At 37.6% G+C, this 72,089-nt stretch overlaps 3 protein-coding genes across 3 annotated transcripts; 2 read left to right on the top strand and 1 right to left on the bottom strand.

Moving 5' to 3' along the window:
• Window positions 1-256: 256 nt before the first annotated feature.
• On the top strand, window positions 257-21,708 carry LOC105052982 (lysine-specific demethylase JMJ705). Its single transcript, XM_010933971.4, has 7 exons — window positions 257-1,393; window positions 3,636-3,714; window positions 3,848-3,915; window positions 6,467-6,617; window positions 11,635-12,344; window positions 15,353-16,258; window positions 20,202-21,708. The coding sequence occupies exons 1-7, from the start codon at window positions 484-486 to the stop codon at window positions 21,443-21,445; spliced, it is 4,068 nt and encodes a 1,355-aa protein (XP_010932273.1). The 5' UTR covers window positions 257-483; the 3' UTR covers window positions 21,446-21,708.
• Window positions 21,709-22,659: 951 nt separating this feature from the next.
• On the bottom strand, window positions 22,660-39,372 carry LOC105052981 (actin-related protein 3). The gene is made up of 10 exons (XM_010933970.4): window positions 38,994-39,372; window positions 34,986-35,220; window positions 34,691-34,915; window positions 31,060-31,206; window positions 27,995-28,087; window positions 26,868-26,987; window positions 25,423-25,533; window positions 25,155-25,280; window positions 24,983-25,081; window positions 22,660-23,055 (listed from the first exon to the last, which is right to left on the bottom strand). The coding sequence occupies exons 1-10, from the start codon at window positions 39,038-39,040 to the stop codon at window positions 22,975-22,977; spliced, it is 1,284 nt and encodes a 427-aa protein (XP_010932272.1). The 5' UTR covers window positions 39,041-39,372; the 3' UTR covers window positions 22,660-22,974.
• Window positions 39,373-47,843: 8,471 nt separating this feature from the next.
• LOC105052980 (BTB/POZ and TAZ domain-containing protein 1) lies at window positions 47,844-50,916 on the top strand. The gene is made up of 5 exons (XM_010933968.4): window positions 47,844-48,063; window positions 48,289-48,422; window positions 49,079-49,394; window positions 50,235-50,548; window positions 50,652-50,916. Exons 1-5 carry the CDS (start codon window positions 47,935-47,937, stop codon window positions 50,806-50,808), a joined length of 1,050 nt encoding a protein of 349 aa, XP_010932270.1. The 5' UTR covers window positions 47,844-47,934; the 3' UTR covers window positions 50,809-50,916.
• The last annotated feature ends 21,173 nt before the right edge of the window (window positions 50,917-72,089 follow it).

A 72,089-nucleotide genomic window follows, 5' to 3' on the forward strand; every position in this document is an offset into this window, starting at 1 on the left:
ACCCAACCCAACCCAACCCAATCCCAGCCCCCTGGATCGACCCGTAGTAGGCCGCTGGCCGCACCCATCCAGAAGAGAGCGAGTCCAGAAACCAGAATGGAAATGGAATAAAATAAAGAAGGGAACAGACAAAACGCGCAGCATAACCTTTTTGGGTAAATAAGGAGCAATAAGCTCTCGAGATTTCAAAATGACGATGGCATCAATGCTATTTATTACCGTAACAGCTCCAATTATTAAACCCCATTTCCCCACTCCCCCAGGCACAAAAACCTCGCCTCTCCCCCACCCTTGCCCGGTTCCTAATTTTCTCTCTCCTCCCCTTCCCAAAGGTGAAGGGCAGAGCAGGATAAGAAAAAGCCGTAAGAAGAATCCCTTCCTTCCCCCCTTTCCACCCACACTCGCTCATTGCGAAAAATGAGATGAAATCCCGCTCCATCTTCCTCGCTCCTGGCGGCAGCAGCAGCAGCAGCAGGAGTGGCGATGGCAGCAGCAGCGGCAGCAGGATCTTTGGGAGACCCGACGCTTCCTCCACCTCCTCCTCCTCCCCCCACGGAGGTGCCCCAATGGCTGAAATCCCTTCCGTTGGCTCCCGAGTACCACCCCACCCTGGCCGAGTTCCAGGATCCCATCGCCTACATCCTCAAGATCGAGAAGGAGGCGTCGCGGTTCGGCATCTGCAAGATCGTTCCCCCGCTGCCGGCGCCGCCCAGGAAGACGACCGTCGCCAACCTCAACCGCTCCTTCGCCGCCCGCGAGCCCAACCCCAAGAAGCCCCCCACCTTCACTACCCGCCAGCAGCAGATCGGCTTCTGTCCCCGCCGCCCCCGCCCTGTCCAGAAGCCCGTCTGGCAGAGCGGCGAGCACTACACCCTCCAGCAATTCGAGACCAAGGCCAAGCAATTCGAGCGCGCCTATCTCAGGAAGGCGAAGAAGGCCACCTCTAGTTTCCTCTCCCCGCTCGAGATCGAGACCCTCTTCTGGAAGGCCTGTGCCGACAAGCCCTTCTCCGTTGAGTACGCCAACGACATGCCGGGCTCTGGATTTGCCCCCCTCGGGGCCGCGCGACGCTGGCGGGGGTTGGAGGAGGAGGAGGAGGAGGAGGCCGCCCACGTCGGGGAGACGGCGTGGAACATGCGGGGGGTGTCCAGGGCCAAGGGTTCCCTGCTGCGCTTCATGAAGGAGGAGATCCCTGGGGTGACTTCCCCCATGGTGTATGTGGCCATGATGTTCAGCTGGTTCGCTTGGCATGTCGAGGACCACGAGCTCCACAGCTTGAATTACTTGCATATGGGCGCCGGCAAGACGTGGTATGGCGTGCCCAGGGATGCCGCGCTTGCGTTCGAGGAGGTCGTTCGGCTGCACGGGTACGGGGGGGAGGTGAATCGTCTCGGTAAGTACGGGGCTTTTCTTCTCTTTCTTTCAGCTTTACATTCTGCTTCTATCGAATACATTTCACACTTCCACATTTTCATTTCCCTTTCTGGACAACAAGCTTAATTTACTCCAAAAGTCCTTCTTTTGACGATGTGATTCAATTCGTAGACTTGAAGTCATGAACATTCCGTGTGTTGACTTCAGTTTGTTACTGTAGGCAACCAAGCAGGTTTTGAGGTCAAGCTAGTCCTTTTTGTGCGTGGACTCTTGCACCTTAAGGATCATGATTTGTGAGGTCATATTGATGGATCAAGTGTGGTTACACCTGTTTCTTCCATTATGTTTGTCCATTTGCCAACAAAAACTGAGGTGTCTGATGTAAATTGATGGGTGCAAATCTTGATCTAAAGGTAAGTAGTTGGTGGTAACAAATAAGGTGCACTATAAATCCTGAAAATTGTAGCAATTGAAAGAAAGCTTTACCAGTATTAGATCTAAATATGAGCCTGTTGCTGATCTAGTAGTTAGAAAAATCAGCATTGAGAAAACAAAAAAGAAACAAAGTCATCATCTAATTGTTTATAATCATGATTTACTAGTTATTAGGTAAACTCAGGATATTCAATGTTTCTTATCACAAAATTTTACATAAAATCGCTAGCACACGAGTAGCATTCTATAATGTTTAGGATTTTGTTTATAATGATGAATTTTGCTACAAGGGAGTACGCCAAGATGTGCTAAGAATAGTGAAAAGTAACCATCCTTTGGCCCTACATGCACTCATCCTCACCTTTTGTCATGTCATGTCATATATACCCTTTCCCCTTGTACTTAATGTCTTTTTCTCCTTTTATCCTTACATCCTTTTGGATGTATTCTTTTGCCATCAAAGACCCACCTAAATATGTTCTTTTTGTTTTCCTCATAATTTGTGATCATTGCCATCATCATCATCATCATCATCCTTTTTAATCGTAAAGTCATATTCTTTGTCTTCTATGGTTTCAAAACTAGATCAATAATTACGATCCCTATCAATTACAATGTAGCTTTGACAGTCAAATCAGTATATTTGATAGATTATTTTTCACATGATTGTTTTATATACAGTGGCCTATTTTTAAGTTCATGTTGTATTTTCTTTTCAAACTGCTCAATTGTTGTTCAGGTGTCTAGAAGATTAGATAATGAAGAGTTTTTAGCAATTACTTAACCAATTATGAATACTATTGACATTAGCTGTGTAGTGTGAAAAGAATCTTATAAATGAGAATCCAGGTGAAGAAGCTATAGTCATTTCTCTAAGTGTTTGTTTTGCTGAAATTTGCAAGTTGCAACAACAATTGCTTGCAATCACTTTTGTTTTCCCATTCATTCGTTAATCCAACTTAAGTCTGATGTTTGACTCGTTTATGTATAACATTCTGAGGCATCTAAAAGAGAAGGGCTGGTAGTAGTCTTTACAGTCCGTTATTGAGAATTTTAAGTCTTCCTAAATGCCTAAATCAACAAACTGATTGACTTTCAGATATCATTTACAGGTTTGCATATTTTCTCTGAAAATAAATCATGTAATGAGTTTTTTTTGTACGTTTCTTCTTTCTATTCTTCAACCTATATTTCTTTATATTATTGTAATGAAACCCGAATGCCTGCTTTATATTTTTCATGGTATTGGAGTTTGAAGGAACCTAAAATGTTTGGTTGCAGACAATAGAATGCATTGAATTGGTAGCTTATATTGTGTTGGTGTTGGTCGGGTCCGTGGCATTGTGACATGGTATTTGCGTGCATTGACATGCAATGATACATGGCATTGCCAAAATATACAAAACAAGTGACTAAAATAGCTTGCAAGTTTTTTTCCCCTAGTCAGGAGTTTATTTAATTGGCTCAACATCATGAAACCATCTGGAAGTACCCTTCAAGGTCATGCTGGTTTAAGGTAAGAGTTATGAGCAGTTTCTTAGTAGCTGCCGTTTAGGGAATCCTAATGCCCTGTCCTCAAACCCCAGAAACTACTAAAATAACAAACTATGCCCTTTTAATTTGCTTTTGTCAACGTATATATGATAAAGCCCATCTATTCAATTAGGATGCAATATTAATTTTGTTTGTTGCATGAGGTGATGTGTTAGACTGGTCTTTCTTGCTATGAATATTGGCTTTTACAAGTTTATGCTTTTGGTAGACTGGTAGTTGATCAGGAGAACATGTTGTCTAACCATTTGCATATTTGATTGCGTTCATTGCAGTGACTTTCGCATTACTAGGTGAGAAGACCACTGTCATGACTCCTGAAGTACTTATGGGTGCAGGAATCCCTTGCTGCAGGTGATGTTTGTCATATTTACCATTTTTTGTTTAAAATTTTTGATTATCTCTAGTTTTGGCATATATTTTCAAGTTTTTTAAGTATACAAATCCATAACTAATGAGCATACAATCCTTCGTTTCTGCATAGCAGATTGGTGCAAAATGCTGGAGAGTTTGTTGTCACTTTCCCGGGATCTTATCATACAGGATTCAGTCTTGGTAGGCATCTATGACTTGGGATTTTCTTTAGCTATTATTTTTCTTAGAGCAGAACCCTAGTACAGTTGCCCTTTTTGTGCAAATACTCAATATGGATGAATTAATATAGACTCAGAGGATGCATTAGTATCTGGACTCTTTAGTTGTTCAAGGAGTAGAAATTTATGCCAATGATATCCCCAAAATACAAAGAACTGCAGTTTTTATAGCATCCTCTGATTAGCTCCAAACCGACTTCCCGACAATTCCCGTCTTTTGCTGCATTTTACAATTTAACTGATCTCATATCTTATATTTTTTCCATACAAGTGCCTCAGTCGTGCTAAAGGGCGTTTCCCTAGGGATAAAAAAGGTGAAATTTGATGCTAATTTATGATGGAGGGTCAAGTAAGAGTCAAGTGAGAGTTCTTGGCAAGGTTTTTGGTCTTGGTACTAGACACCTACACATGGTACACTGTTGGAGTCTTGAAGATGTGACAGCAGTTGTACCATATTTCAGTACAGTGAGGTACTATATGAGGTTAGTACAGTATGCCTGGTATCGGATGGCATGGTGTTGATGCAGAAAACCTGGACCCTTAGCAACATTTTTACGAGTCTAAGTGTCGAACATCTAGATTTGACCAAGTACCAACATGTTGGGCCTTTTTAACAAAAGGAGTTTATATGTACATCAAGACATGATAGAAACACGCATATATGCACACTTGGTATGATGATATTTATGCACAGAAAGACATAGGAAATAAACATGATAACCATGCATCATGTCTTAAAGAAAGTTAGAGATGTCATGTTTGTATGGTTTTGAGGGTGTGCAAGAGAAGGAAAGGGTGTAAACCATAATATGATAATTAAGACTATGGTAATGACCGTATGAGGATATGATAAGATTATGGGGTGTACTTGAAGAAACAATCTTCATAAGCAGAAGTTTATACATGCAGAAACTTTCTTTTCTTTGCTGACATTATTTGTGCATGCAATTTTTGATGATAACTCTAGGAAAAATAGGAAAACTTTCTTATGAACAAAAATTTGGTGAAAGTTTGGACAAATTTACAACATTCATCATCTGAATTGATACTCCAACCATTCGTGTCATCAAGACTTTATACGAATTTATGATTTACATAAAGCTGCTTTGGTTTGTGCCTGTGATCATGCTGGAACCTTGAGACATTCCTAATTTTTTGTGGTTGGCTTTATGAATGCTTCTCCACCAACTATAATGCATGTCATCTTAGGATTTTGAAATCCACCTCAGATCTTCCATTCATTTTATTTTGTCTTCCTTTCTCTCTTCCTATAGATTGGCACTTGTCGTAAAAGAAGAAACTGGTGTACTTGCTTTCTATAGTAACTTGTGATCTGGAATAAAAAAGAAGTTTGTTGTGTGTGAGTGTAGATTGTATTATCCATATTTGATACTGAAAATATATATGAAATATGACTTGTAAATTGATGAAGATCATGTTTATTGCATGTTTTATATTTGCTTTGCTTTTGCTTTTGCTTTGCTAGTTTTGGAAGATGTTTTTGTTAAGATTTTACATATTTCCATATTTATTTAAATTTTCCTTTCTGTTCTTCATTTCTTTATTTTTTATTTACCATATATATTATCGTTTTGCTGAATATAATGGGGGGACGAAAGTATGAACCAACATAGTTGAATACGCCATTAGATGTTGGAAGTTTCATAGCCACCAGCCATTACGAAAAGGAGAAGATGAAAACTCTAGCTAAATGTCAATTTTACAAACTAAAAAACACTGCTCTATGATCATAGTAATGTTAATGTTATTTCCAATATCTGCAAAGGACATGTCATGCCAATACAATAGGTTTGGAAATATGAGAGCGAATGAGAATGAGGTTGGTGGAGACATGCCAAAGACTGACAATGGAACAAGGGCTTGGTATTTTGGCAAGAGTTGAAGCTTAGGACCTATTATATAGCATGGATTTATGCATAGGTAATTATGTGTCTGTCCTTGAGGTCATTAGGTATTCTTTTGTTGTACAGTTACTAAATGCCTACTCTACCATTGGTTTTCGTCAGTCTGGTTCTTTCATCCAATTGATCCACTATGTCCTGCAAGGTGGATAGCTCTGATTGTATTGTTTAGCTTTCTAGCTGTCTTGGACTTTCATGCAAAAGTGACAAATCAAAGATATTGTAAGTTCGCACAATGTGTTTATATTTAATGTTTGTTCCATCTTGAAGGAAGTTAAATTGAACAGTTTAAACTCAATAAACAGCTAAACTATATTTGTTCGTTAGATAGCAACACTTTATACATTATTCATCACCTTGCTGTCCCTAGTTAATTCAGTCTTACCATGCTTATGAATGTGCACATTTCTATGACTATATTTGATGTCTGACAATGATATTTTGGTCACTCATCTATTAACTTTATTGTAGTCATTTTTCTATTTAATTATAAGGCACTAATTTCATGTTCTGACATTTCAGTCTAATAACTAATATCAGATAATTATTTAGATTCATGAATCATGAAATCTTCTTTCTTCTCATTGGTAGGATTTAATTGTGGGGAGGCAGCAAATATTGCAACTCCTGGATGGTTGAGGGTAGCCAAAGAGGCTGCAATTCGAAGGGCTTCAATTAACTATCCTCCCATGGTGTCTCATTTTCAGCTCCTTTATGAACTTGCACTATCATTGTGTACAAGGTTAGATTTTAGTTGTAGAATTTACTTTGCAAGTTTTGTAGACAAATATGCATTTTAATTATCATTGCAGTTTTGATTGTATGGTCTCTACCTTCCAATTTTGGTTTGATTTTTTGTATCTGAGTCCCTATCTTTATTGGCCTGAGTATTTGATGGTACTGGCAGTACTAGGTTCTCTATCTCTTTATACTGTCCTTTGTTATTAATTGGTGATTATAATAAATATTAAAGGAACAGAGATGTAGAAAGGAGAAAATTACATATAGCTATAGGAAGCAATCACTGGGTATGACTTAGACGTGGCAACTGTGCGAGGACACCTCCACTTTTATGTGTAGTTATGAGTTTAGAAATGCACACATATGAGCCGAAGTATGGGGCTCCAATCACAAATAGGTGCATATCTCCCCTCCATTTTATTTCTGAGATTCTTCACTCCCCTTGTGATCCTGCGTATACTCTCTCTCTCTCTCTCTCTCTCTCTCTCTATATATATATATATATATATATATATGTATATATATATGTATATGTATGTATATATAATACAGTTTGGATGATCCTGCTTGTAGTAGATCCGCTGAACCAAATGCTATGAGTAACATTTCAAGTACTATCTTTGACGCAAAATCTAAATCCAGCTTGAACTTAAACTTTTGGTGTAAAGATGCAAGACCTTACGCAGTCATCATGGCCACTTAGTGAGCTTGTCTCGTTTCCTTTATCCAGTGCCCCTTTTCTTCTTTCCCTAACCAATTATATCTTCCCTTGTCTATGTGCATTGTGCGTGCCTGTTTCTCTTCACCAGATTGTTGATCAACCAAAAAGCACTATATAAGAATAGACAATAGCAGACATCATGAAGAAACAAAATATAAATTCTCTATTTCCATATTTATATAAAATAGAAAGGAAGTTAATTTTTTATTAGGAACAGTACATAGAACTTGAAAACATGCTAATTTTTTCAGAATTTAAACAGGTATTTTTTTTAGAACTTAAAATTTCAATGTATTTGAAGGATATAATGTAGTATTTTTGTTAAGTTTTGATAAGTATTAGAAAATAATCCTGATGAACCTCAAAGCTAAGAAGAAGTGCAAAAAAATGTATGTATACCACATTTTGAATAATAAATACGAGAAAGTACACTTACCACTGTCCAACTGCCTTCATGTTTCACCAAGATTAGGATGTGAGCGTCATATCATTCTCCATTTTGTTGGCAATGTATAACTATTTTGTTGGAGAGGAAAATATGTTTTGAGGTTTAGCTTCTAGAATTCCACACAAGATTCTCTACAAACAAAAAGTTCCGGTAATAATATTATACAAAACAATAGGCATATCCAATATAGCCACATTGTGGAGTGTTTAAAAGAGTCAAACCTTTAACGGTTAAAAACATGTCATTTTTCCCTAATAAAGCCATTCTCTGTAGTTTATAATTTTTAAAAACGGTTTTAGCTAGCATATCTTTAAATATTGTGTTCAAAGGGTTTTGCACTTTTCTTTGCCAACCTGTATCAATTATAGTTGTGGTATGGTTCGGTCAGCATACCTTGTCAAGCACTAACTGATACTCACACAATAGACAATAACTGAAATCTTAATTTGGCCAGCTACTTGTAGGGGTTTGAGTTAGCTTTAAATTGAAGGTTGTTTGTGTGCTATAATATTAATTTGTATGGTTGAGTCGGAGATTTTCTCTGCAGAAATGAGAGCTACACCCAGACATTGAGTAACCCAATCAAATGAGTTGTGAACTTTTACATAATAATGCATTTGAGATCACAAATTTTCAGAAATCCTGAAATTGTTTTGATGGATTTCTGATTTGAACTTCAGGAGTTGTATATGAAATAACAATATAAATCAATTGGCATAATATGGTCCAATTGATTGTTTTGTGATTTGAAATCTAGGTTCTGGTTTTGGTTTTCAGCCAAGGCCAACAAAATCTTTCAATAATTTTAGCTCTGGATTTAGTAGTTTGCTTTTGTAACTAACTAAAAACAAATAATACAAAGAAAAAAAAGCTAGAAAAGGTGTCACCCAGGGAAGCAAATCAGAAAAGAATACTAGCTAAATAAAAGTTTAGGTGAAGTTAGTTCAGAACCTTCTAAAAAAGTTTTATGAAATTGTTGAAAATTGATATGAGTCCGCAAGTAGAAAATTTACAAGAAAATACACATTAAAAATAAGAAGACATCATTTAAAGCAAAACATTTATTTATTAAAAAAATTTAAATCAAGTATATGCATTTATTGTTGGAGTAACATCTACTATCCTCAAAACATATTTTTCTATAAGAATCTTAATTTTCCCATGCAATTTGTTTTCAAAGTCAAGAAAACCCTAATTTTTCTTCTGATTAATAATTTTCTTTTATTAAAACAACAATACTTAAATTTGGTGATTTGAGTAATAACAAACTTGCTTATCAATATTTTCAAAATTGTATTCATGAAAAAATAAAAACTAAAATTACATTTGTTAATTTGATCATAAATGTTTCTTGATATGCAGACTTTGTAAAATATAAATAAACTTCTGAGGTTTTGCTTACTCAGCAAAAATTTTGTAATACTAATTATGAAATAATTAAACAAATCTACTTTCTCTCTTAATTTCACAAAGCATCTGATTCATATACTTAAGTTTGATCTTAGGAAATGCTTTGAAAAATCCAAAGACTTGATCAATCATGATCAATTCAACAAAAAAAAAAAGCAAAAATTGACCAAAATATGAAACTGAAAACCTGTATCTACATTTGATAGGACCATTTGATCTCTGTTTGTTACAGCTGAAGATGTCTGAAACCATGGTACTTTACAGAACTAAGACCCGAACTAACCAAAGTTGCATAGTTGGTAAAACCTGAAACTTTGGCTTCAGCCTAAAACCTTGATATTCATTCATTGTCTAGGCTTACCTTTTAATCACTAAACATATGTTTTCTGTTTATTGTCTTATATATATATATATATATATATATAGTATGGTGCTTCATTCATGACACTTGTTTATGATCAGATCATTAAACTGCTGCAGCTAATAACTAAATGTTCCATTTCATGTGTTTTCACATGCTTCTTATTGCTCAAGTTACAATATATGGGCCCATAAACATTACAAAGTTACATTACAAAGTTAAATCTACATATCGCTTAGGGCTCATTTTTTGATGGGTAAATATCATGAGAAAGTTGGTCAACTTTCCTATTGAGCAACTTACCCATGTTCTTGCGCTTTTCAAGATAGGTAAGTTACTTCCCATGGATAGCATTTATCCATAAAATGAAGGAAAAATCTTATCCGAGAGGTGGCTAAATCATTTTTTCGTTAGCCAGTAAAGTAGATATTTAATTTTATTCCTGAGATGCCTCATCCTCATTTCCGATGCCTCTATTATTCAATGCCCAATAACTTGGTCATCTACTTTCTTCAAAACTAACAAGCATGAAGGGTATTATGGAAAATATGGATAAATTTTAGCAACTTATCCAGAAAAGTAGTAATGCAAAAGAATATGGGTAATGGATTCTGAAGCTACTTTTCCATGCGTAAAAGAATATGGATAAATTATTTTTTTGTCTAAATATTGTCCAAAAAATATTTATCTTGGAAAATTAGATTCCCAGTAAATTTTACCCACAAAAGACCGGACCCTTAATTAATATTTTCACTGTTTTAAAATGAAATACTATTGGTTTACCCTCAACTAAAAAAATGTGGGGAGGGAGACCTACTTCACTGTCATAGTTCAAACTCATGGTGACCATGGAATAATCCTTTGAGTTCTCGCTCTGGTTTGAAAAGAGTCTGCACAAGAGGGAAAAAAGACGGTTGCATTCATCTCCAAGGCACAAAATGCCATAGGGTCAAATTATAATAAAAACCAGTTTGTTTATGTCATATTAATATCCATATGTGCATTTCATGTTCAATAAATGCACGTGGTATAAAATCTACCTTATGCCTCTTCTAGAATGTTTGTGGAGACTAATATGTTTATTGATCTTGCTGAACTTTTGTATAAATTTTAAAACTAACTTCTTATATTACTCTCTGAAGCAATTTCATTGGATCACATGACATACCATATGGTTATAATTTCATGATCTCTCCATATTATTGGCTCAATCCTCAAACAACTTTTACAAACCAATTTGATTCGAAGCAGTAGCCTAAGTTTTTGCTCTTGCAACTCTGGGATTTTCCTAGTCACCACAAACCTTTCTCTGACAAATCAGTAATATCTTTTTTTTTTTTTTGTTTCTTCACCTCACCAACTTTTCTTTGATCTTTTTCATCCATATAACCAAACTGCTCTCTTTTTTTTTTTTTTGCTTTCCGTACCGCTCCAACTAACAGTCACTTTAGCATTGATTTGGATTGTCATAAGAAGGACATGCACAATTAGCTGCTGTATGTTTTGTCCTGGATCATCTATTATTATTTTTTAAATATTTTGACTTGAGAGGCATACAATCTTCCTTTTTTTTTTTTTTTTGTTGGTGGGGGTGGGGGGCTGTTTGGCACCCCCGCACATGTGCTGGCACAGCCACCAGCACTGGCCCTTAAATCCTGGCATATAATAAGTACATCTTTTGGGAACTGAATGCATCTCTGTGAACATCATTTATGTGCATAGTTGTCACTCTCTTTGGCATGTTAATTATACATTATATTTTAACAGCACCCGAAGTTATTTGTTTTGTCAAAACATGTGGTTTTTCTGCTCTATATCTTTTGCCTATGACATTTTGTTGGCTCCACATGGTCCTGCTGTCATGGAATAGCTAGTGTCAGTTTGCTTTTCAGTTTGATTCACTTAAAAGCTGTTGAAAATATGGGATCTTTTTGCAATGCTGTGTTATTTTGAATATCAACGAAATTGTTGTCTTTTTTGCCCTACTAAGTCAGGCTTCCAAAAAAAGAATCTAGATGTTTTAATTATCTTCGGTTGTTAATGTAATAAGAACGGGCTTTCTTTCTTTTTTCTTTTAGGATGCCCAGGGGCAGCAGAAGTGAACCACGAAGTTCTAGACTGAAAGATAAAATGAAAGGAGAAGGAGAAGAGATTGTCAAGAACATATTTGTTCAGAATGTGATTCAAAATAATCACCTACTTAGTTTTCTTCTTGATAAAGGATCTTCCTGCATAGTTCTTCCACAAGATGCACCCGAGAGTCCTTTATGTTCAAATGCACTTGTCAGATCTCAAGTAAAGGCAAAACCAAGATTATCACTTGGTTTATGCAGTCACCAGGAAGCAGTGGAAGCATCAAGACTTTTGCCTTCTGATGATATCACACCAGGCTGGAGTGCAGGGAGGAGAGACATGAGTGGTTTATGTTCACTTAAACGAAATTCTATATCTGTTTCCCAAGGAAAGATGATTACATCAGCAACATGCGGCAGATTTGGTGCTGCTGATTTCTACTCTTCTTCAGACTCACAGAATGAGGAAGGTGAAAAAGAAGGTACATTCCAAGGTGATGGGCTACTAGATCAAGGACTATTGGCATGTGTTACATGTGGAATTTTGAGCTTTGCATGTGTGGCTGTCATTCAACCAAGAGAAGCAGCAGCGAAATACCTTATGTCTGCTGATTGTGGTTTCCTTAGTGGTCATATTAATGGTTCTGGAGAAGTAAGTGGTATCAATAAAGATGCAAGCAGGCAGGCAGATGATTATAATTTGGTTTCAGGTTCAGGTAAGATCCAGCATTGGAATACATTATGCCTGTTCTCTCTCTTTCTCTCTGATAACATTCATACTTGTGGATTTATTCAATGGACATCTATCTCTTAATAGCATTCATCAAGATTTATAATAATATCCATCGTTCTATTTAATAGTTTATATCTGTCAACATTTTTAAGAAGTTATTTCCATGCTTACCTAATTTTGATTTCACTAATAAAATGCAAAGAGTATCAAGATAATTGTAATGAAATCACATTAGATTAATTGTTCAAATTTGCCGAGACATGTATTACATAATCCTGGTGCGCTTCACATGTGGCCTCTTTCTGTCTTGTCAATCAGCATATATTAACGGAGGATGAGCATCTGGGACTTCTGAATTGTCATTATTGGTCAGATGAATGGTCTTTTTTTTTTTTTTTTTTTTTTCTTTTTTTTTTTCCGGGTATGTTCTATGGTTATTCTCTTTGTTGTTTCTTATAAAAGGCATAAATACCATAAGTTAAATTTTTGTGCTGCATTATTTCAAATGTTTTCTGTTTCTAAACATATTACAATGATTTTTATGCCCTTATGCTTGTTGATGGTTTTCTTTTAGAAATAGAGATTCTTGGTGTACAAGTCATTTTTATGTCTTAGTTTTGTATATTGAACAAGACTTAAAAAGGATATATCAAAGTTGACAGGTCAGGTAGTCAACTGGTGGTTTTGGAGTGACAGTGGGTTGGTGGTGGCTAGATGCAGACCCCTGCTCACTTTGGGAACCAGCTAGAAGATTGAGAGAAAAAGATAGAAAAATGCTGCTAGGAACACAAAGGCCCAGTTGGGAGAGGAAATTAAGATTTTGAGTATAAATAGGCTTTATTCTAGGTGGCGTTAAAAAAGTGTATGTTTAATTGGGATTGGTCCTTATTTTGTTTGGGATTAAAGCTTTTATTCCACGTAATGATTGTGGTTTTTTTCTTTTTGGGGGTTGGATGCATCTTGAGGATAAGAAAACAATATTTAAATAAAATTTGAGGATAAGTACCAAAGAGGTGAAGTTTTCTAAACTTGGCCCCTGCAATACCAATTATTCTCCATTTTGGTTGCAATATAGATTGTTTTGGGGAATAATTGAAATATTATTATGATAATGAATGATAAAAAAAATAAAGAAGGCAAGAAATTACAATAGCTTCGTTTGTATTGCATAAATATGTTGTAAGGCTAAACTTTTCTAATATTAGCATAAAATGTTGTGATTGAATAAATATCATAGAGTTATTGTATATACATAATAGCATATTGTTTTTAATATATTCAAAATAAATTACAGAAAATAAGTTCTTTATTTTACTGCTATTTGATATTATTATATGTTAAGATACATATATTAATTTTATAAAATATATAATATTATATAATTTATTAATTATTATAAAATATAAATGCTTTGTTATTTTATAATATATGTATACAGTGTAAAACAATTTATTATGTTACTCATCATAATGTGTGCTACGTCCATTAGAATGGTAGGGAAAATTTGGCTGTCTTATGATAGAAGAGGATGAAGCTAGTGAGATTCTGCGCATTATAATTAAGTAAATTATGAATTGTCATGGCATGTATTAGATAAAAAGCTTGTACTTATTCATAATGATTATTTAAATGAAAAATTGGCCAAGTTCCATAACATAAGTTTGATAGTTCATATAATTGCAGATTAATTGACATCAACTAAGTTCCGGAGACAAATTTTTCAAAGTGCACCAAGGTATATAATAGTCATATCTGTTATCTTCATCTTCTATCTTCTCCAATCATGTATTATGATATTCTTATATGTCAAAGAAAGCAAGTCATTCACATGTGACTTTTGTGGCTTGGCTGGTTGTCACTAATCATTATCATACATGTTTGAGTTACATAACTGAAAGAAAGTGCCTAAGTACTATGAACATTTTGAAGACCCATGCAAATATAATATCAAATTCAGTCATCCATAATTTCGTTATCCATTGTATGTTGGCATGTATTAGAAAGTAGTAACAACTAACAACGTACACTATGGTAGGATCACCTATCACTATTAGTAATATCTGAAGTATAAGAAAATATTTGCACCATATTAGATGTAAATTTTGCAAAGTGCTACATATAATGTCTGCAGATCCATCATCACCAATCCATCCCTCACCTTGATGAAGCATGGAGATGGAGCTGCTGTCCATGATGTTCAACAAATTGAAGCATTGTGGTCATATTTAAAGTTACCTCTCCTTGACATTTAATGTTGGATCTAGCTTGTGAAGTACTAGATCCTCCATTCTTGCATTTCATATATTAGCCAGTAATACGATCATGTAAACCACCAACACACCAACCTTGGGTTATATCAACAGAGATGACCAAGAGGCTTTGTGATGGGGAAATTATTAGATGAAGAAGTCTTGTCAGCAGTCAGTACCTCCCAATTGTACTGTTTTCTATATAACATACAACGTCAATTATGTAAGCAACTCATGCTGTTGGATTCACCTTTTATTCTGTTCACAGAACCACTTGCTTGTTTGTTCTGGGAGAAAACTTGCAAGGTGATTTGTCAAAAAAAAAAAAAAAGCTTCATGATTTATGATTTCAAGTTGTTGCTTTTATATGAATATTGCTGGGGGAAATATTGATGGAAGACTCATAGTTCTTTCAGCAGAAGAAAGAGTTTGAGATATGACATATTCTCAACATTTTAGATCTTTTGCTGAGTTTAGAGTTTGCAATATGACATAAGTTTCCACATCTTAGCTCTTTTGCTGAGTTCAAAGTTTGGACTTTCAGACAGTTTTTTCTTGCGTGTCTGCAATGGTCATGCAATATATATATATATATATTTTTTCTTTAATAGTGAATCGAGCATGTATTTCTAAGAATTGTCTGTCTCTGTCTTCTGTTTTTCAGTGGTTTAATGTGTTTCTTAGATGAAAAATTGCATATCATTTTTTTCCCCTTATTTCCTAAGTACTTAACCCTGTGCAGGACAAATAGGAAGGCATACTGAAAATACAGTGGATGATTACTGGGTTCATTGTAACACATATTCAGGACAGGTTTCAGAACAGAGTGTCGAAGTCTTTTCTGATAATACAGGCCAGAGAGGCATCTCTGCACTTGATCTTCTAGCTTCTGCCTATGGGGATACGTCAGACACTGAGGAAGAAGCTTTGCATGCGAAATCTGATTGTACTGATGAAAATGATGTTAAAGACTTCCCATCTTCAGCTAAACCAATCGAACATCCAAACTTTGCCATTGAATTGCCAAACTTATGTTCAAGTAAGGATTCACAGAAGGAGACAGATTTGTCCTTCATTGGAGCAGACTGCCAAAATGGAACATGTGCTCAAAATTCTTATAATAATGTTGGTCCAGATGATCCAGATGGACCGACAAATGTTAGTGCTGGTGAGAAATGCCAGCTTAAATGGGAGTTCTGTGGCAGTAATCAGCCAGAAAATGTAAAATCTGCTGGAACAGATAGTTTAGATGATAATAGGAAAGTCACTACCTCTAATAGTTCTATAAAATCAATGGAGGAACCAACAGATTTTAGTTACAGGGAAGTGGATGATGGTTGTCGTGCTACTGAAACTGCTGACAACCAGCAGGGCAACATGAAGATGGGAAACGCGTCTTTTGGTTCTGAAGATCTCTCCGTTCAACCTGATGTCTGCTGTGACTTATCTGAACCAACAAAAGGTACTGCTATAACAACGCAATCAATAAATGTTCATACTAAAATGATGAATTCAGGCATACCAGCCATGCGAAGATGTGACAAAGATTCTTCTAGAATGCATGTTTTTTGTCTTGAACATGCTGTGGAGGTTGACAAGCAACTTCAGCCGATAGGTGGTATGCATATTATGCTCTTCTGTCATCCAGGTGAGTTCTGGAATTGTTTATTCATACATTTCTGTGATTGGTGGTGCCAAGTTAACATTTTAAAATTTTCTGTTATTCTTGGTTCTGTTTTACTTTTATGCTTCTATATTCATATATTTGCATCACTGCTTCTATATCATTTTTTTTTTGTCATGTTCTCCCTTCAAAGTCGTTCCATTTTCTGGTTACATGTATGCGTTTAACTGCATAAATTGGCAAAAGAGTTGGTTTTCACAAGTGAATATGGATGTTATGATCTGCTGTATTGTGCAAAAACTTTTTGTGATCTTATGTTGAATAATTATGAGTTCTCTATATTTATTTGGCTATAAGTCATTCTTGTGTGAGAAATGGAAAGACACCTGTTGTTGACATGATTTATTTATTTTTTGTCAAGTAAACTGGCTCATTTGTGATGCATAATGAGGAGTTTGTAGGCAGTTATGATTGCCTTAAAGTGGTGGTCAGGAGGAACTTTGCCACAGCTCTAAAATTTAGTTCCTGCTAGATCTTAGATATGAGAGGATTTGAAGACTTTTAAATGCTTTTTCTGATAAATTTAGGCCATATTAGATTATTAACATAGGTCAACAGAACATAAATTTGGTGAAACCTGAAAAAGGGAACCTGTAAAAGTAGATGCCATAGTTTCTTTACTCCTGCACACCTTGGCATAGGAACTACTTCTGTGGTTACATCTATAACTGAAAGAGATTTGTTCCAATGATATGTTTTTGTAATGACCCGGGACCTCACCTAGAAAAACTAGCTAAAAGATATATTTTGGGTTTCTTTTGGCTGCTCAAGTATCTAAGATCTTTCCGGTGCACAATTGATATGGGACTAAACACACACACCCTCATGGGTGCTCACATGCTCTCCTTGTTTAAGCCTTGGCTTCCTTGCTAGAGGAAGGGTCCAATTAGAAACACCATGACTAGCTCATGACCAGCCTGGAAAGGGCTTGTGTTATAGTGTCTCCTAGTCCATGTGGACCTTGATCTAGTTGGCGATACCATTTGTAATGACTCGCAACCTTACAAAAGAAAAAAAGCAAGCTGGAACTTATACATTAGGCTCTTTGGATATTATTAAATGCCCAAGATCTTCCCAGCGCATAAGTTATTTAGGACTAGGTACACCCACATGGGTCTTCTCACTGCTTATATTATTTCTGTATCTGGCTATAGCATCTGTCATAACTCAGGAACTTACCTTTTTTTGTACAGTATATTTCCAAGTTATCTTGCATACCTTCGTGACTTTTTTTCATGTTTCGTGAAGTCCAAATAGGATTCATAACTGGAATGCATAGGAAATCTAATTTTCTCATATATCTGGTTGGTAGAACAGGCATCTGAAAATTAGTTCAGGTTTGGAAGATTTTCATCCCCACGAACAATAAGGGCCAACTTCTCGGCTGTCTTAAAGAAGAAAAAAAAAATGCCTGAAAGATGAAGATTGAAACAATCTTTTATTGTATGAGATGGGAGTTGCCTTAGTGGCTATACCCCCCAACCTGGCAATCAGAGGTTCTTGTATGGTATATATCCTAGAATTTAATTCGTATAATACCGGTGGGTTCATATAATTCGGTAAATGATATAGTATAAAGGCTTTATGTTTGCTTTTAATAACCCTTATGATCCTAATGGTTCGTTGAACCAGTATCAGAGGGAGTACCGGCTAATGGCCGGTCCGGCACGGTATGGATCCGTACAATGCCATTTTGGGGCATACCAAGATAAGGAAAGCCAGAGAGAGGGGGAGGGGGAAAGGTGAGAGGAAAGGCAACAAGGGAGGGAGAGGGAGGAGAGGAGGGAGGCTGGGAGAGGGAGAGAGAGAGGGGGGTTGATAGAGGTTGAGGGAGAGGGCTTGAAAGCCCTCGTTGTTGGTGGTGGGGGGCTCAAAAGAGAGAGAGCTCGGAACCCTAACCCTAACCTTATGCGAGAGAGAGAGGGAGAAAGGGAAGGGGATGCGGGTAGGAGGAGGATGAGTAGCATCAACAGTCTCGAGCACGTAAGGCGAGGGACATTTGAGAGAGCCATTGACATGAGTGAAGGGTGGCTCGTTTGAGTCTCGAACCATTGATGTGGGTGTTGGGGCGCAAGAGGGGGATTTATTGAGCAAATCACCCCATCTCGATTTAGTAGTGCAAAATCGAGTCGGAGTCGAGCTTGTTAGGAGGGTTTAATAACATGAGGCGAGGGTTTTTTTTTTTGGGTGGTGGGGGGGGGGTGGTGTTGAATTGATTTAATAGCTGGAATCGTGCTGGTCCTTGAGTAGTCCAGTTTGGTATGCCTCGAGCCGGTTGGTTCAGCATGATTTGGCCGACATTGTTCTTTTTTCAGTAGGTGTCTTATCCAAAGTTTATTTTTAAAGAACAAACTCAAAAATAGAATCATTTATGCTCCATGACCCAAATTAATGAGGGAAGAGGGGTGTGGTATTCAATTACTTACGGGACTTGAGGATGGTTGAACAACCTACAGGATATACTTGTGATCTTTTTTTATCTTTCCTTTCAAAATTTGACAAGCGAACCTCCATGTTATGCATCAAGCACTTGCTATATCAGTTTTTTCCTTCTAGAAATTTGAAGGTGCTTCATTAATATTGTTCACTGAATGACCTAAACTGAGAAGTAGACATGTACTTCCCTTTCGCTGCCTTTGCTTCCTATACTCTAATCTGCATGTTTCTTTTCCTGAATAAAGTTCCTTTTGCTGGTGCTTTAATTGAATGCTGACATATGTAGCTTCCTCTTGGTAGAGAAAGAAGTCATGCTAGGTTTGTTGCTGAATTCATTGACTTGCAGTCATCAACTTAATCCATAATCCTTATATGCATAAATACCTTATAGAAGATATACATTTTCTTGGAAGGCTTTAGCATGCTGTCCGTATCTCACCAAATATGCTAAAGTGTCGTTTGGCATCATTTCATTTTTTTTTAATTTTTGAAAAACAGAAAAATTAAAATTTTGTTTTTTATTTTTTAATTTATAAAATATAATATATTTGGTACAGTCAATTATTTTTTAAAAATAAATATATTGATGGTGATGGGCATGGTGTTAGTTTGTAGAGGTAGTGGAGATGATGATGATGGTAGTAATGTGTGGAGGAGATGAGGTAGTGATGGGGGTGGTGGCGGTGATAGTGGCGGCGGCAAGGGCACTAAAGATGTGGCAAAGGCAACAATTATGGTGTGTATGGTGCATGTGGTGTGGTGGAGGTGGTGATTGTAGCGGCAGTGGTGATGGAGGTCCTAGTGATGCGGCGAAGGTGGTTACGATGGTAGGGACAGCGGTGGCGGTGGTGAGAGTGGCAATGACAGCAATAATGGTAGCAGCGGCAGTGGTGGCAGCTAAGGTGGCGGTGGTGGTGGTAAAAGTCATGAGTTTTTGTTTTTGAAAATATTGAAAGTAAAGTTTTTTTTTAGAAACAATGAAATGGGTGACTTTTAAAAAGCAGAAAATAAAAACACTAATATTAAACCTGCCGTTTGTTTCTATTTCCGTAATTTTGTTTTTAAAATTAAAAAAATGAGAAATGAAAGCAATGCCAAACAGGCCCTCATCATGTAGATATCCATTTTTCATTGAGCATTCGTTTGCGTGTGAAAAGTCTTGGATTTGACAAAATTACAGGAAGAGTGGTTATGATGATGTTGCTTATGGCTTTTTCTTCCCCATTTTGTGGTCTATTTTGTTGAAAAACAATATTCAGTTCAAGATTTGACTGCATTCTGTATTATGATAAGACTATAATGGCATGCATGCAAGTCTCTAATTGAGTGATTTTGTCCCCTGCTTTTGAGCTGCTGAATATACACGCATCTTTTAGTCAGGTGATGGATATACTGTCTTCATTTTCTCTTGTAAATCTTGTTCTTCCATGTATTTGGATCTTATACCTGACCAGCCTAAAACTCTGTCCAGACTATCCTAAAATAGAAGCAGAAGCAAAACTCTTGGCAGAAGAGTTGGGATTTGATTATTCTTGGAAGGATGTGCATTTCAAAGAGGCCACAGAGGAAGAACAAGAGAGATTCGGAGCAGCCTTGGAAGATGAGGAAGCTATACCTGTAAACAGTGATTGGGCTGTGAAATTGGGCATTAACCTATATTACAGTGCCGGTCTTAGCAAGTCTCCCCTCTATAGCAAGCAGATGCCATACAATGCAGTCATATACAAGGCATTTGGATGCAATTCCCCAGGCAACTCCCCGGCAAAGCCAAAGACTTCTGGGAGGAGACCAGGCCGGCAGAAGAAAATAGTTGTTGCTGGTAGGTGGTGTGGGAAAGTTTGGATGACAAATCAGGTCCATCCATATCTAGCTCATAGAAATGAAGCTCAAGATCATGATCATGTGGAACAACTCTACTCCCAAGGCACTGGTCAAAAGCCAAAAGTTAAGACATATACTAAGGATGCACCTTCTGAAAGGAATCCATCAGCTAGCGATGGAACAGCTGCAAGAAAATCTGGAAAGAAGAGAAAGAAACCTCTGAGGAAGGCAAGCAAGAAGAAACCCAGACACACCCAAATAGATAAGTCAGAAGCTATGGAAGATGTGCCCGAGACTTCCTCATCACCATGTGGAAGGGTTCTGCGAAGCAGCCATTCTAAGCAAGCTGTGATCGCTAACCGGAAAAAGTTTAATCTGAAAGATGAAGCTGAAGGAGGACCGAGCGCACGACTCCGAAAACAGACATCAAAGGCCATGGAAGAGGTCAAGACTAAATCAGCAAGCAGGAAGCAGGCTAGACAGAGAAAAGCAAAGAAAGCACAGGCTACAAATCCTGTGACCAAGGATGAGGATGGGGAATATATATGTGATATTGAGGGGTGCTCAATGAGCTTTAGTACAAAACAAGATCTGTCTTTGCACAAGCGTGATATCTGCCCTGTCAAAGGGTGCGGGAAGAAGTTTTTCTCGCACAAGTATCTGGTGCAGCATAGGAAGGTGCACATGGATGATCGCCCACTTGAGTGCCCGTGGAAGGGTTGCAAGATGACATTCAAGTGGGCATGGGCAAGGACAGAGCATATAAGGGTCCACACTGGTGACCGGCCCTATGTGTGCCGAGAACCAGGGTGTGGTCAGACATTCCGGTTTGTGTCAGATTTCAGCCGTCATAAGCGCAAGACAGGTCATTCGGTAAAAAAGGGCAGGAGATGACTGGCAGGAACTTGATAGTCTTTCTGATCTTGGAAAGGTGGGAGGTTTGCAAATTGTCATTTGCAAATGCCTATTAGTAGGAGATTAGGATAGGTTAGCAACCTCACTGTATTCTTCTTGTCATGTTAACACTAATGTCATATTGCCTGGTCTCCATTGGGCCCAATCATTTGTACTTTAATTCTTAGTGATTTGCTTTTTGAAACAAACTGAAATTGTCCAAGATAGACGCTGAACTCAAGGTGACTTGCACATTTTTGTGACTTGGCATGCATAGCCTATACGGTGGGTGGAAAAGGTCTGCATTCTTATACTGGGTAGGCATAGGAGCTGCCTTAAATCTATGAACATGCAGATAGTGCTCAGGATATTAAAGAAATCATCACATTGTGATAATCACTGCCGTGGTTCATGAAGAGCAAGTTGGATCCTCAGCAAAACTGCTCCAAGGAAACTCCACTGAAGTTATTCCTGATTAAAAAGGGACTACAAAAGGTACTTGTGTGTGAACATGGTTGTTAACTTGCAATGTCAAAAAATTGATGAAAATATCTCACTTGTCACTTGCTCTTAGGAATCTCTTTCCTGGCCCTTTTTTTGGTCCTTTTCTTCTTTGGTTATGGATGAGAGGAAGAGACTCCTCGACATTACAATTGTTGATGTAAGGTACCTCTAGCGTCCACCTGAACCCTAAATATGAGAGCAGCAAGGGCGTCACCATTCCCTTCATGCCTCATGTTAGTAGTTGAACCCCTGTCAGAGGCATCATGCGAGCAAACTTGATGCCATTCACACTGAGGAGCCCAAACTAATATCAGCTGTCACATGAGAGATGCAGTATTTGTCTTTTGCTGGGTCTGTCATGCCATTCACACTGAGGAGCACAAACTAATACCAGCTGTCACATGAGAGATGCAGTATGTTGTCTTTTGCTGGGTCTGTCATGTTGCACGATAGAATTGCTGGAATTGTACAAGGTGTGAAGAATGTCAACTAGGTTATGGAACTTCAGATGCAAGAAGATCGCTTACAAATTTGCTTGAAGATAGTTGAGCAAAGCAGTATAAGCCATGAACGGTCAATCTATTTAAAGATAGTTGAGCAATTAGCAATATCAAAATCAGAAAGGTCCAATTTGATGGACTCTGCCCTTTGCCATGTGGAATATCGGTAGCCAATGATGCTTGATCAGAAAAGTAGCTTTCAAGAGTTACTACTCGGAATGGTGAATAAATTGTCATCCACCTGAAAATCTTTCTGCACTGGAAAAAGTGACCAAAATTTACAGTCTGTCGTACAAATGACAGCTCCCATTTTGGGGGCATTAACAGGCGTTTTTCAGACATGAATCAACAGCAGCATTAAAGCCAAGGTTTGTTACAGCATCTATTATACAACTAAAAGACCACCCAGTTCTGATCAGTAATCCAGCCACAAAAGCTGGAACTGCAATTGGGAACAAAATGCTATGTGCAACTCTGACCAATGAATGAACTGTAAGTTTGTCGAGTGAGAAGCAGTCCCTAACGTTAGTACATCCCTTTAAAGATAGGGCTGGTACGGCATATGCTTGCTCCATATTCCTCATATTCTTCTTTTGTGTGACAAGACTGTTAAAGAAAAAAGAAAAAGGAATTAACTTAAAGACATGTCTTAGCCTTAAATATAACACAGAAAACATCAAAACAGGGAAACATAGAAAGGATGGCAGAACAGTGGTTACTATATATAATTTTGTAAAATCCGCTATTTCTGGTATGCTGAAATTCATTGCATCTTATTTGCAAAGCAGTGAGACATACTATGTGCAAAACTGTTGAAATGAATAAAACTAGACTACATTGAGTATAGCCAGTCAGCAAGTGATCACTTGGACATGGAGAATCAAGAGAACTCTAGCTTGCCATTATTACCACTGCCACATGGGACCTACGGAAGGCCATGGCTGCTGGGGTTCTTGAGAGGAGACAGCCAAAGTTGCATGCATCATAGAGGAATTGACCTTCAAGTAAAGGCACACTTGACCATAATTTAGGGGTTCTACCACTGGATTGGATCAAAATCAATATTTGATTGTTCCATTGATGATTCCTAGACACTGATAGGAGCCAGCATCATCGTTAGGAACCAACAAAATACCAACGTTACCGCAAAATTCATGTATACCCTAACTTAATCTGCTCTTGGGACTGATCTGTTGCCTACCTAGAATGTCTAAATGAAAGGTTTAAAGATGGAGTGGCATGATCATCCTTGAAACTGATTGTGATGACATCGCCAGTCTTGTTTGCAGACCAAGTGTCTTGCTGCACTTGTATCCAAAACATTATGGATAACATTTGACCACTTGTGGGCTGTTTTGGGAAGGTTAATCATTGATGCCTCTTTGATTCAAAGAGATTGTAACTGTGGTGTGGTTTGGCATGCTAAAATGGCAAGCACAAAACATAGAGAAAGAATTGGGCTCGAGGAAGATTGCACTGAACTTGATCAGTTTTTGGTCATTGATGGCACAATTTGTGTAATTTGATATAATTACATGGTGTAATTTGTGTAATTTGGTCATTGCATGGTGTCAGTTTTTGGTCCTCATGGTATTGTTGGTTGTATGATTCTCTGTTTTATCCAAAGAAAAAGGCAAATGTCAACGACACCACCCAGGGTTGCTGGTTATACCATGAGGACCCGTGCCTAAAGTTTAGATCCAGGACTCATAGCTGACACCATGCAGAAACACACTTGTCCAATGATATATAAATTGACCCAATAGCCCATCACACCCAAAAAATCAGACTTAAGTAATTTCCAATTCCTCAGCACTTAAAGATTTCTTCAACGTTTCATAGTATTTTATCTTATAATTTAGAGGATCTTGAAATGATTGGTTAGGGAAGTACATTGAGTTGTATGGCTTAGATGCCCATTAACCTCAGATGTTGCCATTGTTCATTCAACATTCTCCTCTTCAATAGCAACGTCAAAGGTGCAACCCCTCTGACCAAAAGCCTAAGACCACCTTTTATTACAGTCAGAGTTTAAGAGAATGAAAATTATTACTTGCAAAATAATCACCTAGTCTCATTCACTCTCAGCTTTGTATGTCCAATTTTCATTTGTTTACTCTCTATGTAAGACACGGCTTAATTTATTGTTGATCAGGACACTAGTATATTTGGCATTTATTATTAACTAATCTAGAATGACATAGTTGTACTTACTAAAGAAGAAATCATTTGTAAATCCTCTTAAATTGCGTGTACTTCCATTCCATATATCTATATATATATCTATGTGTGTGTGTGTGTGTGTGCTGCAAAACTTCATGTATATTGCAATAATTCTCATTCTTAGTGCGTTGTGATAAAAATTCATGTATTACACTTTAATTGCAAGATTATTCATCAAGTTCATTGGGTTGTATCACCAAACCATTCCATTGGGTTGTATCACCAAATCAGTAAATAATAATCTTCAACAATAGGACTATAAATGACATAAAATAGAGGATGAAAGCAAACCAGCTGAGAGAAAGCATACCTCATAAAATTCCGGCATAGATGCAACTGCAGAACCTCCAAACCAGACTGCAATTTTCTGTATAGGATGGCTCACTACATTAACTTCCACGGGTTGAGACTGGGGAGCCAAAGAAAGCTCAATGGTCAGAAGTGCACAAAAAACCAAAGAAATTTAATAAAATTACACCTACTTTTATATCCACCCCATGTCGGGCATTGGATGCATCAATCCGATCATCCACTATCTTCTTCAAATCCTGCTGCAACCTTTTATGGAAGTCCTTGAACATGGTTGATCCTCCAGATAATACTATGTTCTGAGACCAATTCCAAACTGGTCAGTCAAAGAGCTAAACTAGAAGCTAACTTTAGCATTGCTAGTATTCTCCTACTCGTTTTTCTTCAGAGAAAACTATAAAAAAGTAGGTTTGTATTGTTGAAGTAAATTTTATATTTTACCTTATATAGAGCCCTCCTTGTATCAATTGGTGATGACTGAACACACTGGTCAATCATATCAGGCAAAGAAGTAGTAAAATCACTATTATAGATCTCAGGATGAAAGAATACCTGGATAAAATTGAACCATTGGTAAATTGGTGCACAAGAAGATGCCATCAGAGAACTCATTCCCAAATAACATATGAAAACAGAAAACAAGCATGTCACCCTTTTCAATAAATTATAAATGTTAATCCAAAAACCTGATAATATGATTCAACACAGATCAATGCATTATGTGTTTCCTTGGCCTTTTTCATAATATAGACCAAGGTCCACTATCTTGATGCTGGGTACTGTATCAGTACCTTACCAGTTCGGTATGGTATGATATGCATCCTGTGTCGAAATAGACGTCAAACTATTTTTCTCAATTTTTATCTTGGTACAATTCGATATGGGTCAGTATGCACCTCAATACAGGGCGGTATGCCTTGGTACAGGCAATAGGGCTTGTACTGACTCGAAGTGGGGTTTTGTATCGGTCTCCTCTCGATTGGTATGCCCCATACAGACGGTACGGGATAGTACCGCAGACCATGATATAGACTTAAAGGATCAGCAAAGTTGACCCAACAAACATCTCTATTCTTTCTTCCTCTATGCCATTTCCTTCCTTTCTTCTTATGCCTTTAATATTCTAATCTATAAATATCTCATTTCCATTGCTTATTTATCCTTCCTATGCCTAATTCTATTACCTAAGGGAATTTTTCCTTCATCTTTTTTTATCTGGAGAATGGGTATAAGTGAATTGTTCCTAGCCTTTAGGCATGAATTTGAACACATTGACTCTAATTATCTCTAGATAATGACAACCAATTACTTAGATCGACGTTTTCAATATTGATATCAGACCTCATAACAAGCTTACCATACAGGTCAGGTTGATATGATACACACTCGTACAGACACATGGTACATTGTTGGAGGCAAAACAACAACTGAACCATATGCTAGTACATTACAATATCAAGCACCTGTACCCTACTGGTACTTCTCCGGGTTAGTACAACACACCTAGTGTTGGCAAGTGTGGGTTGGTATAGACAACCACAACTTGATAATGCAATTGTTAGAAAACTTATATCTTGAGAAAAAACTCAGAAGAAAGTTGATTCAGCCAAGAAGGAAGAACATGATTCTAGCTAGCCATTGCAAGAGGGTACTTAAAGGCAACAATAAAAAAAAAAAAAAAAAGAATATGAGAAAGTTTTATCTCAACAATCTAGAACTGGTTATATATTTGGAATGGGAAGTCTCCACAAGAGAGTATAAAACAAATTTATTTTGAAAGATAATAAAATTTAGTCAATCAAATAAGAAACATGTTAAAAGGTCTTTTATTTTATGAATGTAATCAGTACTCTTGGGTTAACAAAGGCAAAGTATAGAAATCAAACCTCAGGTCCAAGGAACCGCTCATATCCAATGTCACATAAGTATGATGCCCCAGTCTTGGGTTTGATGCCCGCCCATTGCTTGATGTACTTATCAGGTTTCTTATCATGTTTATTATACTCCTGAAATCATCAAAAAAAAAAGATAATTAGTAGATCCTTCTATGCATGATCAATCCCTTTGACGGAGATGCACTAATTCTGGCTGGCTGTACACATGCTTGCAAGATGATGATGATGATGATCTGTTCAGAATGGCAGATCCTACACTTTAACTGATCTAGTAAAGGCATGGGGGCCCCTATATACTGCTGAGAGTTGAATACGCATTCTACAAAAAATTAGGCATGTTCTCATGCTAGCTAAGATGTTATTCTAACTTGATATGAAAAATATAATATGAAATTATGCTAACAAAGAAGAAAGATCTCCTTGATGCTAGAGCAAAAGCAAACAAATAAATAGAGGACATAAAGTGCCCTAACTGCCCTAATACCTAGGTAAGGTATGAGGGCCCATATCTTAACCCCTCAATATTTGGGAATCAATACCAGCTTCCCATCAAAAATCAGAAGTAGAGGGAAGAAATGATGCAAATTTTGAAATTATAAAATCTTGTGATAGATCGGGATGATGTTATGGTTTCAAGGATGCTACAAGAAATGATTTTTAATACTGTATGCTTATATGTAGTCCTTACCTCAACATTTGAAATTGCAAACCTATAAATCATTTAAAAATACAGATTCTTGTTTTAGTCAATACAAAATCATCTTAAATCCAAATACTTTTCCCTTTTTAGCATAACATATATTTTAATTTTTATGTAATAAATCTGCATTTAATCATGACAACCATTCCTCTTATCCTTTCCAATATTTATTTATTTCATAGAAACCTAATTTGTTGTTCTGAGTAGGAAGAGATGATGATAAAGTTGTCTGAAGATAATCATAAGCCCTTATGACTAGTCTAAAGCTTCTCATAGATAATCATAATCATCTTAATCTGTATGTGCTAGAGACATCAGCAATTTATGATAAGAAAAGATGATATAAAAGTTCCAAAAGCAACAACAAGGGGATGTTATGCAACCATGGCAATATTCCTAATTAGCATGTAAAAATTACCTTCACAATGTCTGAACAAGTGTAACAATACATTTCTTTCACCTTCCGGGCTATATCAAGAGAGTCCTCTGGTGGTATAAGTTCTCCTCTTTCCTGTATAAATCCCAAGATGTGGCCAATTGTAAATAGATCATAGCATTCTGTATGCTCTTTGGGAAAACAATGACAAGCGTATTCTAACTCTTGTTAAGAAAGTTTTCCAGAACAAATTTTGTAAAATTATAAAAAGATCAGCTTGGATCTGCTCATGCAAAATGAAACCAGATTACTAATTCTCCTAATAATAAGAGGGTTTATTATTGAAAATATGGTATACTGCCTACTCATTGTCGAGCTAATTCTTATATCTCTTCCTTCGTTTGTAATTTCTCTCTTACCAAGGACCAAAGCCAAAAGAAGGCCATGTACATGTGAATTCTTCAAATAATTTAAAATGGCAGGTGAATTTTAGCATTCACCAAAAGGAAAACTCCTATATAACAAATTTATCAAATAGTCAATTAATACATTCAGTAAATTTTGTATTGCTAAAAAAAGGTTTTATAGCCTTCTAAGATTTAAAAATTAAAACACTAAAAGAATTTCTTGTTAGCTATTGATAACAAGCATAAGTCACACATTGGTTTTCAGAATGAAACTAAAGTTATAGCTCCTGCTTCCAGCTTATGTGAGCAGGATAATACAATATGTTAGCTGCCAACAACTTCAAACGGTCATCCACATCTCATCCCATCCAAATTAAACGTAGTTGCATAAGGTACATCATTGATGTTGCATAAACTTAATACTAGATTGACAGTAATTTGAAGAACCACGGGGCATTTAGTCTCTCTCCTTTGAGCAAACTGTTCTAGCTGCATGGCCTGGAGACCGGGGGCCTCTAGAAACTAAACAGAAAGATATATAACTTAATAACCAACATATGGAGAAATAGTGGCATATTTGACATCTAACTACTCTTTCAGTCTCTAAATGCATGTGACCTAGAAAAACTATATGCTTATTCCTGAGATACATGCTATGATTTTCATGCTATGAAAATCTAAGTTCTTTTTTTCTTCTTCTGATGTAAGTTATTTGTTCCTATCTTCCATCTTTAATATGTAAATATTCTCTGGACATTGACTATGAGCATTCCAATCACGAAGTAAGAATACATCTTATGATTTTAAAACATGGTTTTCAGAATATCATAAAAACTAGGACTCTTAGCAGATATTTCTGATTTTTTGATGGAGAAAGTTTTCATAAACATCCCCTCCTCCAAATAATTTCTATCTTGCCATGGATCAATCAAAATTCAAACTCAATCGGAAAACCTATGCATCTATTTGTTTTACATGACATCAATAATTTACAGGAAATGAAACATTGAAATACTTGAATCAGAAAATAAAAAGAAAAGAAAAGAAAAGAGAAACACATAGCTCATTCTCATAGTCTGTTCAAATATTTGATGAATGATTTCCTCCAATATTTAGCAGATTTCAACCCCAGAAAATGTTATACATGCATTTGAAAGCAAAAAAGAGAGATTGTGGACACTGACTGAGTCCAATACATTGGTCCATAAAGATTTGTTTGCTCAGTCTCCTCTAGCACTGACACATAACACACTTGTGTCATATCATATAATGGCATTATGTGCTAACACAGAATACATGATGATAGCAAAAGACACACTCATATAACGGCCCTAAGTTATGTGCAGAGTATTCTGAATTAAAAGTCATTGGCTTTTACCTCCCTTTCTCTAAAAAGGGGGGGAAAAAGGACAAAAGCATCCATATCTGACATTGCATTCATATCCATAGCTGCATGCAATCTTCTGGTGAAATGCTAATTACAAAAGTCATGCGCTTGACCTGAAACTGCATGGCAGTTTTACTAAAATTTCCAAGGAAACTTGGTACAAAATGCCTGCTTGAACTGACATGATGCATCAGATGCTTTGCTAGCTGTGCACCTTGCATGTTATCATCACTGCTGAATTGCCTGTTTAAGTTACTCTTCAAGCAAAATCCATTTTGAGCCATTTATCAAATTCCTTGCGTGGATTCAGCTCTTCTCCATCGAGCCACCTCAGCATAGAACTTAGTAGCAAGAAGCTTGTATTTAGTGTCATGAACCTGCTTTGGACTTTCTTCAAAAAATCATCTCATCCCACTCTTAAGTGTTTCTTCATTCTTTTTTCTGGTTGAGTGGAGAGAGATTTGCACCTTGTATCTGTTCTCAGACCCCCTCCCACTTCAGGTAACCAGGGAGTACAATGAGGTGCAGCCAGATATCAACTTGAATGTGACTCTACTGTTGGTTTAAGATTGTCAAGGTCAACTCAAGCAAGTTAATTCAAGAGGAGGTTGTCTCAGCACTTATTGTGGCTACTATCTAGTCTTAAATATCTAAGTTCATCACAATATAATATATATCCATGTTCTTTCACGTGAATAGAAAATGATTTTAATTGTTTGTCCATATCATGGATTGATGTAATGAATATATAAAATAGCCTATAGCTAGCGGTTGTATGATAAACTGTCATGATACATGTCATGATAGGTCATTATATCAGCTAACAGCAGCCACTGTTTAGAAATATCATAAGTCATATATAAATGTTCTTAAATATGAACCCAGATAATAGTTTGTTATCACATACAACCGTTTCATTCAACTCATGAACAGCAAATGAGAGACTCAGAGTCAGCAAACTACAACTTATACATGAGAAAGCAAGACTCTCATTGCTTATGGTCGGCAAACATAGTTAATTACAGATAGTATATCAAGTTGGAAATATGATTAAATCTGAGAAATAAATTACTGTACAAGTTTGGTCACCAAGATAAAAATACTGAATGAAGATATTACTTCACAATATTTCATCAGTTAAGGGGGAAAAAGGATCCTGCTTGAAAAGCAATGCAGCAAATAAAGCTTAGCCGCATCAACTGCTTACAGTTTACTTTTAGAACATCAGAAGCATATTGGAGTAACGTGCATCCAGACAAAACATAATCCTAGACAATGTAGACCTCAAAAAGGTGACAAGAAGAATCATGTACCCGTAAAAGTTGCAAAACAAACTGAGTTACATCATTTCCTGCAATTGGGAAAGATTTGATGCTGCTCCCAATCACATAACCATCCACAACTGGAACAATATGTGTGGCCCCATCTCCAATATCAACTACAACCCCTGTCATTTCAGACTGAGAAAAGATACAGATCAACCTTAAAGAGAACGATGTTTCACTTTATAAATTTCAAAATCATGAATACATGGAATTCTTTTTCCAGATATGTCATTCAGCATAATCTTAAGACAGAAGATGATTCATTTAAACAAATATCAATATACTAGTCCCAAGAGCTGCAAAATTGAAGTGCACCAGCCCAAGCGTAATTGAGGTTTGAACTAGCTTTAGACTTAGCTATTTTAATGTTCTTAGTTGTACTTTCTGTTAAATTTCTTTCTAATGGAGTCCAAGTAGTCTTATATTTAACTGTTATAGGAGGAAGTTAGGTATTTTCTATTTTCTAAAGGGTTTTGTACTTATTTTTGTGCCTCTCTGTAGTAAGTCTATCAGTCTTTGAGTCCTATTTTGAGTAGGAATAACATCTAAATTTCCTACTTAGAGTCCAGGTCAGATTAGGTAACTTTAAATTGCGATTCTGATTTGCAAACATTTTGATGGTTTCAGATTGGGGAATCATCAAAACTGAAACTGACATCAAAACTGGATGCTTTTAAATTTTTAAACTCGTCACCGAAACCATCCCCATTTAATGTTAGTTAAAACCTCCCCATTTGGTTCGGGGACAGGTAAAATATTTGGGTATATATGTTGCAAAAATAAGATTCTAGATGATAAAATCCTTAGTAGCCCTGTTATGTCAACAATGCATCCTTTACTTCTAAGGAAACCTCATGGATTCGATATGACAGCAACTTCTTTGGGTTGTATCTGTCTCTTCCTCCAACTTCTGATCATCTTTGTTTATTTTGTGTAGGGCATCTGCTAAAACACGACAGGCCACAAATTGCTTAGGCCTTTTAATGGCAGAGTCCTAGTTCCCACAACTTCAATTATTTCCTGTAACTCCTCATGTCCATCAGGAGACAAAGTCCTATTTTGAGTCTATAATACATCCTGATGATTAACTATAGTCAAGAAGGTTCAAGTTCTTCACCACCTGCATACTTAAGATATCAATATTATCTTACACAAAGCCCAGAGGGTCTACCAGCCACAAACCAATCTCTATGAAAATATTGCATAATTTGACAGGTGAATGGAACACTATAAAGCTTATTTTAACACCCAGTTTATCACTCAGAAGTATCTGATGTTACTTAACCTGAAATGGCTGTTGATTACCATTGTTGTTGTTCTTCATGGACCTTTTCATCAAATGATGCAAAAACTATCTTTCTCCACAGTAATCTGTTTAGAAAGTTCTGCATGTGGCTAGTACCAAAGTTTCAACCATCTCTACACAAAGTCACATCATCTACAGGGACAAATAGCTTCCTTCTGCCTGGTTTGCACTGTGAACTAGTAAAATTTTATGCCATCCATTAGGTTCTTTTTATTGAACATGTTTGTCCTTTTACTATATCACAATAACAATGAAATTTTTTCCACCATTATGCCTATTAGGTGGATATATGAATCACCATAATCTGCTATGGGCCTTAAAGCATTGTTCAAGTTAATCACAACCCAGATGCCATCAGATATTCCAAGTTGTGGGTAGTTTCATCTACTTTACCGTGGAGTAGGAGCATTTAAATCGCACAACTACGGAAAACCCCCAAAGCAAATATAGCCACATCAATCTAGTTCTATGTTTAACATCCTGAACTATTAGATATCCCCTTGATGGCTTGATTTACACCAATTGGCACCCAATGCTTAAACCTGACCCAATCCTAATTCGCCCAGAATATATTTAGGGGATGTTTGGAGTCCTGTAAGTGGACCCACATGCAGCACAAATTGCAAGTATTCCAACCAAGGAGAGTCATCCTAAGCTCTAGCTCTTTACCGAGCCCCCCCTTTACCTTAACCTTGATCTAACCTTGGCTAGCTCACTTGTTTAAATTCCTACAACTCAAATTGCACATTAAGTGGAGTTGCTTGTTAGGGTGCAACTTAGGGCTATCTCTAGTTGGTCGACTTGTAGTCAAAATAGCCATGAAACTAGTTGTAGCTACTGGAGTAGGTATCTTAATTATTTTTAAAAAAGAAAAAGATTTTTCTACCCTCCTCCTACTCCTTCCCTTCCCCTCTCATGCTACTTCCCCACTCTCGAGTCCCCCGTTGCCACTACCCATGATACCACCACATGCCCTACCACCTCCAGGAGATATGGCCACCTTCTCCACCTCAAAATTCACCGCAGCAGATCATTCCTCCCCCTCCTTCCCTTCCTCTCTCCTCTGCCCCACTCCGCCCTTGAGTTCCTCTTCATCCCTACCCTTGACACTGCAACGGCCCATGTCACCTACAGGACCCCTGTAGCTGCCTTCTCCACCTCCGACTTCATTGCGCCGACCTCATCCTCCACTCCACCTCCTCCTTCGCCATCCACCCTCTCTACCTCTCTCCTCCTCTTCCCTCCTCGAGCCATGCACTGCCACTCGCTCCCTCCCCATGGGAGCCTATGCCCAAGCTCTCTCCAGCAGCGGCTTCAATGCTGACTTTTTTGTCCAGAACACCCTCATCATTCATGCAGGTTAAGTTCTCCAAGTTGGCATCCACTTGCAAGGCGTTTCTTGCAATGTTTGTTAAAGATGCCTCTGTTTTTCCCAAACTCTCCTCCAAACACAAGAAGTGAGCTTCCTTGTAAGTCATATTGCAACTTAAAGTTGCAATATTGCTTAATTTGCATTGTAAACTTCAACTACCAGGCTCCAAACAGCCCCTTATTGACAACTTAATCAATTGACCCTAGAGTCTAACTACTTATGGTTTGTATAAAAAAATTTTAAGATCTGAAAAAATGTCAAAAAAACCACCCCCATCTTTCATTTTTGAGAGCATCATTGTTTCAAAATTAGCGAGGCCATACAGTTTCAGTGTTACCATATATATATATATATATATATATATATATATATATATATCTACATGGTTGGAGTTAGCTACTTTCTCACCTAGACTGCCATAACGATGAAGTCATCCAAAACTTGGCTAGGTGTTTTATAGAACCAAGGGAATGGTTTTACCCTTTAATAGAGTGGCTGGTCTCCTCGCTTCACAAATAAAACTAAATAAACTCATAACTCTTTTATTATTACAAATTTGTGATGATTTGCCCTGTTGATCAAATGCACAATGACCATGAAATCCTAGTTGTTTGGTAGATCGATTTAGGATATCACATTTTAAAAGTGAAGAGACCAAACAACCTCAAGTAGCCCTGTTCTTTCAGTTAACGCCCCCAATTTGCACATGGCAATACATCAAATATCCAGCACCTATAAGATCATATCGCAACTAGACTGTCCTAACCTCAAGACAGAAATCCCATGACCTTCCATCATTTTAAAGATAGGATACTGGCAAAAGGAAATAGTCATTCTATGATTTTGCCAAGCCTTCAACTAGTAATCTAACTAGCAGTAAATCTTGAACAATAATATGAAAAGGAAAATATATGCTAGTTAATATTTTAAAGATAACCAACCTTTGAAGTTGCATATCCAGCAGAAAGAGCAAGAACAGGTTGGACAGCAATATACAGCCCAGGGACATTAAATGTCTCAAACATGATTTCTCCTGCATATTCGCGATCTTCAGGAGAATTGACTGGGCTCTTAGTCAGAAGAAAATAATGCTCTTCAGGATCACAATGCAGGTAATTAAAAATGGATTGCTGCCAAAATTTTTCCATCGTATCCCAATTCTCAACCTGCGAAGGGCACTATTAATTCCAAAAGAAGAGTGTCAAAGCATAAAACATAAGAATGCTAGATCTTTACCAGCCCATGACGTATAGGGTAATTGAGATTGTATATGCCACTGGAGCGAGACAGCGAAATAGCCTCCTCTCCAATAAAAAAATCAAGATCAGCCATTATGCCCGCATTATACTGTGCTAGACAATTTTCCTTATTAGCACCCTCTGATTGATTCAAGAAGGATTCGTTGACAGCTACTACAGTAGGGATGATGAAGCAAGGTTCAACATTACCAGAAAATCCCATTTTGGTATACCTAAATACAAGAAAATCTAATATTATCAATAAAAATAATATATAACCTTTTCAGAAGTCAGGACAATATTAAGATAAAGATGTAAAAGGGTATATCAAACTGTAAATGAGTATAAAAATTGTCAAGCATCCAAAAGAAAATCCTAAACATCATGTTGGAAGCATTACTCCGACATTATATCTGCATTATCATCAACCAGAATAATATCTATGAATTCCTAGTGAGCTACTTGTAATAAAAGAAAAAAAAGCTACAACATTTTCATGGAGAAATTCATAGGCCTCAAGTACCCATTTCCATCACCACCAAGTCAACTACTATAGGAAAGTCATATAACATTGACTTTGGGCATAGCACAGTCAGTCACATCTATACACCAACCCTTCATATTTAGAACATGTCTCAAAGAGGTTCATATAGGTCACTGTTGAGACCTCCCTTCATGTTTAGAACATGTCACGTAGAGGCTTACTTGGTTCATTGTCGACCTTTCCCTCTAGGAAATGGGAAGCAAAAGAAAGTACATCTTACCAATTCCATGATATATGATCCTCAAGTTTCCCCTCTCATATGCTCAGTCAAGTCATAGAAAAGGTAAATAACCTACTATAATAACCATGAACTTTCATCAACGAGGTGTATAGTCCATTTTATGACCTAAACATGAAGCCACTCCATCATTTGCAAGAGTAGGATATCCCCAAATCCCCATCCAAGCAGCATCAAGGCAGATTAAATGATTATGATCATATTTCTTCATCGCTGCGTTTATGTCCCACTAGTTGATAAACTCAGATTTTACCTTCGAACGAACATTAATTACATATCATCTCAAAACTTTAGAATACTAAAATGACAGTCATATGCAGGGACACAGCTGTCTTTTTAAACTTCTAAAAGTCATAATAAGGACCTACAGCTAGGAAATTACCTATAAATTCATGGTAGCTACTTACTCTGTCAAAAGTAAAAAAATGGTAATCTGCATCTATGCCCTTAAGCAATCTACACTAAGTGTTAGTTGAGCACTCACAATAAAAGCCTTACCGTATTCTCATATTAAAATCATTGCTACATTAACTATAAATAATATTGATTTATCAAGTTACAACTATGATTTTGTAACTTTTAAGACAAACTTTAATAATATTTTATTGGTTTTATTTTATACTGAAAACTTGACCAACAAGTACCTCCATGGCTCCATCAGAGCAATCCTCAGATCAGATATCACTGGGAGCCTGAGGTAAAATGAAGAGTGATAGCATTCCTATATAAAGGGGATCAGGTCAAAATAATGGATTAGAACAAGAAGGATGCTTCATCATAGGCATGATAAAACTGGATGTTTGAGTATCAGTTTTCTGTAAAAGGATCCTAAAGTAATCGGATACTCAATTCTATACAAGAATTTGTATTTGAAAGTGCAACAAAGTTGTAGCTCTATGATACTTCACTCACAATGTTAGAGCATTGCACCTGAAACATACAGGAAAGTTTTTTTTTTTTTTTTTTTAAGGAACTCACAAACTGCCCTTTCGAAATCTATTTAATAGTCTTGGAAAAGTTTGAGATCATACTGATTTGGAAATATTTCTGGATGATAAGGTATTTGTTGTGAAGAAAGTTAACCAGATCATAGATATCTAAGAATAGCATCATAAAGTCGCACATGCTAAAACTAACATAAAGAATGATAATACATGCCTCACTGTTGTCCAATGACCATTATAAGCATAACCAGAAACCTACAGAGTACAGACTGTATGGTACTCTTTACAGATTTGGAGCATTCTAAGAGTAAGGTAAAGGATAATGTTTCTGGAAATGGTGGAAAGATCTGTTTTTGAGAAGAAGCAAATGAGATATGTGGTAGTCCATAGATGCACAAACAAATTCTTGCTTTCACGTTGTCCCTTGAAAACTGCCATTCCTTTTTTTAAAAGAAAACAATGGTCAGAAAAAGGAACTTAAATCAGAAACAACTCTCAGAGCCTAGGGCTTTACGGGGATACATGTACATTTATATATATATATGTGTGTGTGTGTGTGTGTGTGAGCCACTCAATCTTATAAAGGATGGTATAGGAGTTTCATCATCATTGTCAGTCTTACAATTCAATTGAAACAAAGATTTAGTAATTCATTGTCAATGCCAACAAAAGTAAGTATTCCAAAAAGAAGACTAAGTACAGTTCAACAAAATAATATTTGAAGGCAGAAGATGCAGCTTCAACTATATGTCCTTGCCCTCCTCTTTAAACAGGGTTAGAGACATCAGCAACACCAACTTATAATAAGATATAAAAGTCATGCTCATGGCAAATTACCAATCTTCTTTCATGAATGTATTTTGAGTTACTTAGATGTTTCGGGAAGTCTGGAGCATCAGACTATCAGTTTCATGTATCATGATAGATAACAATGACTTCAACACCAACAAGGCGACAAGTGAAACTTAACAAAAAGATGACCTCACTAGTTCAAATATAAACATAATACCTCCAATAACTACTTACGTAACAGGGTTATAACTACATACGTAACAGGGTTATATCATTCATATAAGTAGAAACATGATAGTTTTACCTGACACAAGATAAGATGGTAAAACAGATAACATTTGAGTTTCCATTGGTCAACACTAGGGGTCCACCTTAAACTCACATCTCTTATGCTAGTCATAAATTAATTTCATATAGACTACTAAGAGGAAGTTTTCTGGTCTATGTATTTTGCACATTATAGTGTTGATTGATATTACAGCAATAAGATGTATGCATAACTTGAAAACAGAGGAACTAGTTGCCAAGTTAGGGATCTAATTAAGAAATAAATATGTACAAAGACAAAATTATTGCAAAAAGACATATGAATACAACCATGTAGGAATTGATGACTAAGAGAAATATTTAGTGATTGTTTTTGTTATTCTGCATCACGCAAAAATACATTAAAGAGGAAAAAAAACTGTGCTTGATGGTGTTGCATGCTTGTCATGCCCTTGAATATTATAATTAAGAAAACTATGAGATAGATGAACTAAAACAATGGCATCTAAGTCTCTTCCAGAATGCAAATGAGAATAAAGAGGCAATATAACAGACGATACTGTCAGAAAAACATAACTAAGTTGAAAAATGAGTATAGCCATCTACATGTAGCTGAATTATGCTCCATGGCCACATGTCATTCATTTAGTTTAAATTCTATTACTGCAAACAAGAAAAAACTAGAGAAGCAAAGAAAAGGAAATGTTTTCAGAGGAAAGTGCATCTCTGCACGGTTAGACGTTTCATAGACTTTGTTAATGCACCATGAAATATCATGAATAGATGAGGCTCCATTTCTTGAACACATCCTAAGACAAAATTAGCCAGAACTTCAACTTTCTTGATTGCATGATACAGATGATGGTCACTTTCACATATATTTTATTCTTGGGTCATCTCTCTCTCTCTCTCTCTCTGTGTGTGTGATACTTGGATTATGATTAATTCTGTTTTGTTCTAGAATTCAATATGCAATTTGTGGCCAGATATCCTTATTCTGCTAATCATAGAAGCCCTCGACGGATACTTCAAGAACCAGTACCATACCAAAACTAATCATCTCTTGCATCAAGAAGAAAGAAATATCTAAACAAAAACACGCAGGAACATGAGATCAATAAACCAATCGATCTGTATAGGGTAGTTTGATTCCATAACAACATAAAGAGCAAAGAACGAGAATAATATCATCCATGGATGTGGATCGTCAGAGGAAGATACCCAGTTCCGTTGTCAATGACGACGGCCGGTCGAGAAGCAGCGTCCATTCGGGAAGAAGAGAGGAGTGGATCCGCCACCGAGATCCAAGAGAAGCTCGGGGCATCCGCTCATGGTAATCCGGAGTGGTCTCGCAAAAGGCCGAGGAACTCCCTCACCTCCGTCGATGAGAAGAGCTAGGCGGCGAACGATCAGAACAACGATCTCCGGTGGCGGCGGCGGGCGTTTCTTTTCGTCTATGGTCTCGATCGGCGAAGGAGACACGATTTTCCGACTCGGTCTTGCTCGCGCTTCGTCTCGCACGAAAATGTTTACCGGTTCTTGGGCGACTTTCTTATATGCCCAAACCAAAAACAATTGTTGGCAAAGCGGGAAGGCGACGGAACACTGGAGGAAAATTAATAATATATATTGGTGCCGCTTAGCACGATCGTTTTCATGGCACCGCCTTCTACAAGAGTATTTGCTGGTTCTGTGAAATACCCAACTTTTTGTTTTTTTTTTTTTTTTTTGTACAGAAGTACCTAACATTCTTGGGACACCGGACATCCCCTACGGTGGGAACTTTGTTTCTCAATTTATGCATAATTTAACCATGTGGCACCATCAAATGATGAAGGACAAAGGTTGTACCATTTCGCATGAAGGTGAGAAATCCATCCACGAGCTTTTGTTCAATCATATATCGATCATATATGAGATAAATTTTAAATATTTATATAAAATTAATAATTTTAAATAATATATTTCGATTAATTTTTTTGATATAGTTGTGAATTCTGGCACATAATTTACGGTGGTGGATAAGAAAATACTAGCACAAGCCCATTGAGGCTAATCATGAGCTAATTATGGTAAGAATGCTATTTAAAAAATATATGAGATTTCGTATTGATGTATAATTTTTCATCGGCTATGCATTAAATAGATTTTAAATATTTATATAATATTAAAAAATTTAAATAATATCTTTTAGCTAGTTTTTGTTGCATGAAATTTTGAATTGTTATGTGCATGAATATTAAAATATTTTATAATTTGTGCAAAATATAATCCAATAACGAAAGATACAGGCTGAACACAACGATGAAACATGTAAGATATATCGAGATACCTTTTATCTTCCATCCCATTTGGGAGGGGGGACCAGTCAAGTCATATACGATGGAGGTGACATCAAAGAGCAATTTGGAAGAATTTTTGTGGCAATAATCAGCCCTGTTCAATCTTCAATATCAAAAGGATGAGCAAAAGTGAAGCCAGGCCAGGTTTGGATTGGGCATTGCCCACAGATCAATGCAATCTGGTATCGACCCGGCATTTGGGCCTACCTTCTAGGCCCCAAGTCTTGGGCTGGGCCTCAAACTGTCTGATCATTTCTTAATTTTTTTTAAAATATCACAAAATAATTAAATATATTTTAATAATATTAAATATGTATAATTAAATATTACTAAAAAACCTACAATATGCCTCTTATTCTGTTAAGTTTATATAACAATAATAATTATTAATTAAGTATATAAATATATCAAACAAAATCAAACAACATTAGAAAAAATAAAAAAAATCAGATCAGGCCGGAGTTGGGCCAAGCTTTAATCACCAACTCGAATCGTTGAACGAAAATAGAACTTGAGCACCGCATGCAGTAATTGGCTCACACATAGAGCCGGACAATATGTGAGAGAAAAAATAATTTTTTTTCGTCGGTTTCATGCACAGGCCAACCACCGCACGTGATGTGCGCATTCGTGCACCGCATGCGGTGCACAAAGAATTTTTCTTGTTGAACGAACTTTAAATTCTTGGCCTAAGCCAGCCCTAAAAGTTTCGTTCAGTGGGCCAGGCGGGCTACCCGGTCCATGAACAGTTCAAGGAAACAAATCCCACCATGATATTTGTAACGTGTTATAAACATAAAGACCCTACTATACTCTCAGGTTGACGCAGAGAATCAAAACCTTTAACAAGCTTTCGTCTTGGTTTTTTCTATTTCAAACACCATTTTAGGCTGTATACGGTTCTTGCATAAACCCAAATAACTGGGTAATTATGGAGTTGTACTATCTTCTCTTTGTAGAAAGACTTGTTTCTATTGAACACATCCCCTCAGCCCAAATATAAATATTTTGCTCAAAGGCACCTGATAAGTTTATCCCAAAAACTAAAATGCATCAATCTCGGAGAGGAATGAGAAAACATAAGATTGGTGGAAGAAATGATCTATAGTCCTTGAACACTCTCACTTGCATGCATAGCTTATGAAGAACATTTACTTTAGCCCCTTTCCCTTGAGCAACAGTTCAAAACACTTCTTTCACCAACCAGAGGGACCTCACTTGGTCCTAACCATGGAATTCTGTATCACATATGCCACAAGACCCCCTAACTTACATATGGAAGCTTAGAATTTTCGGTCCTTTCTGAAGTAGAATGAACCAGTGACTTTGTTGTAGACATTGCCTTTCTTGCAATTTTGATCAAGACCTTGACTATAATTATATTCAAGTTAAGTTGTTGTGGATTAATCTCCATGGCAGCTAACCTTCATAGTGCTCAAGATATTTTTAAAAAATGTTGTCCGAATAAGTAAAGGTCACCGAGGGGATCTTACCTGGTCCAAGTCCATGGACTCATTTCGTTTGCGAATTTTTTTTAAAATAATTATTTTTTAAAAATAAAATTTTGATATATTTAATTAATAAAAAAAATAATTTATTATATAATGATTTATATTTGATTGAGCATCTATTTTTTTAAAAAAACTATATGGAATACTTATTATACCTTTAATAGATATAGGGCCATACATATTTACTACTAAATTTTTCAAAAATAATAATATTATATTTATATTAATATAAATATGATATCAATATATTATAATATAATATTAAATTATAATAATTTATTATATTAATATAATATTAATATATATTAATATGATTTTAATATAATAGATTTATTAATATAAATATAATATTAAATACAATATCATATTAATATAAATATTAATATGTCAATATAAATACTATATTAATATTAATAAAAATATTATATTAGTATAAATATTAAAATAATATTATAATAGAATAAATATTATAATATTAATATTAATATAAACTTATATTATATTTATATAAATATTAGAATAATATTGATATAGAGATCTTGGCATATATCACTATTCAGTATTTCATTCTAACTATTCATTGATATTGTGTAAAATTTTAGTTGTCAATCTGAAAAGGATATATTTGAAAAGAAAAAAGCACCATCAATTCTCATCTCATGGAAAGTTTCAAAATCTATCTCCTGAATTTTTACTTCTCATAAAATATGAAAAGCATCTTCTCATCGATTTTTTTTTTTTCATTCGCTCTTCTCTTAAAACTCCAACTAAACAAAAGACCTTCTCTTCAATTTTCAAAAATTATCTCTTTCTATCTCTAACTTTCATAGACCAAACGAGCCCTATACGTTCCAAGTTTATTTCTTCTAGTGATCTGTGGATTGAAAACAAAACCCAAGGTTCACATGAAAACCTGTGCCAACGAAATATCTTCAAGTATCTTAGATTCAAGCTGGGTCATTGGATTTTGCTTCAAGGTTGAACTGTTAATAACTAGCTTCTGTTGCATCCGCTCTAGATGGTTTCTTTCAAAAGAGGATATTGAAGGCCACAAGTTAAGTATTTATTCAAACATTTGTTCTATGCTGACATGACCATTTCTTAATGTGCATAAGCTCCATTATTAACTATTAGTTTCCAACTTCCTTCTTGTTTTCTCCATTTGTTTTTAATTTACGTTTTCAACATCATATTAATAGGTCAAATGACTTAAATAAAGAAACCAGTTTGTGGATAAAAAATTAGCACGAGCACAAGGGCAGTTTTTAAAATATTTCAGACAAGTTTCGTTCGAGCAAACCACAGCAACCCCACACCTAAACAAGTCCTTTTAAATAGACCTATGGATCATAAACTTTGTCATTGTTATTATCAACTATGGATGCAAGAAAGTAGAGGATTGAAATGATCTCCGTGATACAGGTTTCTGCACCATCCAACACTTATACCATCAGAAGCGGTTATTAATCGGATCAGATCCATTGCTTAGCTGATGAATCAATCCAACCGCGAAGCAATATGCACAATGACCGATGAAAAAGAAAAGAACGGTGAATGCATGTGTGTGTGTATATATATATATATATATATACACACACACACGCACGCGCAATAAAAATCAACTAACTCAAAATTGAATTAGTCCACTAACTCAGCAGTCGATCTGATTCATTGCATGCATCATCATTGGGATCAACTGTACTCTTTTCATTTAATAAGGATATATTTTTTGATAGATAAACAGTTGATCAATTTTTCTATTGATCGACTTATCCATATTTTTATATTTTTTTGGATAAATAAATTATCTTTTCATAGACAACATTAACCCATGAAATAGAAGAAAAATCTTACCCACTTAGAAGATAGATAAATTATTTTTTCATCAATAAAAAAAATAATATTTTTATTACATTTCAAATATATCCTTAACCCTATAATAATATAAAATACTATCTTATATATAATATAATATAATTATCGCATAATAATATTTATTATTTTAATATAATATATTATTATAATAATATAATATTATAATAATATAATATTATAGTATAATATCTTATTTTATTATTAATATAATACTAATATCTTATATTATTATAATATAATATAATATAATAATATATTATTTTAATATATATTAATCTTATATATTATATTATAATATAATTTATTTTATTATATAATATATCTTATTATATTATAATATAATATATTTTATTATATTATTATATATAATAATATTTATATAATAAATAATTTTATGAAAAATAAAGATAAATTTTAGTAATTTATTCAAAAAAAACTAATAATACAAAAGAACATAGATAACGGATTTTCGAATCATTTTTCAATATTTAAAAAAATATTTTTTATTGAAATATTATTTAAAAAATATTTAATCATAAAAATATAGATTTTTAGATAGATTTTTTTATTCTCAAACGAAGGGGCTCCAAATATTTTGTCAAATAAGAAGTAACATGTGGAGCACGTTGCCCCATTATTTTTATTTTTTATTTTTTTCACCTTTCTTCTTTGACTTATGAAATCATTGGCTACTTCTGATTAGGTCCACGCTACCGAAAATTCATGCTGTGGTTCGCATTCAATGGCTGGTGCCGCGTCATGAAAACAAATGTGCTGCAGGATTTTTCCAGACAGATTCCAAAAACAAAGAAGACCAAAAGGTGGAGACCACGGTGGGGATGGTTGGACTCGGGGCAGGGAGATATGGTGCGGGTATTCTTTGGATGATTCGTATTAAGCTATTGCTTCTTGATTTATAATTATATTTTCTTTTGTGAGTACTCCTCTAGAGAGTCTCACACATAGACACGCAAGTGAATTCCGGGGAAAAAAAAAAATCCAGCAACTTTTTATATACCTTAAGATAGAAAAGTCTAGGTCTTTTACTTTCCTATGGATGGTCCTCTTTGGAATTTCTTGTTTTTTTTTTCCTCCATCCCACATATCAAAACTTTTTCATTCAACATTTCTTTTGCACATTAATGTACAGTCTGTGTTCAACTTTTGTTCGGTGCATCTTTTTTTTTTTTGTTATTTATTTTAGAAAAAAATTTCCAGTTCACCCTTTTTTTCCATTTGAAAAGGTGTAAGATATTAGCCAAAAATATTGTATTTAGATATAGATCATATAGAGACACATATAAAATGGATATTCATGTTTCCATTTCTTCTTTCTTATAGAGCGAATAAAAAATTAATTGATTTTTACTTCTTTCTTTATTATTCTTCGAATACATGGAAATAGATGTAGTAGCAAAACTCTCGCAACAAAAATTTATGTCTTCAAAAAACACTAATATATAATAATGGAGATTTATGATTATTTTTTTGGGAAAATAATGGAAAAAATTAAATTAAAGTTGAAGTATAACCTAAGGCTTTCTAATTAAAAACAACACATTTTTGTTTTTGGATAATTAACAACGTATATTCTCTCAATTAGAGAATTTTCGGTGTATTTCCACCCTCCAAAATTCCCTAGCTTGAGAAAAAAAAAATGAAGCAAAGATATGTTTGTCTTTTATCCCAAGGTTGAGACAACTTAAACGTCTTATCCAACGTGTCCCGTTTCTAAACTAGGTCCTTAGAGTCCAGCCATACGAGAATGCTCTTTGAGTTTTAAAAACAAACATAATTCATCAATGGTGTAAGCAAATGCGATTACTGTTTTGCTAGAGAATCATAGGTTCAATTTGAACTAGAAAGGTAGCATGGAGATGCCTCTACTTGTGAAAATGGGGAATGCTAATGTTAATATGTTATCACACCCTCCTAAGAAGCTAAGGTTTCGGATTTGAGCCTTAGCACATCTTCAAATATTTGAACCTAGATATAAATTTGTATCAGATAAACCTTCCTTTATTTTTCTTTGAAAGAAATCCTAGCCAATATATTTTTTAAAACATATTTAATTGGACTTGCACAAGAGATACATAGCAATGATTAGTGCTTCCTAGGATTCCTTGCTTATTCTAACCAAAGAGTGCAAAATTTTTTGAATACATATAGATGACCCTCCTCCATGATGTATTCAAATAAACTCAGACAATGGTGTGAAGTACTGCTGTTTCTGATGAAAGGTACGGAAAGATCCCATGGACGTAGTAATAAGGGTAAATTGTACTTTATACTATATGCATCAATGTAGTTATACAGCTTGCCAACCAATATTCCTCATTTTTATGGACAAATTACGGAGCGCACGATGAATGAGATCCATAAAAATAAAAAAGAGGAGATGGACGTGATGCACAGCAACAGTGTATGTAGTGTAGAGTATAATTTTTCGGCAACAAGACAGCTCACATAGAGGTTGTATATGGAGTCAAAACCAAAACTTGTTAAATGCCTATCCATATATTTAGAACCATACTGATCAAATAATACAATTAATGCCAAAGAATGCATGGGAGATGGCATCTTGCACCACCATAACAAGGGCATGATGTGGGGAAATAGATAGAAAGGATGGGAGACAGGACTTACAATGACACAACAATGAGACGAAAAATATGTGACATGACACTCATGGAGTGTAGCACAGATGTAGATTGCTAAGGTATAAATAATTTCGCAGTTGCTGTCAATATCTACCACAATGCCAGTTGATTGGAGTACCATGATTTGGGAGATATTTGGTATAAGCGAATCACAACCACTTGTGTATATGATACAATGCAAGGTCTTCAAAACGGTCTTGTCAGGGCATCCAATAAATAAAAAAGATCTTCAGTAACTTTCACCATGCATTAAAATTTTTTGTATCCCTCGATATCTTGCAATTATTTATAGGTTTTAAAACATCCAATCATATATGCATTAGGAAATACAACCCTTTTTCTAAATGCTGATAAATTTGACTAATGACATTCCTTAATTTCTACCATTCACTTCATTTACTTGCATCAATAAAGATACACTAAACAATGTAAAATGATTAGCAAAAAGACTTAAGTATGAAGATTCTTAAATGAAAAATTCTTTGCTTGAAGGTGACTAAGTTTGAACATTCTAATCTAATCTAGCCTTTTTGTCATCTCTAATTATGACATGGGAAACAACATGCTGGAAGACTGGTTTTGCGAGCAAGAAATAGTTTGCCATAAAAAATAATGTAGAGGGGTGTTTAATTGATAGGGATGTTGGGATTTGGAATCAGAGTAGGAATGGATGGCTTTTATTCCAACTGTTTGGTTGGAAGAAATTTCATTTCAATTTTGATTCTGGAACCAACTGAAAATAATCCAATCTATTTAAAATTTAATTCTTACTCTTTTTATGAATTTAAATTTTTATTGTGACTTTGATTCTAATTTTGAGAATGAGACAAACGCTTTGAAAAATTTGATCATTTCAATTTCGATTCCAATTCATTTCAATTTCTATTTTGATTGTGAACAAAACACTCCCAAATATCTAACTATAATAGATGATAAAAAGATAACAATATCATTCATATTTTTTCCCCCATTAATCTCACTTGATCCCATTTGTCCATCTTTTATCTATTCAATTACCAAACAACTCATAAAAATTTCAAGTTTAAACTTTGGAAGAAAAAAAAAAAAAACATAGAAATCCAGACTCTAAATGAAGCAATCCCAAACGAAAGTGCACGTGTGCATCTCCGTATCATAACAACGTAGATTGTATTAGTTGCCACGTAGGATATCGTGTCGAGACCCCGCCCATCCTCATCCACAACATCTCAGCTCCCATGCAACTTGCCACGTAGGATGCTTACTATATCCAACAAGTTGCATGGGAGGTGAGCTTTCGTGGATGAGGATGAGACGGGGTCGTGCCACGCCATCATGTCCCCATTTGGCTGGCCGTTTGGCGCTTCGCTCTCCCAAGAGCCGGTTAACCTCCTCACCCAACGTGTCCATCTAATTATTAGATGGACCAGATTCGATGGATCGGTCCAATAATCACTCGCCACGTTATCATTTGTATTTAAATTATTTAAGAAGAGGTTCCAGTTATTTACCGTATATATGGTTGGGGATTTGGACGATCCACTGCACCTGGGCCATACAATGATGTCTCCCGCGCCCCTCCATCGTCACGTCATCAATGAAATCATATTTAATTGTTTTAAATACCTTAAAAATTATTTATTTTTTTATTAACTTTTATCTGGCTCTTGTCGTTTCCCCTGTCTCCACCACTATATATATTTGTAGAGGGGCAGAGGAGGGCGGCCGCGTTCCGCTAAAATACTGGGCCAGATTTTAGAGAAGAAGAGAGGATAAGAAGGTAAGCGAAGAAGAAATGAGGGTTTCGACGGATTCGAGTGGGTTCCGGCGGTGGCTGGAGGCAGGGAGCGAGGATATCCCCGCCGCCGACGTCCAGATCATCACCTCCGGCGGCCGGAGCATTCCCGCCCACTCCGCCGTTCTGGTACATGCCTCCTCGATCTATTTATCTATCTTTTCATCGATCTCTGCGCGCCCCCCCCCCCCCCCCCCTTTTTTCTTTTTCCCCGTTAATCTTGAGATCTAAGATGAGAGGGCGATATCCGTCGCCGGATCTGCATCCATTTCGTTGTTGTTGAGCCATAGTCTCTTTTACTGATCGAAATCTTTGTTGTTTTATGGGATTTGGTGGTGGATCGAAACTCGTAAGGCATCGGTGTCGCCAGTGTTGGAGAGCATGCTGGATCGGCCACAGCGGCGAGGGAGTTCGTCTAAATCGATCCCCATTCTTGGAGTTCCCTGCGATGCCGTTCTCGCCTTCCTCCGATTCCTCTACTCCGCCAGGTTTGCTCGATTCCCTTCCCTTTTTCCAGAAGGAATACCAAACAGAACAGAAATTTCTTGAATATATTATAAAAACTGCAAGATTCTTTGCTTTCCGACGAATTAGTATCATTCAGAGCTCGCGAAGCTTTGCTTCCCAACCGCCGCCGTGTTCTTTGGGATGGAGGCGGCCATCGCCCAAGAATATGGGCTTCCGATATTTTGTGATTCAGGGATCTGGTGCAAGGGAGGTATCATCAGGATTTTCTTACTGCCTATCTGGGGTGCAGGACACGTGTCTTTTTCAGCTCCGTTAAATGATCACGTTACAGCTAGCGGAAGGACACGTGTCGTGCATACGAGCTATGTGGTGTGGGTCCGGTTCCGGGAAGCACCGGTTTGGTGCCACTTGGACTTGGTATACACCAGCGGGCCGTCCGCTTGCCACGCGCTTGGCCCCAATCTCCCTCCCCTCGGCGGCGAGCTTCTCGTGCCATCTTTGTTGCTTTTGAGATTTTTTAAGTCGTGGATGGGTACATGGAGCCGACGAAATGGAACCCCGTGGTCCTCCACCGTTCATTTATTCTTTTGGTCCCATTATAATAATTACAATAATGGTTTGGGAAAAACGTGTAACGGGGTCGGTGTAATGGACGGATGGGATCGATTGATGGCAGGTGCGATTTGGGGGCGGAGTCGGGGGAGATGGAGAAATACGGGCTTCATCTCCTGGTGCTGTCGCACGTGTTCCAGGTGGGGTGGCTGAAGCGCGCGTGCGAGGCGGGGCTAGCGCGGCGGCTCACGGCGGAGGGGGTGGTGGACGTGCTCCAGCTGGCCCGTGAATGCGACGCGCCCGGGCTCTATCTGCGCTGCATGAAGCTTCTGGCCAAGGACTTCGCCGCCGTGGAGCAGACCGAGGCCTGGCGATTCCTCCAGGCCCACGACCCCTGGCTCGAGCTCGAAATCCTCCAATTCCTCCAAGACGCCGACCTGGTAATTATTTACTCCATTAACTGCTCTTAACTCTTGTAGTCTTGTGCTAGATGAGCGTGAGCTGGCCTGGCCTTAGGTGGGAAATGGAGGCCTCACGTCCGTTGGATGGGATCAGGGGAGTGTTGGGTGGGAAATGGGTACATGTCCATTTGGGGCACTTACGGCCACGTTTGTGATTCGCTGGCTTCTTTTGTCTGCAGCCACCGGGCAGGGGCCGGTTCAGCCGCACATACTGGCTGATGTTGGCCCGTCACGAGCTTTTCCTTTCCTTGTTTTGCTCTATGCTGACTGATACCGCTTTTAGGAATGGGGTTGGCTAGTTGCCGCCAGCCTAGACCTTACCAACTTAAAGTATCCAACTTGACGCCAACCGACCCAATTTGTCCGCCAACTTGACCCCAAACCAACGGACAGAATTGAATGGAAAGATCCCACAGGAATCGAATCTGTTGTCCAATCTATTTTATATTTTTTAAGAGTCTGTCCAAATTTAACACACATCCTGATCTTGGAACTATATGAAGAAAAGAAATATTCATAGAAATGTTTTCTTCCTTCTTTCCACAAGATTTGGGCTGGATGATGTTTAATTATTGCAGAGCCATGTTTAAATGGATGGTTGAATTCATGAATCCTATAAAAGTTCAATTTTATACAAATATTCGCACTCTTGCTTCAAATTTTGTAGTCCTGAATGCAAACTATTTTTTCCTGGACCTTATTGGCACGTTTGAATTACTTTAGATTGTGGTGCATGATATATAATATATTATTCAGATGCTGGTGCATGATTAGGAGTAGCCGATTGATATGTGTTTGCTTTTGTTATTAACTTGGCAGAGGCAGAGACGGCGGCGAAGGAAGAGGGAGGAGCAGGGGGTATACATGGAGCTGAGCGAGGCGCTGGAGTGCCTGCAGCACATCTTCACGGAGGGCTGCACCGATGTGGGGCCCTTCGACCAGGCGCCCCGCCGGTCCCCCTGTGCCCGCTTCGCCACCTGCCGCGGCCTCCAGCATCTCATTCGCCACTTCGCCGCCTGCGACCTCCGCCGGCACCGGCGCAGCTGCCCCCGCTGCAAGCGCATGTGGCAGGTCCTCCGCCTCCACTCCTCCATCTGCGACCAGCCTGACCCTTGCAAAGTCCCCCTCTGCACGTAAGCAACCGACTACTCGCTCGTGTGTTTTGTTGGCTGCCATCTTTAACTCTTCCATTGATTTGTAGCATGCTTTGTTTCTTTCTCTCTGTCTTGGCTGCAGGCAATTCAAGCTTAAGTCCCAGCAGATGGAAGGGAAAGAAGAGGATGTGAAGTGGAGGGTTCTGGCCAAGAAGGTGGCCGCGGCCAGAGTTATGTCCTCCTTGGCCAAGAGGAAAAGGGAGGAACAGCTTCATGAATCTTTTGGATGGTCACTGTAGAGAGTGTAACTAATCTCTACCGTATGTCCTTTTTCTTTTCTTCTTATAATTTTATCTCCTATGTTTTTTTTTTCCGTTAGGAAAGAATGAAAAGGTATGTTCTGTTTACTGTGAGCCTCCATTTATCCTTTTGTTTTTACTTCAGATGGGCAGGGGTTTGACCTACAAAAGGCCATTGCCGTATTCTATTTGATGTCGCCTATTTTTGCATTTGTTGGAACATTCCAACTTAGACTATAATTTTGTACAATCTTGCAAGAATGAAATTTTAGGTTAATTGAAAAAAATATAATGTCATGCCCTAAATCCACTATTTAGGTTGATCACCTGGTACGGCCGTATGAATCCTAAAATGATATCCTAAAAATCATGCAAGGGCTATAAAATAACTTCGTTGAAATTATGTGCCTGCAACTGTAATTCTTTTTAAAGAAAGAAGGGCAGTGAGCTTTATAGTTTAATAAAAATCTTTCTCACTCACATCAATATGAATATAAATATTTTTTAATAAATATATATAATTAATAAAAAACTAATAAGATTCATATATCATCAATTTAATAATTGAATAATATAATCATAATTCTGTTCAACACATCACATGTCACCAATTAGTAACTTTATGCCGCAGTCATTTAGAGAGATTACTTATCATTAACTAGTTAACGCAGTTCGATCTTGATAATTTTATCATTCTGGCACTGGACTAGATTCGTCCATACTCCAGTCCATGATAGGTCAAATATATATCATGTTCTCATTGTGGTTAGTAACCACATCTTACACTACAAAAAAACTGACTATTAACGATTGCTAAACGCAGTCGCTAATAGTATTAGCGACATAAGCCATCGCTAAAACTCTATCGGCAAAAAGCATGACGCTGAAAGTATATATTAACGACGGCATCTCCGTCGTTGTAAATAACATGTACTAGCGACAATGGTTAGCGACAGCATTCCATCACTTATAATATTTTCAAAAATTTAAATTAAAAAATTATTAGCGATGGCTTTTCGTCTCTAGTAATCCATCGCTAATATTTTTAGCGACGAAATTGCTGTCGCAACCACCATCGTTAATAATAATTTAAAAAAAAATAATTTTCAATAATTATATATATTAAAATCCGTTATAATTTAATTAACAAGTAACTATATTTACTAAAACTTGTTATACTTAAATTAACAAGCAACATATATTTACGGATATTATAATAACTAACAATTAATTATCACCATTATAAATAAAAAATTAATATTATATATTATATCAAAAGTAAATTATATAAATAACACTACTCAAATATCAAATACATTACATCAAAGTTAAAAAAAATCAACGAAGATCCTCCTCCTCCTGCTTTTGTATGTCCTCTACAGTACCAGGTGAATGAGAGCTGGATGTTCCAGCATCCTGTAATGAAGAAAAATAAAATATTGTTAATAACTTTAAAACTAAATTAATTGAAACTGTAAAATTAAAGTAAATGATGCCCCTCAAACCTAAACTTTTACGGAGGGATATATTTATATATGCGACATGATTCTCGAATGGATTATTTCTACACATTTCATTCGATGATACGGAGTTATAGACACCTCCAATCAGTACTCTTAGGTTGAATTTTGACTTCCTAGGTACTCTCTCTCTCTTGTTAGAAGGCTAAACTGGCACGAAAGGATCTATTTTGATATATTTCAATTCTCGAACGGATTATTCTTACATATTCTATTTGATGATACGGAGTTGTAGACACCATTGGTCCATCCATCGGATGGTTAGATTGAATTTTGATCCTTTGGGTATCCCTCCCTCCCGCCTTAAACCTAAACTGGCATGGAGAGCTATATTTCAATATACTCCTTCGATTTTCGAGCGAATTATTTCTACACATCTCATTCGATGATACGGATGTATCTACACCTCCATCCCATCCATCACATGGATAGATTGACTTTTGACCTCTAGGTCCCGTTCCCTTGACTTAAGCCTAACTATGTGAAGTTTCTAAATATAAAAATTTAAAACAAACAAAGAAATTTATTAATACTGCTTAACTTATCTGCTGTGATGGCTGTGACAACAAACTCAGCTGATCATGAAGATGTGAGTTTCAAAGAATCTCAACAACCATATCGCGGATGGCATTCCAAAAGCTCAAAGATCGCTGGTAAAGAAATCTCTGCATAATCTCCTCAACATGTGCATCACCTGATGTTTGGATCGTCGAGGTTTGAGAGGAAGATGTCGAAGACTAGCGAGCTGCTGGAGGGTCAAAGCTATGCCCGAATCCTATGATTCGGCTCCTACTAATCCTTCTGGTGGCCCTGAGCCATCCTTCAACATCAAGGAGGGACTGAGAGGATGGATCTTCACTGTGCCGCACTACGACGTACTCCGCATAATCCATCTATACAGTTTAGAAATTTATTAGTACTATTATACATATCAATACATATAAAAATTTAATGAATAATATTTTAAGTTATCACAATCTGTCTGGACCTAAAATCTAAGTAATCACTGGTTCTTCTAGACTGGTGTGTAGCCTCCCATAATGCAACTGGTATGGTACACGATTCAGCTGCAGTGTCTACAATAAATAATAAAATTAAGTTAATAAAAACAAACATATGATCAACTAAATATGATATTAATATAATTATAAAATTTTTACCAATCTATCTGCTATGACATGTGTGCCAATGGAGCCATCGATGTGCTTGATCGGATCCTACTAGGTGGCTCGATTCTGTCGGACCCTCTGCCATCTATCGGTGTACTCTTCATTGCTCCACTGATCGTAGAGGACCTCACATATGTCCTTTTGGATCTAGTGATCTATGAAAAATTTTCAGTCTGATGGTGATTCGAAACTGGAGAACTCAATCGCAGATTGTCTAAGATGGTACAGCCCATCTGATAGCTGACATGTAGCGATCTCCTCGAAGGTCCGATCGTCGGCCCCCTCATCTTGAGGAGTCTCGAATCGGTAGTATGACTGCAAATAAAGGATGACATGTATCAATAAATAGAACACAAATATATCATAAATTTAAAAATTAAATATCTTTGACTTTCTAGGAACATCTCTTACGTACGTAGCGTTACGAGCTCTCGATGGCTAACTGGAGAACTTGTTTACTGACCTCGGCATCAATCGTCGGACGATCCTGATAACCACACGAGACACCCCAAGCTCCCTAAATATCCTACAAAATTGATTTTGAATAATAAATATTGATTCTAAAATGGTTAAAAAAATTTTAACATATTCTTCGAAGATCTAGTGCTTACGTGCGATTTTGAATGTGTACTAGTTCTCTAGCCTCTGGTCGAGTCAGAGGTGCCATGAGCCAGATGGATCTTTTACTATGGTGCTGAGGCTCAGAGCTGGCCGTTACTCTATGTGACTGTGGGGTTAATGGTAACCCTACATCATCCAAACCTGAGAGTAGCAAAAGATTATAAAAAATATTATATTAAATAATAAAATATCAAATAACCTAATGGAGAATTTCTACAGTATTAGATTTTATCCTGTGGTGTGGGTACCGTAGAACTGTATAAATTAGCCGCACAAGAGCTCTCTTTTCTAGAGCTCTATCCTCTGGGGCTCTCTCCCCAGCTAGCACGGCTCCGTCCTCTAAGAGTAGTCATCCTGTAATCTCTGAAAATAAAAATAAATAGATTCATAGATTAATTATACAAATATGGTAAGCAATGTAATAATTGAAATGATGTAAGGTAAGTATGAAAAGTAAATAAAACAAGCATACCATAAAGACAAAAACGGCTCGATTTGCCTTGGGGTCAACTCCAATTATTCAAGAGTCGACTCCATCTATCGTGGGGCCAACTTCTACTATATGCTAGTCTTCTTCAGCATACTAGAGTTAACTCTTTTATCCTTGGGATCGGCTTCTTCCTTCCTGGGGTTAACTACTCATCTTCCTGGGATTAACTACTCATCTTCCTTTTCAGATATTTGGTACCCTTTGAATTCTTTTTCCGATTCCTCTTCTTTCACTTCTTTCTCTCTTTCACATTTTTGGATAGGATTGTCCTTTAATACAAACTCAGTATGATGTACCTCCTTATATTGGCCATCATATAGGAGAATTCCTGAAGCTTCCAACTCTGCATCTATTAGAGGCTAATGAACTCCTATTGTTTCATCCTTCTAAAAGCATTCTGGTAAATGGGGTTCTTCTTCTTCGAACTTGTAATGAACGGCTCAAGATTTAATTTTATATACGGTCTAAAATTTTTTTTCATTAGAGGCCATGAGATTCATGCTCAGTCCTGTTATCGATGAGGGTTTGGCACAATGCGGAGTGTTTATGAGATCATGCATGCATGTCATGGCTGGTAGTGTATTGCTTTCATGCCTACTGGAGCGAATTTGGAGTATTTGGGGGACAGAAACTGGCCCTAAGCTCCTCATGAAATAAAGATTGTGGTTTCCACTTTTGATCGGTGAAAAAAAAAAGGATCTGGAAAAGTTTTTTGAATGATTCCTTACAGAATCTTCTATGTCGAATACCTGCTATGTTTTCTTTCCATGTGCGGTATGCTTCTAAGGACAAGGCACCTGTTTTGCATATTAAAGCTCTTTTGTTTTTTTAACACCTCCATTAGTTTTATTAGATGATGTCATATGTATAACAAAATATTTGTCAGTTGCGTGCCATTTGTTCAAGAGAATCCCTATTTCCACACTCAATTGTTTTGAATTTCGATGTATTGCTTGATATATACATCTGTATGGTACACGCAAAGCAAGATTTGAAGTTTTTGTTGACTACATGGATTAGATTGATCAATTTATTTTTCTCTTCACACGGATTTGATTTATTAAATTATCTCCGACAGATAGATTACCATTCCTTCAATGGAAACGAACATAGAATTTTTTTTTTTTTAAATTCAAATCAGTTTCAAGCATCTTCAACTCTTGTTTCAAGCACGATGAGTGTTGTTTTTTTTAAAGCCTTAGATTGTGTTTGGTAGCTGGCAATCTATCCAGATTATTGATAATTTAAAAAAATCTTATTAGATTACTACGTTTGATAATCTAAATTATCAAGAGATAGGCGGCTATCCAGATTACCACTATTTTGATAATTTTGCAATAATTTTTTTTGACGAAATTGCCCTCCTCTCTTCCCCCCCACACGGTGCCACCCATCGCTCATCCATGCCTTCCCTCCCCCCCTCCCCACGTGGTGCCAACCATCGTTTGCCCGTGCCTCCGGCAATAGGGCTGCCTCCTACGCCGCTATCATGGCCCTCGCCGTCATCTTTTCCATCGCCACCACCTATCCCATGGTCTTCTTCCTCACGATGGGCAGCAAAAAGAGGGGGGGTCAAAACCGGTGCTCTACTCTACAAAATCCAACTGACGACGATCAGAAACCAGGGGATTGGCAGGCCGTTATCGTCTCCTTGACAGCAGCTGTCGGCAATCAAGGAGAAACCGCTGGTCTATTGAGATCCGACAGTCTCAAGGGGATGACCGCACGTGGAAAGAGGAGACAGTCGGTCGGTCATCTCTTTCTTAACCCTCGCCATCTTCTTCTACCGACACGGCCTCCGATGGGGTTAGTGAGTACGGTAGCACGGGTGGATGAGGACGGCGTGGGTGGGTGAGGGCAGCGATGGAGGCGGCTGGGAGGGCATAGGGTGCGGGTTCGTCGAGGGGCCAAAGGGCGATGCGGGAGGGTAGAAGGAGGCACGGACGGTCGGAGGGCGGTGCCGGAGGTGGACGATCGGGGGACGGTGCCAGACGGTCGGGGGTGGGGGGAAGGGGGTTGGGGTGTGGCGCGTGGGGGAAGGAGGAGGAGGGGGAAAATAATAATAATAATAATAAATTAAATAATTTGATTATTTAATTAATAAATATTTTTTTATATAATAATTTTTATCATTAAAAAAATTAAATAAATATTTTAAAATACTAAACTAATAATAAAGGCATTTTGAAAATTTGATGCTACATTATCAGTAATCCGATTGTCATACCAAACATGTCAACTAAGATTTTCAGTAATTTTACTGCAATATTATCTGCGTGTACCAAATACAGTAATCAATATTACTGATAATTTATTCAGATTATAGGTAATCCAGATTACCACTGCCTGGTAATGTACCAAATGCAACCTTATAGTGAGGAATTATAAGGTGGGCAACACATAGATAGCATCGGATTGGGGCATGCTTGACCCAGTCTGAGTTGATTTTATTTACAAGTCTCTATATTGAACGTGGATCAAATCTAATAGATGATCAAATCGGATCAAGTTAGATCCATAGAAAAAATATTTTAGATTCAATAGGCTGTTTAGATTAAGTCAGAGTCAAGCATGATCTAGACCCAATCCAAAAAATTTGGAGCCGCGTCATGCCTGAATCAAGTCCCAATCTAAATTTATTTACTCACAAGATTTCATTAAAAAAAAAAAAAAATTCTACTTCTAAATAAATGAATGCTTATTAACTACTATGTTTCAACAGAGATTAATAATCCAAAAGCTAGCTTTTCTTGATGAAGTGAGATTAGTTCGAGCATTTTTCTTTTAACAGAGGAAAAGAAGGAATGATTTGGATGACTTTCTTCAGATCAATTTTGATTGGATCAGGATCGGTAACTAGTAGATAGATCCAAAATTATCTCATATCTGGTCAAAGTTCATGAAATCTAGATCTGACCGGAAATGTGGAATGGATGAACTCGACTTGCTCCACAGGTCTTCAAGAATGGTTTGGGTTAGATCAGACTACGAGACAACTCGGTCCATTTGCATCCTTAATCACAGATTACATTATACTGATGTAAAAACGAGTATCTTATACAGAAATAAGTCTGCAGTCGTCAGATAATAGGAGCTCGTTTTGCTTTCTTATTAGCCCCCTTTCTTTAATGCAGGCAAGTGTCATTGTTGTGAATCAAGTAAACTTGTTTGGTTCATGACGCTTCACTAATTTGCAGCATTTAGATTCTGTGGACATGGACCGGCATAATCATGGAGCCTGTCTCCTGGTGGCTTCCAAGATGGATTCGAGAAGCAGTTAAAATTTTTGACTGGTCTTGAACTTTTTAGTCCTCTCCCATCATGACATACTGGTGTTGGTGCGAATCAAGTCAACTTTGATTTGTGACACCTCACGAGAAATTTTTTGTGCAACGTAGAAAATCTAATATGAAATGCACCATCTCATTTAATTATTTTATATAGTTATTATTTTTTAATATATATTTAATATTTATAGATTAATTTTTTTATTTAAAAATTTTATATGATAAAAATATTTTTATCTTTTAAAAAAAAATTATGACATCCTGTAGTGTAATATAGATCAAAATGTCATAATATGATTTCGGATATCATAATATGAGAGGGATATTTTTGTTCAATCATTTTCTAAAGCACATTCAATATATGTAGGTCATTTTTTTGTTTGAAAATTTTGAATGATGAAAATATCTTTATTTTTTAAAAAAATTATGATATTTCATACATATTATGGATGCAGGATGTTATAATATGACATAGAATGTCATAATTTTTTCAAAGACCATAAATATTTTTATCATATAAAATTTTTAAATAAAAAAAATGATCTACAGATATTAAATATGTATTACAAAATGATAGCTATTTGAATTTATTGGATGAAGTGGTGCACTCCTTGTCGAATTTTGTACACAACCTGCAGTGCACAAAGAATTTCGTGACACTTCACCAATGTGCAGAAAATGCATTATGTGGACCTGGCCCAGTATAATGATGGAGCCTGTCTCCTTATGGTTTCCAAGATGGATTCTGAGAAACTCTAGACATATTTGACTGGCCCCCCAGCCATTTCTATGTAATTAGAAATCAACGTGCCAAGAGAAGTCTAACCCATATCGGCCTTGGAAATAAGAACAAAAATCTTGAGAAGATCCGGGACCATTATGTGATCTGCATTTTTGGGCGTATTTGGTTCACAGTGAAAATCGACACCAGAATCATAATAGATTGAAATGAGAATTAGAATTGTTGTGGCTGATCTCGGATCTGAGGATGAAATCAGTGATGCTGAGGAGAATTGAGGTCGGTTGAATGGTTGGACTCCTGGACATCAGGATGGATCTACAAAAAAAAATCTCTTATTGGAAATTTTTTTTCAGCGAGAATCCTCGAATGCTCAAGACAGCTGAGAATGTACAAATAATGGAAGAAAGAGAGAGGAGTTGAACCCTCCTCGGTATGCACCAAAGTCACAAGAAATCTTTTTCACATGAGAAATAGTATTCGTTCCTTCCTTTTTTTTTTTTTTTCTTCTTTAATCTCTCCAAAAGTCCTGCTCTCCCCAACAAAAACATGTTCTGCGTAGAACCTCCCAAAAAAAAAATGTTGAATGGCAGGTTTGCCTCCTCGTTGAAAACATCCTTAGCCATCACTAGCTTGCCTCCAGCCCCTAGAGCTGTCTCCTAGAATGCTACGTTCACCAGAGAGTTGCTTCACTTAAGTTGCCGAATAAGGAGTGAAGCTAGCTTGTCCATGGCCAATAATAAGTGCTGAAAATGACTATATGACAGCCAAAGTTAGTCTACTTGTCTCGAGATATGCCAGAGGCTATCTTTTGTGAAAAGACCGCAGAGTCTACTTTTTTGCTGATGATGAATAGTAGCTCTCACCATTTGCTCATTGCTGACTTCGACTGTGCAGAACTGGAGAAGAATACAGTCCACAAATTTTATTGTATGGCAGACAGATGAGTTGATGTAGCATTAGATATCAAGAAGAAATGGAAGTTTGAACTGGGATACATGACTATTCTCTGATATGTAAGATATTAACCTTCGGACAAGGTGTCATAGTGCTCACATTTTTCAATTATTTCTTGGCGAGGAAGATGGTGTGAAGTGGACCAAACACTTGTTTCCTTGCTTTTTCTCTTTTGGCATTTTGAAAGGCTACCTCTGATGCTACTCTCATTTCATATTACCAGCAATCCCTGATCGTGCCACATTCGGCAATTTGATCGATCTATGGCCATACATTAAACTTATCGCACTGTCTTTTGTTTGCCTTCCATCTATGTTTAGTCCTTTAAATATAGAGTTTTTATCTTTGGTCTTTAAGCATGTTTCTTCCACACAATATGGTTTGTTTTTGTACATATTTATGTTTAGGCCAGTGATAAAAAATAAAATGGCAGCACAAACCAAGAAAGGACTAAACAAGATGGTCACTCTCTAGGGAATCTTAACAAAAAGGATATAAAATTGATCAATTCAGACATCTCTCTGTTATGGAAAATAAATATAGTTAACATGTTAGCCCTCTCACCTATTGTAATTGCTTGATTCAGATGTCTCTTCCATAAAAAAAAAAACTAATTATCCTAGATTGATTAACATTTAGATTTTAAATTTTAGATTGTTAAAATTATATAAATTAGAATTTTCCAATTCAATGGGATAATTTTTATTTATATAATGTTATTTTTCTAATTTGTATCTCATGAAGCTTAGATAAATCATGCATAGCACATGCCAAAACGCACAGCTAGTTGGACCATTTACATGCTGTTATAGGGCCTCATATGTTGGGCCTAAAATTCATAAAGATCGCGGCTTGGATACCCACTTGGAAGTCGGCACTACATCTTCCGGCCGACAGCATTTTTCTTTCTTCTCTTTGTCTGGGCCAAGGCAGGCCTTCAGCCAATTTGTGGGACTCCATCCTGATGACATCTGTCTACCATATTCAAAGCCAAGGCATTGCATGACCACTCCAATGGGAGTTTTCTTGACCAAAATCTGGCTTCAACGAGCCCTTATGATAAATTATACCCAACACTGCATGCACCAAAGTAGCTGTACACCATATCGATCACCATGTCTCCTTTCTATGGGCCAATCACTTAGACGAGCAGGTAATGAATTGGGTCCATTGGAAAGAAACACGATGACCGGCATGATGTACGATCATGTGGTATAGGATATAATTTTTTTTTTTACCTCAAAAACGTAATTCTGGATTATTGGGTTTTCTGAGGGAAGCCCATGATTTCAATTTGATTTAGGAATTCATCAGCCCAACATCTTTGAAATCATCAATGGGGTCATGAACTCATTGGCAAACACCATCCACCCATCATCGGCTCAATGACAGCTAGGATCACATAGATATCAAACGGATTGGACAAAAAAAAAAGGATCTAGTTCAGATGTTTGATTGGTACCTCAGCAGTTTACCCGAATCCGCTTCGCAATAAAGATAGTTCTATAATCCCTTCGTTAGCTCTAAAAACACCTCCTTAGCTTCATTAGTAACTAATGAAGTATATATAAACTTAGTTAGAAAACTCCCCGCATTCCAATGGCCACCCGTGTGGCCTTAATCAACTAAAACAAAGATAGAAACGGTCGGCCTCGTGCACCGCAGTAGAGACCTCGGTGAAAGTCTCCTCTGACCAAGACCAGCTTTAAGATGAAAAAAGAAAGAAAGGAACCCTACAACAGGTACAATAGAAAGGAGAGCTTAATGCTTGTTATTTGATCACTTTAAGTGCAGTAGGAAGAGAATAGGAAGAGAGAGAGAGCAAAAGGATTAATTAAGAATACTAAAAAAGAGCAAGTGTGCTGTCTCTAGAGGTGAAGGGTATGGACTTAATTGGCGGTTGTCGGTTCTTGGTCAATTTAGTGAGAAGCCCCACGACAACAAAGATCTTGTCGGAGTTGAACTGCCCTCATATAGAACTAGGTTGGTCTTGTATTGGAGACACTCGCTTGACCTATAGGGCTCCCTTTATAGAACATCATCATAAGTTTAATAATACCATGGATTCTTATAAGTTGCATTAATTGTTGCATACCATGAGGAATGCATTATCAACACTTCTCAAAAGCTTTTGCATGATAGCACAATTTTGTTGATGAAGCTTTAGAATAAGATAGTATAGCATGCAAGCACTTAATATACCGAACTGATGCTCATACTTAGCATACTGTCTCTGTAATAGAATGCTACCTATATAGAGTCGGTATTGAAATGACAAATCTTGGTAGCACATCTTTTTAAATGAAATGCTACTTATCAATTATGCATGCTATCATCATTGGTAAGTTGTTGGATCTTCTCAAAACATATCAAGGACGAGCTTCACCTATTGAGTAGTGTTACAAAAATAGGTCATCTGTCTCTCACAAAATAAGCACAGGGTTCTAGTCTTACAAACTCAAATATAGCATACCAGGTCAAGCATATACTATGTTTTGAAGATACTGTACCAGTGTTAAGTGGACAAGTATCTCATCTGGACAAGCAACCAGTGTTAAGGTTCTCTTTATCACTCCCTCAAGAAAAACAGTCCTAAGATTTTCATAGATAGGTATGTAATAGAGCAAAGGCAATAGAAGAAATGTAAGAGAATAAATCACAAATGAAGATAAGGTTTATGTGGATTGGCTAACCCACAACCTACATCAACGAGAGAACTATGTTATTTAGTTTACATTCCACACTATATGAGATCAAACTATAAGGGAGATATTACCTCAAATATGAAGTTAATGAGAGCATACAAATATTCTTTGTTTAGATTTTCCAGATAATTATCAAGGATGATAAAATCTCCTTCTTGGCTAAGCTTATAGAGGCTCCAAAGAATTCTAAAAGAAAAGCAAAAGCTCTCTCTCTCTCTCATGAACGGCAAGGACATGTCAGATCTCCTAGATTGTCTCTGATGCAATCGCTCAAAATAATATAAGTCAAAAGAGCTGGAGAGATTTTGTTCCGCTACTAAAATATTAAATACGTAAACAAATACCATGTATTTGCAAGGATGAATGAATGACTCCTGAGATTTTGATGCAATTATGAACTTAGCCACGCATGAAAGCTTTGAGTTTCTTAGGGTTGGTTGGCTGGGCTTAAATAACAAATGTTCAAGATTGGTTGATTTCCAAATGGTGAGAGTCCATTATTAAGTTGTGCTTGGGTTCTATCTGTTTGTGTAAAGCCAAAGTGTTTTCCTCCTAAATGAATGAGCCTATGACTGAGTCAAGCCAGGCTTTCGCCATGCATTTGTGGGAGCATTCAGGTTTGGTTGGCTTATGAATCAAGCTTTAAAATGGTGGTTGAATTTTAGCATGTATCTCAATTGGACAAAATCAACTGATCCTCTTGTTGCGTCAAGATAGAGCTGTTTATAATGTTGGGTTTAGGCCCCATTTGGCAAAGCATTCGGAGGGCTAGAAAATATTTTTTGACTCTCTAAAAATATTTTTGAATGGTATAGTGATATTTGATAAAAAAATTAAGAAGTTATTTTGATCTTGTCAGAAAGTTGAAACGTCTAATTGAAAAAAGCTCTAAAATGAAGCTTTTTCTTAAAGTAGTTTCTGACCGATGTCAAAAAATTATTTAAATTTTAATAAAATTTTTTTAATAACCAAAATACTCACCAGCAAATCTCATAATTACATCCTATATAATATCATATCATCATATATGATCTGATCATATTCTAAATATAATGTAATAATAAAGTAATAATAAAATATATTATTATTATATTCATAATAATATTATAATATAATATATTATTACAATAATAATATAACATAACATATTATTATAAAATATATAATTATAATATAAATATATTATTATAATATAAATATATAATCTAATATTTATAATATTTTTATATTATATTACTATAATATAATCTACTATTTGATTAAATTATAATCTATCATATTATATTGTTATATTGTATTACAATATTGTTATATTATATATTACATATTGTATTATTATGCAATAGTATTCAATATTATATTACATATATAATATAATAATATATAATACTATATTATATTATATTCTGGTATACAATATTATGCAATGTTCTTTTTTGTTATTTTTGCATAACAAATGCACTTTCTCATGTTGGTTATCAAACACATATTAAAGTGTTACAATATTTAAGAAATATAGTTACTAAATAACAAATAGCTTTTTAGAAAAGCTTTACTTTCAAAGGCTCTACTTTTTAAAAGTTCTACTGCCAATAGCAATATCAAACAGGATCTTAGTACTTATATTTTGGGTGACTCTTATATGGAGTAACCTATACCATACTATTAGATGTGGCCATGGGCCTTGCTAATAAGCTACATATTTTTAAGGAATAGCCTACATAAGAAAAAAGAACAAGAAAAAGAAAAGAGAAGATGTAGGGTTTTGAGTTTTTACACACAACAAGGGTCTTGCACACAAAGATTTTTTTGATTAAAGTTCAAAATACAAGGGCTTGATTTTTTCGCTAATCTCATCCACAAGAGTGTTTAATGCTTTCAGAAAGTTGGAACTTCCGTCTTTGAGGGCATCTACAAACTTTGTAATTGTAAGCTTATTGATGATTTTCTTTTAGAGTTTTTCTTGTATCTAGAAATTTTCTTATTGTTATGGATCACTTGTACTTTTTATTTCATTAAGTAGCAGAATCTTGCTTAGTGCTCCGTAGTTTTTTTCTTTTTTGAACAATTTTTTATGCAAAAACTTAGTGTTTTCTATTCTCTTGATTGCTTGATTTTTCTATTTCTATTGAGTTTTTGATTGCTATTATATATTGTGCTTGAGAAAATATTATCCATAGTTTATCTAGGAAGAAAAGGATCACTTTCCAATATATAAATATCATTTAACTCATTTTGTAGTTCTTAAAAGAACTTTTTTTAGTCTAAATTTAGTCTTCTTTTTACATTTTACTTTCACTATACAGTATTGAAGCATAGCTAATCATAGGCTAGGCCTCAAGCCTAAACTACGTTCCTTGTTAGTCAAGTTTCGGACCTAGCTTATACAAAATTTGACATTTTCTATGCTCAAGCTTGGCTCATTACCAGCTCTGTAATTTAAAGACCGTGCTGACATCTTCCTCCCTTTATCAATCAACTAGCTATTCACTCATTGTCATATAGGACCAATTGATGGAGCAATGACATGTTAAGTGACCTTTTCCCTTTTTGTTCAAGATCAAAGACCATTGCCTCATGATGCAAATGCATACCGCAAGGAGTACAACAAGACTTTCTAGCTCTCATATGTTGGGGATTTCTGGTCAAGACACCATTTCTCAGGATCTTTTCGATACCGCGTATTGCAGCAGATAGACAAAAAAATAAAACAGAAAATAATCAAATACGTGGATCAGCCAAAAATTGGTTCGCCTCCATAGGGCATGCAAATTTCATTATGAGAAAAGAGAAAAATTACAAGAAGAAATCATACCGTCAACTCTCATACACCCAATCTCTCCTTCACAATAAGCTTTCTCTTACAAAAGCTCTCTCTAAGAAGATCTCCCTGAACCCCTAAAACGACAACTATCCACTGTCCAACAGTTTGCTGGAAGCCGTGCTCCTACTTCTGTCGGCTCCTCGCCTCTGCTCTCTAGGTTTACTACTGAACAAAGCCGCACACAACACCTTCTGTTCCGTGAATAGGGCCTTATAAAGGCTTAAAACCCATGCTATATCGGAATCACACTCTTGATGGGACCTGTGAAGATTTTCAGCCATCCGATCGTGCCTCAGATTAAAAACTAGTGGTTGGATTGCATCCAATCGCGTCAGATCACGCATCTACTCTCCCAGGGATGGCTCACAGCCATCCGATCGCGATCGCGAACTTCCTAAGCCACCTGATCGCACATCGGTCTACGAAATAACCCATAGACCGCGAGAAATGGAGGAGAAACATTGCCCGGTCCACGATGGACCGTGAGAAATCCATGGGAAACGGGCGCCCGATCCACGCACCCGCCCATGCACCACCCGATCCATCGTGGATCAGGATATCCGGGCGCCTGATCTCGCGCGTGCGTGTGTGTGGGCCTAGGTTGCCCTACGCTTGCACGCCTGGGCCTGGGCTGTGGTCCCACGACCGCCATGCCACCATGGCCTCCGCCGGCCTGCCGCCAGTCCTCCATCGCTCCGGATTTTGTGCCAACTTTAATCGAACATATCTCGATCATTCAGATTCCGTTTGAGATGATTTTAGAGTCGTTGGACTCCATTCGTCGTCGCGGATCTCGCTGTGGGCTCAATATGAACCGAATCTCGAAGCATCAAATCCTAACATCATGAAACACATGCTTTTTATTTGTGATTTCGAGTTCTATCAGATATACATGAATTTGCATCAACGTCACAAGGCCACTTTAACATCATTGTCACCAGACAATTGAATCGTAAAGCAAGTGACACGAATTCCTTCAAGAAAAAACCAGTAATTGCTAGCTCAAGAAACACAATATGGCTCTTCCATTTTTTAACGAAAACCTGGCAATCTAACACCATAATTTTTAAAGCTCAGCACCTGACTGGCTCCCTTATATTGCTACGAACCTCTTATCAGGCAAGAAACAAGATCATTACTCGATATACATGGATACATATACATAACTACAACTTGTGCCATCCAGAGAGTATGAGATGTTTCGCAATTTGTAAGCCAATCAGCTGCTTGATTTGTTTGTCTATATACACGAGACACTCTGATCCTTTGCAGGTTCGGACTTCTCTTCAAATCATACTTTGGATGCTACCGTGGAGACCACTGTTGTTGTCAGTCCCTTCCAAGTAGCTCTGATTTCCACAGGTGGTATCGTACATGCACATTATCTCATAGCGCCGTACATGTAACATTGCCATACATGGCTGGCTTAGTTAATTGGATTGATTTATGTAAATTATGCCACAAACACCCTACATAGAAATCTTACCCTTGTTTGTAGCCATTCGATGCGATGAACTCGCCATCTAATTAACTTTGCGATCGCCCATCAAGTGATATCTCATACCATCTGCAATAGTCTGGCCAGAATTCCTTGGCACTAGAGCTTGGATGTGATGAACTACTTGTTAAAACTAAAGAGAGAGAAAAGTAGCTTAATTTGTTCATGTCCAAAGATCTCCTAACAACTGTTGTCCGAAGTCCTGGTGAAGTGACCATGTCGAGAGTCATAGCAAAGTCCATTGACCAAATTATCACTTTTCCAATCGAACTGTGCCCAAAGCCAATGATTTTTGAACGTGTGTGCCACATATTGACTAGCTTATCAAGTGGGTATACTTTGTGCAGACTGGCATAGCCTTGGTGCCAACGATATAATGCTGTGATGATGTCCACTATGGAAAGAGAGGGAACAAAAGCAAGAAAGAGAAGGTGAGAAGAAAACTTGAGATTGCTTTCATCAAAATGCAGCTATATGGGCCAGGAACGTACCGCATTTGTACATAAATTGAACTTATTATAGTTTCAGAAGATAAAAAGTAATCTTTGACCCTCTGAAGCCCAACACTGAATTCCCTGGCAGGATCTGAGCGTAGCAAGAACCCAAATGGGAACATGGTGCTGTCCCCCTTTGATTGGCTACTCAATCTCTAAATGAAGACCAATAACCTCCGATCAGCTGCTGGGATCGGCCTCTTGGAAACAAAAATCCTTTAATACACACACCAAAGAAGGTCGTATAGGATCGGCTTCTTTTTTTTCTTTTTTTTACCATGTATTCTATTGTATCTTTTTTAATATAGAAAATGAAGAAACATAATATATGAAGCACAGTCTCTGAGGCTCTCCATATGTATGCTCCTCTTCTTCTTCATCAAGCCATCTATTTTGCTCGACCCATTTGGGAGGCTTTCTCTTTTGACATATAAAGTCCCTTCCTCCCTATTGCCATAGACTGTGTTATCAGTATATAGCATATGGCTAAGTGATATATCTAATACAACAATCCATATATACCTCTAAATAAATTAATACAAAATTTTTATAAAATTATATCCATCAAGATATTATATGTTCAGGTGATATGTATGTAATGGGTTTCTAGTATACATTTTAATATATATTTGGTAATAATCTAATATGTATCTTCAAATAAATCGATAGATATCTATGTAAATAAATATAACTTCTAAATATCTTGTTGGTCCGTCATCATATATCTCTAGATCGATAAATTTTTAATATCTAATTTAAATTGATACATATCCAATAGTGATCCAATATATATCTTTATATAAATTGATATATATGTATATAATTTGATATATAATTTTTAAAATATTATATTTATTATATATTTTAAAAAAATTAGAAGAGAAGAAAAAAATTAAAAAAAAAAAAAAAAGTCTCATCAATGAACAGAGAAAGAAAGATGGCCCGGTCTGGTGAGGAAGAAGATGGGAATACAGCCAAACCATCTTACGGGTCATGCTTTTTTTTTTTTTTTTTTTTTTTTTTGCTTCTTTAGTGTATTCGAACATTTCTATCAATCCCTGTGGCCAACCAAAGACAAGAAGATGGCAGCAGTCGGTGACGAGGGGGAGGCAACCGACGGGCGGTAACCATGAAAGGGAGCAGGGCATCCCAAAGGGGCCCCACCCACGACCATCCAAGCTAATAATGATAGGCCAGGCCCCGGGCAGTGACAACGTTGAGGTACCCCTCTTGAATGACAAATGCTAGCTAAGCCCCCAAAAAGAAACCTGGAGAGAGAGAGAGAGACTAAAAGGTGGCCTCGTGCACACACCATACGTATGCTTGTGTGCGCGCGCTCATGGATGTATGGGTGTGAGCTTCTTCAATGCAGGAGCTAAGTAGCAGAATAAAAATATAAAAAGCCAAGTATGGAGGAGGGGTACTGGAACCTTAGTTATGGGCAACAACTAGAACTAATTTTATAACCACCTAAAATGCCAGGGACATGACCTTTCTATATATATAATCTTTTTGAAGAGGATAGGTGTTTTGATGGGAGGAAATGGAGATAGGTGGGGCCGGATTGCAACAAAAACATAAAGCCACATCCCATAAAGTGATGCTATGAATGATGTATAAAATATAGGTGACACGTTCAGGTTTGGGGGGATTAAATAAGTCGGACTGGAAGTCGAGTATAAACAAAAAGGAGGAATATGTGGAGATTTCATATGATGTATTTTTTTAAGTAGATGAGAATGGAGTCAGTAGCGAGAGGGAAGAGAGGAGGGAGAAGGGGAGGGGGGGTGGGCTGGCGCGTGCGAGTAACGAAGAGGACACGTGGATCAACGGGGCATTGAAAATCACGTGTCGGGGCGAGGTGGTCGGACGTGATGAGCCGGCGCAGCTGGGCTGGGCCTCGCTCCCTGCGCACGATAGCGGCTGGCCGCTCTTGGCCGTACATGTCCAGCCCCACTTACGGGCAACTATTATAATTTATAAATCTAGCAAGAGAGCTGATAAATACACTCCCGGCTAATAGATGAACCACTAGACACCTCCTCTCTCGCCCTCTCCTGGATAAGTGACACATGATGATAAGGGACCGCACATACGTGGGAGAATGGACGCCATATTAAAATTAAATTAGACAGCTCAGCTCAAGTGTCACTACCATGAACCTAATTCAATTGGCACTGTTGAGTGCTTGCTTGGATAATATGAGGGCTATGTACTATCTACCCCTGTGTTACGATCTCATCGTAGGGAGAAAATGACTTGAAGATACGAGAGCTATGTTATCTGGAACCAAGTTTCCTTATCAGGATAAAGTGGTTGGGATCAATGGTGGTCCGGCTTCGAAAGATGCTGAGAATATAAACTCTCATCACAGTTTCTGTTGCTGCTGACAAACGATTCGGCTAGGATCGATGTTGAACTGATGAGGTCGTTACAGTGCTTGGCTTGTCCACCATTTAGATTGGAAAGATCGATCGGGAGTCACCGCACGCTTCTATGATGATGGTCTGATGACCATCATGCTCGGACGGCAATGACTTCAATTTCGTGCATCTCTGAGTTGGTATTGGATGGTAGAGATCTTGATCGGACTGTTGCTTCCATGTTGGATCCAACCTGAATCAACAAAGAAAAAAGAAGTCCATCCATCAGATCGTGTCCGATGGGGAATTTTCTATTAGAGTGGAAAAAAGGCAGCATAAGAGAGATGAAAGAGAGGCAGCATATCAAAACAATAGATAAAGTACTTACTTGAAGGGCCCCGAAAATGCAATATATAAGTGAAGGCTGGAGCATATTGCTGAAGAATTTGGGTGCATGCATTGACCGTTGTGTAACAACTTGTGTTATCTCGCTCATGAATCATTTATGCACTTCTCCCTTCCATGGATTGCTTTGCGTATTGCATCTATTTGGAAACAGCTCAGGATCACAGCCGTGCTGTTGGTAGTTCAGGATCATTATATGGGGAGCTTTTATTGGTCGATTTGCCATAATAGTAATCATCGATTCGGACGTTTATTAGTTTCCACCATCATTAAACTGGTGCCATGCACTCCAAAGCTCGTTCTAGCTACACACAACTCAATCCTGAATCCTAATTGGTGGGAACCTAGATAGTGGGGGTTGGGGGTTGTTGGGGAATACCCACCGACCGACTTACGGTCGAAGGTGCCGACTGGCCGACCGACCGACTGGCCGACTCCGACGGCCGACCGGCCGACTCCGACCGACTCCGACTGGCCGACCGACCGACTCCGACGGACGACTTCGACGGCCGACTCCGACTGGCCGACTCCGACGGCCGACCGATCGACTGGCCGACTCCGGCCGACCGACCGACTGGCCGACCGACCGACTGGCCGACTCCGACCGACTGGCCGACTCCGACGGCCGACCGACTCCGGCCGACTCCGACGGCCGACCGACCGACTGGCCGACTCCGACGGCCGACCGACCGACTGGCCGACTCCGACTGGCCGACCGACCGACCGACTGGCCGACCGACCCGACCGACTGGCCGACTCCGACTGGCCGACTCCGACGGCCGACCGACCGACTGGCCGACCGACCAGGAAGTCTGATGGCCGACTCTCGCAACATGCCCGGCTGACCATCGGAGGGGCCCAAATCTCCACCCGGCGCCACACAGCTGGCCACCGACCTAGGGTCGGTCGACTCCTCTGATCGCCGTACAGCCGCCAGACCTTGTCAGTTCTGACAGCAGCATGCGGCACGGCCATCTAGGGGCATTGTCCCGCCGAGGGCATTGTCAACCCTGGTGATTTGACAGCCCCACGGCGACATGACACTTTCACGGCGACTCTGACAGTCTACAGTGAGTTGACAATTCCTCACTTGTCTGCGCCATTAATGACGGCGCCATACCGTGCTCCACTATATAAATCGGGGAAGGCAACAGTGCAAAGGATCCGCTCCGTCTCTCCCAAAAATACAGGCTCGCTCCACTCTCTCTCTCTCCCTCTCGATAAGAGCTCTCTGCCTACATTTCACTGTTGCCCAGTCACCTCTCTGACTTGACCGTCGGAGGGTCCCCGCCGGAGCCGCCTCCGGTCAGTGCGGACTTCATTTTGCAGGTGCATGCTTCCCGGCGATCGGACGACGAGGCGATTGGCCGCAACAGATTGGCGCGCCAGGTAGGGGACAGCATGACAAAGACAAGAGCTCAACGATCGAGGATCACTGGGTCGGCAAGGCGCTCTTCCCGCCGGGAAGAGGCCTCCCCGCCACCACCGACGGCGGAGCCTAGTTCTCCGCGCCCTGCAGTGACCACGGAGGTCCAGATTGCGGCCATCGTACGGCAGATGACCGTACTGACTGACGCAGTCAAAAGCCTCCAGCAGCAACCGGTGGCCCGACCTATGCCTTCCAGGAGCAGCCGCCGACGACTGCGCCGATCCTTGTCGCCTCCATGCGAGCGCCCCCAACAGCGCTCCCACGGAGAGGAGGAGGGACGACCATGGCGCGACGACCGATGGTCCCGGCGGCCTTCTCCTTCCCTGCTGGAACGGGCAAAGAAGGAGAAGCGGCCGCGAACGTCGTCCGCCTCCCCTTCGAAATTTTCTGGAGACTCCACTCCTGGGGTCTCCCAGCACCGACGGGCGGACGACTACGAGCGCCGGTTCGAGAAAATCGACCATCGGCTCGCGCAGTTGCAGATGGACGGCCAGAAGTCTTCGAACAACGTCGACTTTCAGACCGCCCAACCTCTCTCCCGACTCATCCTCGACGAACCGATCCCCAGTCGGTTCAAGATGCCGCACGTGGAGTCTTACGACGGCTCCACCGACCCAATCGACCATCTGGAAAGCTACAAAGCTCTCATGACGATTCAAGGGGCAACCGACGCTCTCCTTTGCATCGGCTTCCCCGCCACGCTCCACAAAGCTGCCAGGGCCTGGTACTCCGGTCTTCGATCGGAAAGTATCCACTCCTTCGGGCAGCTCGAGCATTCCT

The sequence above is a fragment of the Elaeis guineensis genome, chromosome 10 (genome assembly GCF_000442705.2).
Source record: "Elaeis guineensis isolate ETL-2024a chromosome 10, EG11, whole genome shotgun sequence".
Lineage (NCBI taxonomy): Eukaryota > Viridiplantae > Streptophyta > Magnoliopsida > Arecales > Arecaceae > Elaeis > Elaeis guineensis.

Bases quoted from the DNA above. Each gene is read 5' to 3' on its own strand.
- LOC105052982 (XM_010933971.4), top strand. From the start codon at position 484: ATGGCAGCAGCAGCGGCAGCAGGATCTTTGGGAGACCCGACGCTTCCT. The intron at 1,394-3,635 runs GTAAGTACGGGG...CGTTCATTGCAG, and splicing joins GGGGGAGGTGAATCGTCTCG to TGACTTTCGCATTACTAGGT. The intron at 12,345-15,352 runs GTAAGATCCAGC...AACCCTGTGCAG, and splicing joins TAATTTGGTTTCAGGTTCAG to GACAAATAGGAAGGCATACT.
- LOC105052981 (XM_010933970.4), bottom strand. From the start codon at position 39,040: ATGGACGCTGCTTCTCGACCGGCCGTCGTCATTGACAACGGAACTGG. The intron at 28,088-31,059 runs GTACATGATTCT...GGATTTATACAG, and splicing joins TTGTTTTGCAACTTTTACGG to GAAAGAGGAGAACTTATACC. The intron at 25,082-25,154 runs GTAGGTGTAATT...TTGGCTCCCCAG, and splicing joins GACATGGGGTGGATATAAAA to TCTCAACCCGTGGAAGTTAA.
- LOC105052980 (XM_010933968.4), top strand. From the start codon at position 47,935: ATGAGGGTTTCGACGGATTCGAGTGGGTTCCGGCGGTGGCTGGAGGCA. The intron at 48,064-48,288 runs GTACATGCCTCC...GAAACTCGTAAG, and splicing joins CCGCCCACTCCGCCGTTCTG to GCATCGGTGTCGCCAGTGTT. The intron at 48,423-49,078 runs GTTTGCTCGATT...GATTGATGGCAG, and splicing joins CGATTCCTCTACTCCGCCAG to GTGCGATTTGGGGGCGGAGT.